Source organism: Hibiscus syriacus, unplaced genomic scaffold (genome assembly GCF_006381635.1).
Source record: "Hibiscus syriacus cultivar Baekdansim isolate YM2019G1 unplaced genomic scaffold, ASM638163v2 tig00110429_pilon, whole genome shotgun sequence".
NCBI lineage: Eukaryota > Viridiplantae > Streptophyta > Magnoliopsida > Malvales > Malvaceae > Hibiscus > Hibiscus syriacus.
Window position 1 is genome coordinate 7,883,707 of NW_024062733.1, and position 72,089 is coordinate 7,955,795.

Consider the following 72,089-nt stretch of genomic DNA (forward strand, 5'->3'; position numbering starts at 1 on the left):
TTTGCTCAATGTTGTGTTTTATATTATTTTTGCCATGTTTAAATACAGAAGAATTCTACAGCAAATGTTGAACTTTCATTGGTTACGTTCAACACGCATGGATCATACTGTGGTATATTATTGCTGCTCTGATTCCTTTTTTCCTTTTAAAACTTAAAGTGGGTTACTGCTATAAAAACTACATTTTTTGTGGAAAATGTGATGCTATTTGTAGCTTGCCTAGTACAACGTAGTGGGTGGACAAAAGATGTTGATATTTTCTTACAATGGCTGTCGGCCTTACCTTTTTCTGGTGGTGGTTTCAATGATGCTGCAATTGCTGAAGGGCTTTCTGAAGCATTAATGGTATGACATGTCTATCTTTTGTGTTTCAAAGTGAATTTGTGCTTTTGGTTTATGTTCTAATTAAAACCTATTTTGCGGAAATTGCACCAGATATCTTTAGCCTATTTAGGTTTGTTAATTATAAAAAAATTTATTGCTCCAATTGAATCTTCATATTTATTAAAATGCTATAAATATACCTCTTCCTGCCATATTGTCAATTAAAATTTGACAGATTTTATCCCTATAGGCCTGATATGCTATCGTAATACATTTATCATGACATTTTACTATTTAGTCATTTGATGCACTACTCAGATGTTTCCCATTGCTGCAAATGGAAATCAAATCCATCAAATTGTTGATGGGCAAAGACATTGCGTTCTCGTTGCTGCCAGTAATCCTTACCCTTTACCTACACCAGTTTACCGACCACAGACTCAAAACTTGGAGCAAAGTGAAAATATGGAATCACAGACAGAGAGTCGTCTGTCTGATGCTGAGACAGTAGCTAAATCATTTTCTCAGGTAGTTTGACAGTACTTTTATTCTCATCTCCTAGTTATGGCCTTCATTTTTAGGAGGTTAATTGACCTGTTGTTTTTGTTCTGCAGTGTTCTGTTTCTCTATCTGTGATATGTCCGAAGCAGCTTTCAAAGCTAAAAGCAATCTACATAGCTGTAAGGATTATGATGATAACATTTCTTATTCTTTTTTTGTTGTTAATCTTTTGGGTACTTTCTCTCTAACATTAGATATGTTGGCTATGTCTTCCAAGACCTGCTAGTCTCTTATACTTTTAAGAAAATATTTGAAAGGATCTATGCACTGTAATGTGCTGGTTGACTAAGATGATAGTTCCATTGCACTTTTTGAAATTTTGTGTTATACATATGAAGTACTCTCTAAGGTCAGGATGAGCTTTTGTATACGTATAAATAAACATGTGGATAAACTATTATCTAGTAGAATTTTTCTGGACTTTATCCTGCATCTTTTTCTTTACTTAACATTCTCTACTAACTGGTGTTAGGTAGGTATTCTAACTGCATTGCTCAAATACAGGGAAAGAGAAACCCCAGAGCACCAGATCCACCTGTTGACAATGTTCGAAACCATCAGTTTCTTGTTCTCATTTCGGAAAATTTTATGGAGGGCTGTGCTGCTTTAAGTCGCCCTGGAGTTCCAACTTTGGCACCCAATCAGAGTCCTGTCAAAATGGACATGGCTTCTGTCACTTCGGTTACAGGGACACCTCCAACTTCTGTTCCATCAGGTAGTTTATGCAGCATCGTTGATAACTTATGATAGAATGCTGTTTTAACTGGATGCTGACCGTCATATGTGGATGATTAATATATGTGCTTAGTCATATTCATAACTCAGCTCTCTTTAGCGCATCAGGAAATTGGAAAGCAGGAAACTAACATATATTACACCGGATGCAGAGCCTCTCCACTTTTAACTTTTGAGTTTTGTTATCCTATTTCTGTCTGGTCTATTTTTTTTTTTGATAAGATTTTCTGGTCTAATTTCATTAAGCTAGAATCCTTAAGATTATCTTTTCAGTTTCATTATTAAAGAAGGATTCTTTGAAGATTGCCAGGTAATAGAAGGTCAAAGCCTCTTATTGATCGACTTGTTTCTTCTTCTTCTTCCAAGAAGTAGGAAAAGAGGAAAAAAAAGAAGAAACTATGGAAAAAGCTTACATACATTCCCTTTGTTGCAGAACTTAATATTGAAAACAGAAGACCTGTACTGTATCTGTAACCTTGTTGTACATCTCATTTCTTTTAATAATGCCATGTCGTAAATGGTGCAACCAATATAGATGTATACAAATTAGGATTAGATTATGTAAGCAATGACAAGTTAAGTTTGTTATTCATTTATGTGATCAATTCTTGCTTAAGACTTGTTTTTGTTTTGGTTTCTAGTGAATGGATCTATGAGCCGGCAACCTGTCTCTGTGGGAAATGTTCCCACTGCTACTGTAAAAGTTGTAAGGCTTTTGTACTTTTAGTTATTTGAGGGTTTTTTGTTGTTACCATGATACATAATCATATCATATTCTTCAGGAGCCCACAACAATAACATCCATGACGAGTGGACCTGCTTTTCCACATGTTTCATCTGTTCCCCGTGCACCATTTCAAGCAGTCCCAACCTTGCAAACTTCGTCACCGTTGACAACTACCGAAGAAGTGACTAGAAGTAGTGACAATTTGCAAGAACTAAAACCTTCTGTAAATGGTATGACACAGCCTTTGCGTCCTGTGCCTCCAGCTGCTGCAAACGTCAACATACTAAACAATCTTTCACAAGCAAGGGTGATGAACTCTGCTGCTTTAACTGGAGGAACTTCTATTGGACTTCCGTCAATGGGTCAAACTCCCGTCGCCATGCATATGTCCAATATGATATCTAGTGGAATAACATCCTCTGTGCCTCCGGCTCAAACTGTATTTTCACCTGGGCAATCGGGTATGACTTCATTAACTGGTTCAGGAACTGTTACAGGGACTACACAAGTTCCAGCAAACTCAAGTCTTAATTCATTTGCTTCGGCAACTTCTAATGTGACTGGAAGTTCAAACATTGGAATATCACAACCAATGGGTAATGTTCAAGGAACGGTGAGTATGGGCCAGTCAGTACCTGGCAGCATGAGCCAAGGAAACCATTCAGGAGCACAATTAGTGCAAACTGGAGTTGGCATGAGCCAGAGCATGAATGGTCTTGGTCCATCAACTGTTTCTTCTGGAACTGGTGCAATGATGCCTACTCCAGGAATGTCTCAACAGGTACCATCTGGAATGCAGACACTCGGAGTGAACAACAGTTCAGCTGGGAGTATGCCCCTATCACAACAGACATCAAGCGCTTTGCAATCAGCCCAATCCAAATATGTTAAAGTCTGGGAGGTAATCTACGTGATTATTAATAATTAGATATGCTGTTTCGGTGAAAATATCTAGTTGCAATGAGTAGACATTGAAATATGCCATATGAATTCCTTCTAAACTCTAGTTGTAGTTTATTTATTTTTATTTATTTTCACATATATCGTGCTAGAAGTACTTGATAGTTTTGCTTCTTATATTTTTGTTTGATTTTGGATCTCCCAGTAGAACATATATTTGCTGAGAGCTATTCTTTTTCCTGAGGAAGACATGCAGTGTACAATCTTAGAATAGTATTACTTGGTGTATAATAGTCTTGGTGATTTGATATTAATATTTTTTTCTATAGTAGTTTGATCCCTCCTTAAATCTAAAGGGCATTATCATTAACGACAAGTATAATTTTCTTGAGGCTTTATTTTTGTTGTAAGACGTGATGAATATTGGATGCTTATAAGTTGAAACAGCCTTATTTTTAATGACACTTTTGAAGCCTGTTAAAGAAGGAAATGAAATGTTGTTGGGATGCTTCTGTGAAAACATTCCATGCTTTTCCATTTGCTTGAACTATAACCTTTGTTTTATCTTGGTTAAGGCAATGCCTTGACCTAAACTAGATATAATATTAGAGGTTTTGTTAGTTTTACTGAGGTATTGTTTGAGGCAGTGTTACCTAAACTTTGAGGGAGTGACCAAGAGACAAAATAAAAGAGACGTAAAAAGAAAACCTGCAATGCTTTGACTTCGCTTTCCACCTTGTGTATCTTGATTTTCTATTTTCGTTTCTCTTGTAAATATGTTTAAATGACGTTGACGACTTTTGTGTTTTATAATCTCTTGTGCTATTTGCCTTTTCATTGTTGTATATTTGGTTGCGGGATTGCTAAATGGTCAAATATATACAGGGAAATTTATCTGGTCAAAGACAAGGGCAGCCAGTGTTCATCACCAGATTGGAAGTATGTTCCCAAGATAATTTGCTTCAAATATACCACTTCTTCTTTTTTCATCTTATTTTCATTTTTGATTTTTTTTATGAATGACTTGTATACTCTGCATATATCACACATCTAACATCGGAGCCATCTCATTTGCCTCTCTAATTTGATGTGTAAAATTTTTGTTTTAAATATTTGTTTCAGGGTTATCGGAGTGCCTCAGCTTCTGAGACGTAAGTCTATGTTTAATGCGTAGATTCTTGAAATTTTTTGTTCTATTTGAAAATAATTATTGATAAAAAATGCAATCATTTTGTTCCTTTTAATGGTTGCCTTGCTGTTGTTGCGTGGCTTTGGTTCTTGCATTACCATACTCATTTTTTTGCATACATTTAATGCATATCTAACTATAGAACCTGAGGGTTTTAGTTTTTGTTGTCAGACTTGCCGCACACTGGCCACAAACCATGCAAATAGTTCGTCTTATATCCCAGGATCACATGAATAACAAGTAAGTTGTTGGTGAAAACATTTTCCACCTTCAGTTTTCTCATTAATTTTTTTGAAATCAGGCAATATGTCGGGAAGGCGGATTTTTTAGTTTTCAGGGCAATGAATCAGCATGGATTTCTCGGACAGCTGCAAGAGAAGAAGCTTGTAAGTGGTTTTAGGATAGATTTTCCTTTGAAGCAATGAAGAGTATATATTTGAGTCTCTTATAAGACTCTTGTAGACCCCCTCCCACATAAGCAAATTTATGCTCAGAATCATATTCTTAGTAAAATTGTATAGCATCTCATTTGTGTTTCTAGGAACCATGTTGAGTTTTAAATTTCTCAAGATATTATCCTATCAACCATTTGCAAATGTTGAATTGTGGAATTGTTACTGCTATATTATTCTGACACAATTTCATGCTTTTAATTCCCAGTGTGCTGTAATCCAATTGCCATCACAGACATTGCTTCTTTCAGTTTCTGATAAAGCTTGCCGCTTGATAGGAATGCTTTTTCCCGGGGTAAGAATTTTCTGACTTTTGAGTCCGAACTTTGGTCGGTTGAGTGTGTTTTAATATAATTATTATATCCAGGTTTTAGTTCTAGCCTTCCACTGTTCCACCTTATCCGTACCATTTTGGAGTTGATAAAAACCTGCCACTAAACTCAACTTGCACTGTTTCAACACTCTATTAGCCCACCACCCTGTCCAGACAAACCAAAGAAGATAAATAAATGGAAAAATTTTTGTTGAAAAATCTATGAACTAAATGAGTAGCCTGTGACTTTGGTCTCCATTTGCATCTTGCTTTTGCTGTCAGCTTTGGACCTCAGCTTCTTACAGATTACCAAACCTGAATCATCATTAATTTAGGTTTCCCCCCCAAAAAAAGTTACAATTTCAGTTTTTACTTATCCAAAAACATTACTTGCTTTTTTGCAACTAAATTAAAAGACAATAAAGGAAAACAGGCAGCAAATGGGATGGTAAAATATTATTTAATTACCAGTCCACTTAACTAGAACTTTTCATTTTATTTGAACTAAGATCTTTGTGGAATTCAGGATATGGTTGTCTTCAAACCACAAACATCAAGCCAGCATCAACAGCAGCAATTGCAACAGCAGCAGATGCAACAGATGCCACAGCTTCAACAGCAGCAGCAACTGCAACAACAGCAGCAACCACAGCAGCTCCCACATTTGCAACAGCAACAACTCCCTCAGCTGCAACAGCAGCAGCAGCAACAACAACAGCAGCAGCAGCAGCAACAACAGCAGCAGCAGCTCTCCCAGCTGCAGCAGCAACCTCAGTTGCCCCAGCTACAGCAACAACTTCAGCAGCAGCAGCAGCTAGGCCAGATGCAGCCACAGCAGCAACAAATGGTTGGATCAGGAATGGGTTCAGGTTATGTACAAGGTCCAGGCCGGTCACAATTAGTTTCTCAAGGGCAAGTTTCATCACAGGCCCCATCTAACATGCCTGGAGGAGGCTTTATGAGTTAATCAGCCATACTTTGGAATTTCCTGGCTGATTATTATTATCATCATCATTATTTTGGTAAATAGATAAAAAAAACTAGTTAGGATAACAAAACGATGCATCTGATTCCGAAGCTTGTCTAGTTATATCTCTAACTTTAATAAGGAATTTATATGTATGTGATCACCTTGGTTACTCCAATGCTAAAGCCACTGCTTCATGCTTGCCATCCTCCGATTAGTGTGGATATTTGTTGAGAACAACAATCAATATTAGCTTGTTCAGTATAATGTTGCGTCTACTTAGTTCTTGCAATTTGCTGTTGGGTGCAATTGTTGCTCATTGAAATTTCCAGCTTGCCTATTGGATTTCCGTGTAATGTTTTTAGAACTCTAGTTTACCAACCAATGAATAATGCTTTGTGGGTTGTAGACTCCGCGGTAATGCCAATGAAATATATATTATGATAAAGTGAACTAGGTTAAAGTGAGTGTTGTTTTTCCTAGAGTCTCGGATTCAAGTATGATGTATGTATAGAAGAGTATTTAAAATATATATTATCTTGGAATCATTTCATACTAATAAAAAAATGATAAAAACAAAGTCTGCTGGAAAGTCTATATCTTCCCAAGCAACTTTTTTTAAGACTAGTATTGCCACAAGCTCCTCTCCCCCACCCTCTTTGACTCTCCCATCTTCCACTATCAACACTACTTTCACTTTCCATTCTTATCATCATCAGGAATCCTCCAACTACATTTTCTTCAAGACAAATCCCAGTTTGAAGAAAAGAATCGCAGCCACCTTCAAAACTGATAGACTAACTGCTTCAGCACTCACAGCTGGAACATCCTCAGAGACAAACACCATCCATCACAATTCCTCACAAGTCTGAGGTTTCGGTGAAGCAAGTTGAAAAGCCCAGGCTGGTTTTGAAGTTCGTATGGATGGAGAAGAACATCGGGCTGGCTCTTGATCAGGTCATACCTGCCCACTGCACTGTTCCGTTGGCCGAGGAAAGACGCCTGGGAAGAGCTCAAGGCTACTCTTGAAAGCAAGCCATGGATTTCTCAGAAGAAGTTGATTATCCATCTCAATCAGGCCACTGATATCATCAATCTATGGCAGCAAAGTGGTGGCAACCTTTCCCAGAGGTAGTTATATGCTATCTTATTCTTTTTTGTTTTTAATTTGAGCATATTTATATTAGGATAATTATTAATTATTAGGAAAATCTCTCACTTGGCTTATAATGAAGACGGAGCTTAAGTCGTTCCAAAAAAAACTAAGAATCAAGATCACATCTCATGAAAATTAACAAACAAACAAAAATGGAAACGAACTTATAGATACGCCTTGTGCTATAATGGAAACTCTCCATGCTTTAAAATGAATTCAGTACCAGCGCACTTGTCTCGTCCTCACAGAAAACGGCCCCTTATGTATAGTAAAGGGTCGTTTACCTTTCGTTCCGGTACTTGGACGAGTGCTCCTCACCGTTGTCTTTAAGCTCCCTTGCGTTCATATTGAAACTGGAATCATGGTTATCATCATCGCTCTCATGAATAACTACTTCCTTTTCCAATAGTTTGATCGGGTCCACTTCATCCATGGACATTGTCCTCATGTCCAGGTTTGCTTCCGATGATTCTTTACTTGGAGGACTTGACATCTTGATTCGACTCCTCTGCTTGACTGTTATGATCATCTGGATCATGGAAATCTGACCGGGATAGTTCCACTGCTGCTCTCGCCGCTGCCGCTGCATACGCAGCCTACTCAAAGGCTGCTTGAGCGGCATCAGCTACATCCTTGTACTTTTTATGTGAAAGTGAATAATTTTAATAATTTAGTTTCATAATATAAAATAAATGAGGTAAAAATATGATTTTCATTTCTATATTACATTTACTTCGAGATTTAATTAGTATACTTTTTTGATATAATCATTTATATATGATTTATTAATTGTCTAATTTGAATCGATTACAGCATAGATGAGCATGACTCTCCCAACAATAGATCAATTTGGTACAAAATCATGTTCAAGGACCTATTTGATGTTTTAGTGACCAGTTTGTTATTTTGAAACTTCAATTGGGAAAACAAAACTTACTCAAACATTAGTGATTATTTGTGCAGTTTACTCTTTTTAATTTTATAAATTCAATGTGTCAAATCAACAATCCATTAAAGGTCTAACGATAATAAAAAAAAATCGTCTCGAATAATTTGGTGTTTCCTAAAAAACGGTTTGAAGAGTCACCACCAATATTTGATTAGAGTGTGATTGGACACCCAAAAACATATTTGTCATTTTAATAAAAATATTAGTTTTTAATTAAAACAACAATTTTATAGTTTGTATTACCAAAAATTTGAGTTTGAGAATCGGTTACGCGTGGGAAATGATTAACACCCCCACAGTGCCTTAAATCGGTACCTGATCAATTAATTAGTTTTCTTTGCAATGAAAATTATATATTCGAGTTTAATTTAATTCAAGATCCCTGCAAATAGTATTCTTTGAATTTTAGGGCATAACATAATAATATTTAATTATTTCTTATAGAGAATAAACGACCTCTCATGCCTTAAAGCAGTCGATTCCTACTCCAATCGAAATAAAAAATATTACAATTTCGTTCTAAAGTTCATTACCAATTCCAAATTTAAATGCATAAATAACAATAAAATAAAATAAAACAAATTAAATTAAATATAAAAATACCAATCCTTTTAGAGAGAAGAATGATATTCGATTATTTAAAGACGTTGAGATCATACCTTTTATAAGTTCTAATGATCTTTTCTCGACGAATTTAATTATACGAATATTTCTCTTTCTCTCGTTTCAAAATTTTAGGTATGGTCGAATTTTAGGTTTTCACTTGATAGGATACAATTTCATTTTAAAATCATCGAAAGTAACATTCTTATACGTCAAGACAGTCATTTCACAATGATCATAAAATGAAATGGCATTACCCTTAATCCAATTATTTGAATGAATCGAGTGATGTTTATGAGGATACCACACAAATTAATTCAAATTAAACCCTAAATCTATACGTATAAACAAAATATATGTTCATACATATTATTTGTAAGCATATAAAATCACACAATTATCATCAACAAACGAAATAATAAATGAAACCAACAACCGATATTTATTTTATTAAAATAATTTCAATTTATGAAAACATAAAAAATGTCAAATACTATACATTTATTTCAAGAGATATAAACATAGTTAATTGACCTAATATATCATACATAAGCAACAAATGATAATATTAATATTATTTTATTCGAATAACCCACGGAAGAACACCCCATATTTTGGAAGTCTTTCGTAGGTTAGTCGAATAATTAACGAAGAATCTTATATAATTCCATAAAATCGATTCCTTAAAAAAATTTAAAACAAGTTGTTGAAAATATAAAATATATGTATATAACATGCAACACTCGTACCACAAAGTAAAACATTTTGTATACTAGATGGAATATCCAAACAACATTAATGTAATATATACGTGAATCAACAAGTCATTTATTAAGCTAAATTATACTAGGCAAATTTGTATTTATAAGGGAAGTCAAAACTATTTACAATAGGACATGTATACTGAAAAAGCAAGAGCGCATTCTTACGCGTATACTATGTATATTAATATATCTCATATGGAAATATTAGCTTCCAAGCAATCATGCCAAATATACATAGATAAAACGTGAAGACCAAGACAATCAAAATAATATTAAAGGCAAATCAAGAATTAATTAGGGACTGAATAACTAATAATATTATGCTTTTAATGATTAAAAATGGAAACCATGCAAAACTAATGATCATAACCAAACAAAATAAAAAGCATTTAAAACAATAAAAGTGACCACGACTGGAATTACTTTGGAGCTCTCAAAGAACTTGGAAAGGAACAATTCTCGAGCCTATCTTAGCTCTCAAGTTCGGCAACACAAGCCACAAAGAATTCAGCACAAAAGGGAACAAGCCGACAAGGCTAGAAAGCTAGAAACAAAGGAACTCAGAGAGAGAGTAAGAGTAAATGACTGAGTTTATTACTCTAAAAGAATGGAATTGATGGAATGATTACAAATGAGGGGAGAAGTTCTCTATTTATAGTTGAGACCCTCAAGATCCAACGGTCTAGATCAGAGTACATCGACAGCTTAGATTGAATCCTTATCCAGAACTCTATCTCTAAGGCATTTGAATTCAAATACAACATTATCCCTAATTAAGTATTTATCTCCTTAATTATTGGATAATATTGTCATTTCTGGAACCTTCCAAGGAACAGGCTAGGTTTGATGGTTCTGAGCAAGCCCAACACTACATAGGATTATCCTACAGAAATTCGCACACACATATCTCGATCAGAATCCACTAGGCTCGTTGCCCACATCGAACATGTAATACCCTCGTCACTTCTCTCGGATGCCTCGGACTTGATCCTTCATGGACTCGTAAGCATTCTCCAAGAACTGGGCCAACTCGTCATGCCCAACAAGCCCAAGTCTACGCACATAGAACCCCTCTTTTGAACATTTACGCCAATATCCATGGACCCAAAAGTTTAGTCCGTGATAATTAGCATAAAATAATCATCTTTCTAATCGAAAATTGACATCCACAAAATATAACAATTCTTAATATTGCATGACTCAAGTGATCTCAATAGTAAAGGGATTATTATTATTTTTTGAGATTTTGGGTTTGAGCACTATAAATGTAAGGAGTACGAGCATTCAATTTTAAAATAGTTAAGAATTACTTTTAAACAAATATTATCTTATACTTTCTCAAATTAATAAAAAATACAATTATTAAGACTGTTTAATCGGTAGATGTAGTCGTGGGACGTCCTTGATTTTGTGTGTTATGTGTCAAAAGTAGGTTTTTTGCTTTAGTCAAGATTGCTGATTAGTGAATTGGATGTATCATACAAAGGATATTTTCGTTGTATACCGACGATGGTCAATAAATTTTTGGGTGTTCTTTTTCTCTTCTACTATCTTGATTGAGTTTTGATTCGATTGACATATGAGAGGGTTTTAACGAGGTTCATATTTTCCGGTTAACCAACCAAACTGAATTATCAAAAAGTTATTAATCGAATTTTTTCCTTTTTAACCAAAAATTGAACCATAAAATGGCTTAAGAGTCACTTTTGTCTCTATAGTAGACCTAATTTATAATTTTCGCCCTATTGTATTTTTGCATCAATTTAGCCCTCAAAATTGTTTAATTGTATTATTATATATCTTACCCCTAACTTAAAACCCTAAATTATAAATCTTAAAGTAGGGTTTAGGGTTAAGGTTTATGTTTTATAGATTATGGTGTTATGATTTAGGGTTTAAGATTTATAATTTATGGTTTAAGTTAAGGGTAGGGTATAGAATGATGCAATTGAACAACTTCAATTCGAGAGCTAAATTGATGTGAAAATATGATAGGGCGAAAATGATAAATTTGATCTACTACAGGGACAAAAGTTACTCTTTTGCCAAAAGAAATTTAACGGAACCAAACAAAGTTTGATTAATTATGTTGGTTTTCGAATTAACCAAAATTTATTATAAATTTTCTATTTAATATTTAACCAAATTTACCGAACCAAACCGAACTAAATAAACTAGGCTAAGTTAAGTAGTATATAAATAATATATAACATATTTAATATTTAATATCTTCGATTGATCGATTAATTTGGTTAATTAATCGATTTCGAACTGAAGTAATTGATAATTGAAATTTGAAAAAATCATTAATTTATAACTAATCAAGTTTAAAATTAATCTAATAATTAACAAAAAAAAACTTTTATTTAATTGATTAATTTAGTTAAAACTAAAATTTAAAGACCTCTGACTATTATCGATCACCATTCATAAAAATATGCCAATCACTGACACTCAAGAGTCAATTGTAAGGGAATAGCCATGTCATATTTCAATATTTAGTTTTGTCTCCTCTACCAAGATAATATTCAATATGGTTTGGTTAGGAAGCATTGAGTCATGCATGATGAAAATCTGTATTTCAGCAGGTTGAATGAGAATCTATAATAAAAACTTTGGGATTTAAATATAGTATATATATATATATATATTCTTTTGAAAATAAACGATTAAAATTAACATAAAAAATAAAAAATTATTCAAACCACTAGTCATTAACATTCAAGGAGAATGTGACATAAAAATTAAAAAAATTAGTATAATTACACATTTGATCTCTATTACTCACACATTATATAAATTTAATTTTAATTTTAATTTGATTCAATAAATTTAACCCTCTAATCAGATTGTGACACATATCACAACCACTAAGCTAGTCTAAATACACCAAAGTTTTTAATAATCACATCACCTTCTTCATTAAATGAAAAGATATTCAAATCATTAACCATTAACATTTAAGGAGAACATATTTGATATCTAGTATTTACATATTCTATCAATATAATCTTAATTTTAATATAATTTAATAAATTTAATTTTCTAATTAGATTGTGACACGTGTCATAATCACTAAATTAATGTAATTATACTAAAGTTTTTAACTGCCATATCACATTTTATATTAAATATTAACGACAAGTAACTTGATTGACATTATTTAAAAGATTAATTGATCTGATTAATAAAATTGAAAGATCAATGATCAAATGAAAACTCGCTCACAGTTAAATAATCTCGAGTATAGTTCAATTTTTTTAAAAGTGATTCAAATTTGTACTTGCATAATTGTTACTTGTGTAAGTCACGTGTATCAGAACACATCTACTAGTAATGAATAGTAGTTGTCAACAAGGATAAAATATTAGTGTTTGTTATCTAAAATTCGTTGGGGGATTGCCTCAAGAAAGGCAGGTTAATATACGGCGTTATCGGATACATTATAATATATTTAACAAATTTGGTTTAGCGCTACCTGAAATATCGAGTAATAACAATGTTGTAGGTGGAAATCATGAATAAAATATTAAAAAATTTGGCAACCAGCAAATTTAGCTTGTCGGTTTGTGTCGATATAAATGAAAAATGTATCGATCCATAGCAATATAACAGGTAAAAATATGATAAAACCGGTGTCATTATGATAAAACCGGTAAACCGCTACCGGATATATTGAAAGTGTCGATAAATTAATATAAGTATCGACACTTTTGTAATTTAAAAGAGAAGAAGTTATAGCGCCTATAAAGTGTCGATACTTTATACAAATGTATAGATCCATAGCAATATAACAGGTAATAATATGATAAAATCGGTGTCATTATGATAAAACCGGTAAACCGCTACCGGATATATTGAAAGTGTCGATAAATTAATATAAGTATCGACACTTTTGTAATTTAAAAGAGAAGAAGTTATAGCGCCTAAAAAGTGTCGATACTTTATACAAATGTATCGATCTATATCAATATAACAGGTAATAATATGACAAAACAAGTCTCGATATGATAAAACCGGTAAAAAGATACCGGATATATTGAAAGTGTCGATAAATTAATATAAGTATCGACACTTTTGTAATTTAAAAGAGAAACGAGTTGCACGCATAAAGTTTCGATACATTTAAAATTGTATCGATCTCGAAAATATCGAAACTGATATACATAATGTAATAGGTCAATTTATAATGTAACCGGTTTAAATTTACCGGTTTTATGAGAAAATAGGTCAATATAAGCGCTACCTAATTTGTTATTGTACTTGATAATATTTCCGGTTAAATGCCTATTTTATTATATAAGCGCTACCTATTACATTATATAAGCGCTACCTAATATGTTATTGTGCTTGATAATATTTCCAATTAAAATATAATATAACTGGTCTAAATTTTAACCGATCACACCATTTTTTAGCCATTTTTAGGCGCCGCACAGCATAACTTCCCATTGGCTGGCAACCACAAAATATAACAATTATCAATCATTGTTCATAAAAATATACCGAATATTGACTCAAGAATCAATTGTAAGGGAATAGGCATGTCATATTTTCAATATCTAGTTGTCTCGCCTACCAAAATAATATTCAATATGGTTTGATGAGGAAGGTACGTAGCTAAAAATAGGGGATTGCATTGAGTCATGCATGATGAAAATCTGTAGTTCAGTAGGTTGATTGAAAAATCTAAAATAAAAACTTTGGGATTTAAGTATAGTTAGTTCATGTTGCTTTTGATTATATATATATATATATATATATATATATATATATATTCAATGTTCTTGTACAATCTAATCAAGAGAGTTACAAGACTGCTCCTTTCTCATGCTAAGACAAAGGGCGCTGTTAAACCTGGCCAGTGAGTTCAACCCCTTGCTCATGTTCCATTTTCTGGCCATGGAGAGCCTTGAAAGTATAAAATTTAGCGCATATTAAGTAGTACACAAAGTTTAGAGCTTGCAAAGCTGTGAGCAGCCAATAAAAATAATCCAACTTCCCCTTATTCAGGTCCTTGTTGGGAAGCCAGTCGGTATACTTGTGGACTAGCGTGACCAAGATTGTGCTTGTGTAGTCCCCAGCTGAGATTGATGTCCAGAACAATGCTGTAGCAGTGCTCCTCATGCTCTCGGATGCTTGGTTATAGAAAAATTCGAGGTGACCGATCACCATGAAAGCCTCTGCAATTCCATGAAGGCTATACTGCGGCACAAGCCAAAATACCGAGATGGGAATTGTCGATTTCGGGCTGTCGATTAGGCCGTCTGCCGAGGCCGCATGTTTTCTCTTCACTTCGACCAGTCCGGCAACCAGAGTTGCTAGTATTGAGATGAAAAAGCCTATGGCCATCCGCTGCAAAAAGTTTATGCCCCGATCGAGCCCCGTGAACCTGTGGACTACATGAACCAGTACACGATCATATAGGACTATCATGACGAGCATCGACGTCAAGGCGAAGACCGACATGGAAGCGGAGGGAATCTCGAAAGACTTGTTCAGGTGTTTGTCCATTGTGTTGCCTTGTTGTAACGAAAATGTGTTTTGTTGAGCATTGGATGTGGCGAACAGAATACCAGCTGCCCAAATTGGTAGCATTCTGAATATGCATTTTAATTCTTCGACCCTATGGACAGTGTTGAGTCTCCAAAAATTGGGGTTTTCTGACGATTTAACACCATCTTCTTCAGTCACAATGGCAGCCTTATCAAGAAATCTGAATTTTGCACACAGATATGTTCAATTGGTTAACTATATAAATATTGAAATTTGAAAGTGATGACTTACTTGAATTGTTTTGTATGATGAAGCAGTCCATCAGTGGAAATTGAAGCATCAAGCACCTCGTTAACGTACAACAACTTGGGATCAGAAATCAATGGAATCTCTCTCTTTCTAAAAGCGGAAACACAGACTTGTAAGACACGAGTGTAAGGGCTTCCAGCAGGATCCAAATTTCGGTAAAGAGGGTAACCAATGAGGAAGACGATGATGGACAAAGCCATGGCAATGGTAGGAATTCCGATGCCTAAGCTCCATCCTACATGGTCTTGAATATACACAAGCAACGTCGATGCTATCAATATCGCTGCTCCCAACGCAAAGTAGTACCAATTAAAGAACACCCAAGTTTTCTTAGGGTGCCTAGGATCCTCCTCAACGAACTGCTCAGCCCCAAACGCCACCACGCACGGCCGGATTCCGCCTGATCCCAAGGCGGCCAGAAGAAGAGCCAGGTAGAGAATAGCTGTTTGAATCCCGTTGGCTTCTTGGCAAACTTGGTTACCTTCACACGGTGGTGGCCGGAGCTGTGGCATTGCTGCTTAAAGCGTTAACACTATCATTCCCTGCTCGTCACGTCAGATCAGATCACATCAGATCTTCACATAAGGTGTAAATTTGATGCTTCTTCTCCAAGTATTCTTACCATTAGGTATATTGCTGTTGAGACAGTGATGGTCCAGAATTTCCCGGCGTATGAATCGGCGATGAGAGCACCGAGCAGTGGCGTCAAGCTCGAGGTGCCACTGAAGTTGGTGACCGTGTTGGCTGCTTTTGTCAATGGCATATGGAGCTCGTTTGTCAAGTAGTTAACCATGTTTTTACTGAAGCCCACCATTGCCAATTTCTCGCATATCTCATTCACTGCACATCCAATTAGATCAAGTAAACAAGCCTCGCCCTTAACAAAAATGAAAAACGAAACGACAAGCTTACCTATGATGAAGGGCAGTGCCTTAATGCCACCCTTGTGATCATCACCATTTTCAGAAGCACTAATGCTGTTGTTTTCCATCAGAATCAGGTTCAGCTAAGCTAAGGTCTATGATTTGAAGACTAGATTTTTTTTTCTTTTCCTGTGTTTTGAACTGAGCTCCTTGTTCACAAATGAGATGCCATAAGTGTCATTCACACGTGGTGGTGAACTTTGGTCAAAGGGAAGAAGAAACAGAAAGTTGTAACGCTCGAACAAAGCAAGGGCAAAGAGAAAAACTTGTCTTCTAGCCTCGCCTTGCCTTGTCTGCATTTCAGTTGCTAGGATCAAAGCTTATAAATAGGTTTCTTTGTCTTATTTGTTTATTAATTTTTTACTTTTGCATTATTGGGGTTTGATAAAACGGTAGGTGAACAGGCTCGGGAATCTGGGGATTGGACATTTTTTTATCACTGTTTGAGATATGAATCCATGGCGATGGTTTTTAGTGGCCTATAATATATCCTTAAGCCTATTGTTTTATTTTATAATCATATTTATCCGTTTTCAAGAAGGAGATTAGAGCACCAACAATGTATTTATTGATTAAATAGATTGTTATTTGATAACACGCCATTTTTACTGTCAAATAAATTTATTCTTAGTCTCGTTAAAAATAAATATAATAGTATAGAGAGAGTAAAGATTGATTTAAAGACTAAGGAAGGTGCTGAAACGATTATTTTTTATCTATGACTTAGGCTAAAAAAATGCAAGTAAAGTAAAAAGGGGATTTATTAAGAAATTGAATAAGCAAATAATGATTTAAAGAAAGATAAAGAATTGAAGAAAGTAAAATTAAAAACCAATATGATGAAATTAGCCTCAGCCTTTCGCGTGCCTCAAATTCCAATAGATCATTGAATATGATTTTTCCTCCAGTTAAATGTCAGTTTGAGTCCGCGAAGTTCAATCATTGTATCTCATTTTCCTCTTTCGTGATTGACTTTCCCAAATCTATTTTAGGAATCGCAATCCTTGTTTGGATTAACTTCGACTATCATTGTTAACTCAAAATAGTTTAAAAGCACTTGGAAAAAAACCGACTCGAATTATGCTTTCTCTATGAAAGTCAAACTCGATCCCAATTTCCCTTAGTGTACCATTCGCGAAGTGTGTTCAAGAGAATTCAAATCAATTGATTCTATAATCCCAACGGTAAACCATAATGTCATTCAATCCAAAATCTATTTTTGAAGTGAAAGCGTTTTTATTTTAAGAAAGATAATCCACCAATTTAGTTTCCAGAAAATTAAGAATTTAACCCGAGAGGGTATGAGGTACTTTTCAATTCTCACGAATGGAATTGAGTCATCGCTTTAACCCTTGGCTATGGAAAACTTAGGTAAGCATGGTAGAAATTATACTTAATATTTTAAAAGAAAATAAAGTAAAATTGAAAGAAAAATAAAATGAAAGAAAAACTTTTATAAATCTAAAGAAAGATAGAAATAAGAGAGTTCAAGAGTGAATGATCTCAATGATCCCAATAATAAATTGAGGATTACCCCAATGGGTATTTATAGTCCTCAAAAAACCTAAAAGATTACATTCACACTAAAAGATAATTATGAAAGATAATTCCTAAATTTAAAAATAAATCTTAATTTAAATTTGAAAAATTTAGTTGAGTCTCATGTTCCACATAATCTGCTGACTGGATGCCACATCAGCAAAATCATACCCCAAGTCATGCCCACTAATACAATCATGATTCCAGAAAATCAAAAATTGCACATTTCATCAGTTTTAGTAACATTTCTGGAATCTACTCTCCTGCATTGAAAATGAACAAAAATGACCAAGTTAGCAACTTAAAATAGCTAATCAATGAGTAATTAATCACAAAATAATGCATAATTTAAGCACTAATCAAATTTCCCCTCACTTATTTGATGCTTGTCCTCAAGCATTTCTCAATTGTCATCCTAAAAACCTCAAGTTGCCAACTCTTATTTCATAGAATTTCCAAGATTTCTAAGCAAACTAAAGCAAGTAAATGTTGAAATTCAAGATGAATCAAGCAAGGCATAATCAATTAAGTGTAAATGAACCATGGCATTTCAATCATCCATCAATTTCAAAGAATACAAGACTTAGTTCCTCACATTGGTTCACTCATTTCGCTCAAGTGTTTCGGGTGAAAGAATCGCTTAAGCCTAAACTAATCAACACATTACCATAGGCTTGTCACTAAATCTAATCTCCACTACTTAATATGAAAATGATGCAATAATCAAGAGGTCTTTGAAATAGGTTGTAACAGAGCTAAGGTTCTAGTAGTATAAATACCAAAAATCAGGTGAAAAATTCAAAAGTTCAAAACAAGGTAGAGATTATTCCAAAACATTATTTAAAGGGAAGTAAAAATTAAAGAAAGGGGAAATAAGAAATCCATCAAAAGCTTTATTCGCTCTTTTTTTTCTCTTTTTCTTCGAATGTTTCTATTTTTTTCTCTCTCTTTTTTTTGCTGCTCGAACCAAACTTTTTTCTGCACTGATTTTTTCTGCTCATTCAAATCAAAACTGCATTGTTTGAATTTTTCTGCACTGTTCAAACCAACTGCACTGTTTTTCTATCATTCGAACAGTGTAATTCCCTGGACTGTTTTATTCGATTTTGTACTATATCGAATAGTTTTTTTTCTCTCAAAACAATCTCAATTTTTTCCTGAAAAATGATGACAAAAAGATATAAAAACATATAAAATAGGCTCAGGTTTAAAAAATGTGGTGAACAAAGAAAAGGATAAGCTCAAAAATGGTTCACTAAGAGGAAGATAAATTAAAAGGGTGAACTATTTTGTTTGGGAAGAAAAATTGGTTTAATCGTAATGCCCCTATCACATTAAAACATCATAATCAAAATGTGTAGTCTCAACAAGCGTCGAGTTACAAGTTCTAGAATGCAATCAATTAGTTAGGGACACTCAATTGAAACAGAGCAAGAATAAAAGAAATGCTCATTAAGCTCAAAACTCACATGAAAGGTTTATTGAACTAAGTCATGCATCCAATTCAATCAACAAATTCATGAAATTACCAAGAAAATTTTACCTAAACTAGTCACGACATGTTATCTTGCATCCTAAACTCAACAAGAACAAGATTGAATTCACAAAGAAATACAAAGAAATTAAATCAAACAAGAGATCGACAACCAAGATTATCAACAATTCTAACCAATAAATAACTCAATTTCAATCACAAAGCATAAGCAAGACTTAATTTGATTTCTAATTCCACCCCACTTAAAATCATATTGTCCCAATATGAGCGAAAAATAAAATGCAAAAGAGAGAGGGTAAAAATACTCTTCGTTCAATGACGACCGATCGAAAATTAAATGACGGCGATGAGATGGGTTGAAAGAGTAGCCGTCAGAGGATGTACCAACATTTAAAAATTTCCTACAAAGCCAAAAAGGTAGCACATCACTAACAGGGTAATAAAAGTAAACTCGACATTTACCTCAATCTTTTTCTTTTCGGCAATGGGGATCAACTACGACGAAGATTCATCAAGTCCTTGATTATTAGCTCAAGCCATGGTAGTGCGACGGACGAGGCTAGCTTAGTATGACTAAAAATACGAGTGACAAGGTGGCGAAACAAAAGATGGGAACAAATGGTTGTGGCTGTTTTGAGGAAAAGAAAGAAGGCAAATAGACGATTGTGGGTTTAAGAATAAAGGTGAAAATGTTTTAGTTTGGGTTTGTTTTTGTTTTAAAATTTGGAGAAGGCTGAGTTTGGGTGGGGCCTAGAATTTAAAAGGTGGGGTGAATGGTGAAAAAATGGTTTTGATTGGATTTACTATCAGAAGGAATAAAAGATGGGTGTTGTTTTGAAAATATGGAATGGGTTTAGAAACAACAAAGAATTGGGTGGTAAAAGGAAGGGTAATTGCTTTGCACGATGACTATTGTTTTTTCACTGTGCCTTAAAATTTCATTTGAACCAAGGCCTCGGTTGTAATTTTAAGTTTGATCAGATAAATATAATATTCGGGGTATGCTTCGCACGATTCAGCTGCACTACTGCTGGAAATTATGCAATTGTTCGACCAAAAACATCGGATCCAACTCTATTTAATTTCGATAAAAAAAATAACGGAGTACTTGAAAATTCAAGAAAAATAAAAAAACGAAATAAATATTCGATAAAAATAAATAAAAATGAAAACAAAAATGGGTTGCCTCACATTAAAGCACTTTGTTTAACATCGTTAGCTCGACGACCTGATTCAGACTACAGGTTCGACGAGAGAAATTTCCTCTTCATACGCTTTTTCCAACTAAGAAATTCCTTGTGAGAAATTCGAAAATTCTCATAAAAAATTATTAGGATATTTCTCATTTATAAAATCTTGTCGAAACTAATGGCCATCAACACATCTTTTTTACGAAAATTTGAGTTCTTCAAACGTTCCCATGAAGATTTTGACTTTATTTTTGGTACCTCCAAAAGGGAAAATAAGGTTAATAAGGTTGAGGTGAAGGTGGCCCCTGATTGATAGGCTTGATTTGTTCCTAGATTTGGTCCATATCTCAACTTCAGATGATCTATCCACCCTGGATTTTATGTGTTGACGTATGGGTTGTAAGGCCTCTATTGAGGTCTTAAAAAATGTTCATTGCATTTACTTGTACGCCAACACCTCCTTGTAGCATCGGGCAGTAGTCCGTCGTATGATCTGGCATCGTACATATTCTGCATAGCCTCGCTCCTCTAATTTTTACAACAAGCGAATTGACTACTTCAGTAAGTTTATTTAATTTATTTTCTAGAAATAACACTTATCTCATGAACCCGTTTGTTGGGTTTACTTGAAAATTTTTGTGAATTCATCGCCATTGTCGAAATTAATTCCTTTGTTGCGTTTGGTGTCATGTTGACGAGAGCTCCTCCGCTAGAAGCATCGATCATTTTCATCTCTATGGGAAGCATTCCTTCGTAGAAATACCAGATAAGCGTTTGCTCGGTTAATCCGTGTTATGGACAAGTTGCGCAAAGCTTCTTGAATCGCTCCCAATAGTCGTAAAAATACTCTCCTTTTTGTTTAATTCCCAAGATGTTTCTTCTCAATTCGCTTGGCTTTACTATTGGGAAAAACCTGTCAAGAAAGATTCAATTTGAATCAATCCACGTATTGATGGAATTTAGCGGTAAGTAAACTAACCACTCTTTAACTAAACCAAATAAAGAAAAGGGAAAACTCGTAATTTTATTTGGTCATCGGAAACTCCCTGTGGTTTCATGCTTGAACAGACCAAGTGGAATTCAACCAAATATTTATGTGGACTTTCACCGGGAAGCCCGTTGAAGAAAGGAAGAAGATGAATAAGCCCCGCCTTTAGTTGAAACGGAGTTTAACCTTGAGGAAAGAAAATACAAAAGAACTGTTGTACGACAGGTACCGTAGTTAATTCTCAGATTGTGCGATTGTCCATTGGTTCAGGTGTTTTTGTCGTCGAATACGATTTGACATTTTGTGTAGTTTTAGGTGCGGCATCAGATGATTCAGAGTCGGGTTGCGTTGGTTCTCGGTGGCATGCATTGGATGATGTTTTGGGACTTGATTCCGAATCTGATTATGCTTCTTGTTGTTATTTCCTCCTTTCCCGAAGTGTAAGTCCACGTAGTCTCTGGCCTAGTGCTTCAATCTCAGGTTCAAAATCTACTAGCTCTCCGAGATTTTGCCTGGTCATAAATCAAAAACAAAACTAAATCAGTAACTTTTGCCGAAGTCCCCGGCAACGGCGTCAATTTGACAATGTGTCGTTTTCACAGTTAAATAAATTTATCATTAATCTCATTAAAAAAAATATAATAGTATAGATAGAGTAAGGGTTGATCCACAAGAACTAAGGAAGATGTTGAAACGATTGTTCTTGATTTCTGATCTAGGCGGAAAAAATACAAGTAAAGTCAAAAGGGGTTTGTTGAGAAATTGAATAAGAAAATAATGATTCAAAGAAAGATAAATACTTGAATAAAGTAAAATTAAAAACAAATATGATGAAATTAGCCTCAGGCTTTCGCGTGCCTCAAATTCTAATCGATCATTGAATAGGATTTTTCCTCCAGTTAAATGTCGGTTTGAGTCCGCGAGGTTCAATCCTTGTATCTCATTTTCCTCTTTGGTGATTGAATTTCCCAAATCTATTTTAGGAATCACAATCCTTGTTCGGATTAACTTCGACTATTGTTGTTAACTCAAAACATTTTAAAAGCACTTGGAAAAAAACTGACTCGAATTATGCTTTCTCTATAAAAGTCAATCTCGATCCCAGTTTTCCTTAGTGTACCATTAGCTAAGTGTGTTCAAGGGAATTCAAATCAATTGATTCAATAATTCTAACGGTAAACCATAACGTCATCCAAGACAAAATTTGTTTTTGAAGTGAAAGCATTTTGATTTTTTAAGAAAGACAATTCGACAATCTAGTTTTCAAAAAATTGAGAATTTAACCCGAGAGGGTATGAGGTGTTTTTAATTCTCACGAATGTAATTGAGTCATCGCTTTAGCCCTTGGCTATGAAAAACTTAGGTAAGCATGGTAGAAACCATACTTAACATTTTAAAAGAAAATAAAGTAAACTTGAAAGTAAAAAACCGAAAGAAAAACTTTTATAAATCTAAAGAAAGAAAGAAACAAGAGAGTTCAAGAGTGAATTATCTCAATGATCCCAATGATTAATTGAGGCTTACTCCAATGGGTATTTATAGTCCTCAAAAACCCTAAAATGTGGTTGAGTCTCCTATTCCACGTAATCTACTGACTGGATGTCACGTCAACGAAGTCATGCCCACTAATCCAGTCATGATTCCAGAAAATTAAAAATTACTCATTTCATCAATTTTAGTAACATTTCTGAAATCTACTCTCCTGTATTGAAAATGAACGAAAAGGGTTAAGTTAGCAACTTAAAATAGCTAATTAAGGAGTAATTAATCACAAAATAATGCATAATTTAAGCACTAATCATTATTATCTTTTTTAAGTTTCAAATTCGAGTATGTTACTTGCAAAGGTGGTTAAATATTCATTAAAGTTAAATGATTAAAATTTTTTCAAATAAATATTACTTTATAATCACTTTAGATTAATAAAAAAAATAAAGAATATCGGAATATTTATGGATTTAGACGATTAGTTGATTACAGCCATTGCCCTGCACATTGCATGGGGCAGACGAGAATTCCCCTTTTTATGGTAGGCCAATAATGATATTATTATTTATGCAATTATTGAACAAATAAACTACGGATCCGAAATGAAAAGTCAATCTTTGAGGTTTATAATAGCTCAAGCATTTTATTACCATTGTATTATATTATGTTGTTGTAAATAAGTTTAGACAGTGATAAACAAAGTGACCATTACCTCTGTTGTGGTGGTAATATTAAGAACTATAACTTGTTTAATATTGGATGAACATGTTTTATGTAAAGAATAAAAGAATATTCATTGATTCAATTACACACAGGATTCAGTGTGTCTGTTGGAAGCTTAAGATTATTCTAATCCCTTGATCTAAGTTTTGAGAGTAAAATTTTCCAGCCATTTATCTTATTCCAGAAAAATTAGTGTTCGTTGATGACATTCATTATGACTTATTTTAGTATATGAGTTGCGAGTTTACAGTTTTAACGCTCAAAATTGTGATAGGACGTGACATCAACTCTTTGAGCTTTGTAGTGGTATTTTAGAATGCATCAAATATGAATATAACAAGTATATATCGTAATCATGAATTATAACAACAAATGCTATGTTGATTTATTGATACTATGCGCACACGTGATCAAAACTGATGGTGGATCAATTATCATTATAATATTGTCACTTGTAAGTGCATGGTGTTAGTGATATATGTGTGGCATTATTATTATTGTTAGGGGTGTTCCCTATTCGGTTTTAACTGAATTAACCGATCAAATCAAATTAGTTCGGTTAATTTGATCGGTTCCCGAATTAGTTCGGTCAGAGAACAGTTAATACTTTTTTCAATATTTGGTTAACGGTTAATTCAGTTCGAAATCGGTTAATTAACCAAATTAACCGAAAATATTAAGTATTATATATATTATAAACATATTTTCAGCTCAAACCCATTAAAATTTAATACTCGAGTATTTTTTTAACAACACTAGTCTTATTAAATTATCAATACTTAATTAAATTTTAACTCAAATAAAAAATATACATATATTATATTATATTTAATTTAATTTAATCTAATTATAAAAAATTATAAAAAATTCGGTTACTTTAGTTAACCAACTGAAATAACTGAACTTTGTTCGGTTCGGTTAATATTTTTTTTTTAAAAAGTTCGATTCAATTAACGGATAAAAAAATTCGATTAATTCGGTTAAAAATAATCCGATACGGTCGGTGGTCAAATTAACCATTTCAACCCCACTCATCATTGTGATCTGCAATGATGAATATGATAGTGAATATGAGTACAAAATAGTGTATAGATTTGTGTAAAAGCGTAAATAATGGTTTTGTGTTCTCTTAAAATCATGGGATATAATTGAAATATCATAGGATTTAATTATTAAATGACTTAGAAAATTAGTTTGGTTTTTTTTGATGAATATCCTTAAATGAATTAAGATTGTTTATCTAAGTTTAGGGAGGTTTCTAACGAGACATGCAATTTGATTTGATTCGATTAGTCTTTAATAAATTATTATTTTACCGAGAAAAAAATATATCCTTAAACGAATTAAGATTGTTTGGGGTTAAAGTGGCTTGTTAAATAACTTGCACGTGAATAAATATGTCATAACATGCTTTATTGTTGCTAGTATGTCAAGAAACAAACCATGATTTGTTGAGTTTAACAAGTGTTGAGTATTTTTATGTATATTGAGTTTATGTTCAATATTTAAATAGTATCATTCCAACAGCGGGTATAGGATGTCACAGTCTTCATTAGAAATATAAAAATTTGTGAATGGCATCTTTGTATCAAAGTCTTATCATACAAGCATATTCATGAAGTTAAACCATAATTTTACTTATGTGTTTATTTTAATAGTCTGGGTGGTTACAAGGTAATATATGTTTATAATTTTTTAACTTGTTGATAATGTATACACACACCACATATGCAGTTACTCGAACCCATAACATCTAAGAAAAATAACTTTTTTATTATTATTGAAGCCACTTCATGAGTTGATTTAGCTCTTGTCGAGTATAGTTATTATTATTAATATTTGTTTAGGTACTAGTGGGATCTTAGAAAATATACTCGTGTAAACCTGTATAAATCTCTGTTTTGAAAACCGGACCGGACCGACCGGTTCAACCAGTTCAACCGGAAATCGTTGCTTAGTCTGGTTCAATCTAAACCGGTTGATCCGCTATTAGTGAACCGGCCAGAACCGCTGAACCGTTCGAACCGGACCGGCTAAAAACCGGAAAAAACCGGGATTTTTGTTTTTTTTTTAAAAAAAATTAAACCAAACAACGTCGTTTGTTAAACGAGTCAAGTCGAACTCGAGTATTGCTAAGCTCGACTCGAACTTGAAAACTTTAAAAGTAAGCTCAACTCAACTCAAACTCACAAGCTAAAAATTATCAAGTTCAACTCAAACTCGAAATATAATATTGAAACTTGAACTCAAAAAGGCTTGAACTCAAAAAAAAATTAGAAGCTCGATTGAAGCCTAAAATTCGAGCTTGATTGAAGTGAAAGAATAGTTCATTTAATGCTCACTAAAAGGCTCCATGATTTTGAATGTCAAATTACCTCTATTATTTATAGAAGTTAGTTATGATGCGCTTCTATGTTTCTTAGCAATGTAAGATTGTTTTGTTCTCATATTTTTACTCTTTAGACTTTTGGGATGTTATTCTATGTTTCTTAGCCATGTGGGATTGTTTTTAAAAAAAAATTAAACCCAACAATATCATTTTGTTATGATTTTTTTAACCCTAAATTTATTTTTTAATTATAGTTATATAATTATATTTATTATTTAATATATTTTACCTTAAATATTATGTTGTAGTTAATTTGAATCATTTTGTTTCACTTGATTTTATAGTTTTTAACTTATATATGTTATGACTTGCTTTGAATATGACTTGTGATATAAAAATTATTTTTTATTAAATATTTTTGGTATTTTTATTTAATTTTTTAAATAATTATGATGTCATCCGATTCTTCCGACCGGACGGATCGGTTCGATCGGTTGAACCAGTAAACCGATAACATGACCGGTTCGCTAACCGATCCAATTCACTAACCGATCTGATTCTGAAAACCATGGTATAAACTCATAGCCAAACTTGAGATTACAAAGTGCTATCATGAGTACACATAGTACTATCTTGGGCACATAAAGTGCATACTTATAATCAGGGGCGGAGCTCCGTTGGCCTCAAAGAGGCCTCGGTCCTTGTAATAAATTTTTTTATATTCGATAAATTAGTATTTTAGTTTATTTAAAAATAAATATTTGAATTAAAAATAAAAGAATTTACTAAATATTTAATTAAGTAAGGACCGAACTAAAGAATGATAATACAATATTCTCAATTTTTTGGGTGTAATAACAATTTAAGTTATTGTAAGTTTAAACACCAGACAAGTTAAACATTGTCTTCTAAATTTGAAGTTTAAATACCTAATAAATCATTATATTTTTCTTATAAAGTTAAATATCTCGGCATCTGCCAATATATAATCTTGGCTCTATCCCTGCTTATAATCTTGGGCTTTCAAGTGCTATTCTTGAGTTCACTAAGTACTATCGTGTAACTTGTAATTTGAGCATATTGAACCCTATGATATACTACTATGTCTAATTAAAAAGCGCATCTCTTAGGACTTCTTCATGAACTAATATATACACACACACATATTAAAATAACATTCAAGAGAAGCACATTAACTTTGGACTTAGATTGCACTAACCTTTTCAAAGTAACCAAATTACAATCCTACTCCCTCACGGATTTGCTCCTTCTCCTTCTCTAAATCCTTGAACGATCTTGTTTATCCTATTTGATTGAATTTTTTTCGAGCCCATGAATCATAATACAATTCCCATAATTAGTACTTCATTGAAAAACAAAATCTTCATGGTTCATATCTTGTTACACTTTTAGTAAAATCGTAGTCCAGTCCTTGTACTTTTTTGTATTAACAATTTGAGCCCATCTTAATTGAACACTAACATATTTCATGATAAAAACTCATATATGAATGAAAATTCTATAATGATCCATTACTCACCCTTTTTTGCACAAATAACCATTTTACCCCTCATACTTCTAATCCCTTTCTATTGTATCCTCATCTCAAAATTTAGCATTCCCTCATCAAGAACTAAGCATCACATTTAACTAATCCCAATCGTTGATATCATTTAATTATGGAAAGAATGGTTAACCTATAATTCATATCGATTTACAAAAAAAAAAAAAATGGAACTTGAAACCCTAACTCTATAATTTTGAGGTTCAATATTCATTCCACTCGAAAGGTCCCATATGTAGGAGCATGATAATAGTATATCATAGATTTCTCAACAAAAAAAAAAGATAATGAATTAATATAAGATTAAAAAAGACAAAAATTAATTATAACCAAAAAACTTATTTAAGAACACAACTTTTAGAACAAACGGAATAATATTTTATATTGAAATAAAAAAATATTTTATATTGAAATAAAAAAAATATTACACTTTCTATAACAATTAATATAAAAATTGTATAATTATTCTGATTGCAACCTAAAAATTAAAATTATTGTCAAGACATTCTCAGTTGTAACCGATATTATTACCAATTGTGAAACTTTTTAAAATAGACATATAACGTTTTAGGTTAAAACCCGTCTTAATATAACATTCCTGATTGTAATTGAAATTATTAGAGTATAACCTTTTAGGTTAAAACAAGTCGCAAATTAACCTTAGATTAGACCGCCGTACAACAAGATTATCTGTAATTTTGATCCAAAAGTAAACGTTATGGTTTACTACCAAATATCTTTCCATTACTTTTCACTTACACATAAAAGGATAACTGGAAATTTCACACATCAAAGTAATGCACGAAACTTGGGAAAAGCAGTTGTATTGTACATAACGATATTATGGTCCTTAAAATGGACATTATCCCTTGTGTCAACACCAAAACACTTGACATCACTTTACTCAAATTTCTGGGGGGTGAGGGGGAGTGGAACAGAAATAACCAAAGACCCAAAAATAAAAATGAAAAGGAATGAGCTTCCACTAACCATTTTCTTTATCAAATCAATCCTCAAAATCATGCATATGATCTAAAAGGTAGTTGGCTGCCAGTTCCTCATCCTTGTTGCAGGCAAAAAAAAAAACTTGAAGCACTGTTGCTCTATCAAACCCTATTGACTCTAGCTGTATATCATAGTCAACAAAGCTGAGGTAATAAAACAAAATTCAAACCAAGAAATAGGTGACAGTTATCGAACCAGACACCTATATTTTTATCCATTCATCCAAAACTACTACCTACAACAAGTATCTATAGCATGTTCATATATCAGACCTTATCTCATTACAATGATCACTAGACCTATCAATTGGGTGGGTTCAATTGATTGATTTTGAGTCGAGATTGTCACACCCTAATTTAAAGCGCTAAATGTTATTAATTTAAAGTATTAGATTAAAGTAGTAATAAGGGAAAAGTTGAGGACAAAGAGCATAATTTTACCATTTTTGTTATTGTGGAGAGTTTAAAACTCCCCCATTTCAGGAGAACTATGAAAATGATAAGTTTTTTTCTCTCTTCTTCCCCTTTCTTTTTTTTTTATTTTTCTCTCTTCAAGAGAATTTCATTGATATTTCGTCGTCGATAAGTCATCCGTTGACGACACCACCGACACCAATATGTTCCTGGCATTGAAAGGAGTCAACCGGTGGTCGTGGTGTCGTCATCGCAGTCACTATTGAAGGAGGTGAGAAAAGTAAGTCTGATCATTCGTAAAGATTGTTTTTCGTAGTTCTCCGCCACTCATCGTCGAGAAATGATGCTTGCACGAGAATCTCAAGCTGACAATCTACAGATCTAAAAAATTTGGTCGTCATCTGATAACCGACGACGTCGTACGTGCCGCCACCCGCACGTGGGCTTCATATGTAGCTTAGGGAGTTTCCAGAACCGGTCCAGACCCCCCCAACCAAGCCGCCTAATCGAGTCGATTGAGCTGCGGTTGAGCTAATTGAGCCGCGATAGAGCCGCCTCACTGAGCCCGATCGAGCTGTTAACCGAGCTGATCGTCGTTGACCGTTGACCGATAGTTGACCAGGCATTGACTTTGTTTTGGGACAACCTATCTTGATGTTTTTCGACATCCTGAGTCCGTTTTTTGGGGTTGTTTTACCAATTTCGAACCCGATAAGTTGTTTTTCAGCATTTTATCTTTCGATTCGATCTGTTTTTCCAGTTTAAGATCCGTTTTTGATGTAATTTATATTGTTATGAATCCGAGATATTATGGGATGTCGAAATCAAGTGTGAGGGCGATAGAATGAAGTTTAATTGATCAATTGATATGCACAAAAATCGAGGTAATACTTTACTACCTCTTTGCATGCTTTATGGAACATGTTGATACTGGATAAATGCATGGATGTATATGATTGGTCTATTATGCATGTTTGGTTATGGATGGACTCGAACCGAATACGATTTAAATGATAAATTGGTTAAGACTCGAATGAATTGCACAAAGGAATTGGAAATTTGATAAGAAATAAATTTAAGGTTAGTGATTAATCGATAAAGGAATTAATCTTAGAATCTTTAAACGTTGAATATTATCGTTAAATGTTTTGATGTCGAAAATGTTTGGAAAGGAAATTACGAAAATACCTTTATGAAGTAAAAAGAGAACGGAATTAACCCGAATAGCGGAATTAACCTGATGATTCATTTTTGACCTGATAGAACTACAAATCCACCGACTAAACTCCTAACTTGTTCGCAAGACCTGTAAATCGGTTGAAAGACCTGAAAATCGGTTTCTAATCCTCAAGATCAGTAATAACTAAAATAACCCTAAAATGTCATCCTTGATATGATAGACTACTTATTCACTTGATAAATACTCAATTTGTTCAGAAACATCCTAATTACTGATTTTAATTCCTGAGGTAGTAAAGATTTAGAATTTATGGTTTTGGAATAATCACCCGATGATTAAATTACTGGAAATGATATATATATGAATGAATCAAAGAAAATATTTGGAATACTCTTGTGCTTAAAAATGACAAAAATAACCTCAAATGTTGATATAACCAAAATACCCCTGAATTTTAAAATGACCGGAATACCTTGAAATCTAAGATGACCAAAGCAATCTCGAGTACAAAAATGACCCGACTACCCTCATGACCTAGAAATAAGTGTTATTGGATAATTCTGGAAATATCGAGAAAACCTAAGTATTATATTGCCCCTAAAGGTTATGGAGTACGACTCAAGTACGTCGATCATCTTGGAGATTGTTGCAATACATAAATAAAACAAATATCATCGAAATACGTGCAATTCCTTAAAATTCGTTCAACGATGGTTATGAAGATGATCAGTTTGACTAGTGTTGTCAGTATTAAAGTGTGAATATTCTTGAAGTGCATCGATTTGAGTGGTTGACAGGTATCACAGTGTTGGGATTTGTTCAGTTCGAGTTGATCCGATATCCTGATAAATCGACATGAATCTTGAATACCGTAAATCATCGTTTCACCCTTATTGGATTAAGTTGCTAATAATTCATTAGAAATCAAAGTGTCCAAAATACCCCTGATGGCCTAAATAATGGAATCGCTCTTATTATATCTGAAATCTTAGTTTATTATGATGTAAAGGTTCCTAAATACCTTTCTGATACACTTGAAATCCTAAATGGTCCTGAAGCATCAATCTCTGAATTTTTTGTTTAGATCCGATAGCAATTAAACCCTTTTAATATGGACATCGATCCTGAAATCTGATCAATTTTGTGTAAGTTCATACTTTCTATTCCTAATAATTTTCGAGCACCTTCGAAAAATATATGGATCCTCTAGTGCGTTCCCTATTGACAAAAATATTTTCTCTGATTTATATAAAGTACGCTTTCTGATATCTGGTTTCTGATTCCTGACACAAGGTACAATTAGCTCCTGATTTCTAATATTACTATATGACATGTTTTATTGGGTATTGTCTGGGTAGGTGTTTGGAGACTCTGAGGTTCAGCTAGATGGTAAATCCTTTCTATTCTGATCATTCATATTGGATTCCTAGATCCTAGGGGTCTAGGGTAAGTCCTTATGGATGTCTGTTCTGGGGTACTACATTTAGGGTACGATTGGAGGGAAACTCTGTATTTTAAATAAAAACCGAACTTCTGATTTTTGTTTTTTGATATTACTAGTTCTATCTGAAACTGTTTTTATTGGGGTATTGATTGGGTAGGATTCACGAGTCTCTGAGATTTACCTAGGTGGTAAATCCTTTTTGTTCTGATCATTCATATTGGACTCCTAGATCCTAGGGGTCTAGGGTAAGTCCTAATGAATGATGTCCTGGAGAATTTCACATGGAGTATTTTAATAGAGGGTACTACAATGATTTTAAAAACATGTTTTACTGAAATAACTACTATTGTTTTTAAACTATGATTACATTTTATTCTGGTTTTGAAGGAACACACTAGACGTTTGTTTCAATCTCTGAACCTGGTCTTCTAAATGTTTCCTCTAAGCTATAAGCTACTTGTCTGTTACCTGAAGAAATATCAAAGGAACCTCAGCTCATCACGAAAACATATAGATGCTTGAATCAATAAGGAAATTTTTATGCTTGTTATTTATCTGCATGTCCTTCAGCGTCATCTGGTAGTTCTGTATTATTGAGCTTCCCAAAGTCACTCTATTATTCACCATTTCAGGTTAAAAGATCTATCCAATACAGCTATCGACTTCAGTAATGGGAGTTCCTTCGGCTTTACTTATAGAGTATGGTACAAGTGTAATTAGAGGGCATATAGGTCACATTTGATTTTTATATGGAGTCTAAAACTTTTATGATGGGAAGTATGAACGAATTATGTTTTACGATTTGAAAGATTTCTACACTTGTATTTTTATATGTTTTAATAAAAAAATAAAATTTTCTGTTATTTTTACTGTGGGACGCTCTAGTGGCCTAATGTGACACCTCAGATCGAATCAAGTCACTCGTAACAATCAGGGGTTGTTACAGAGATAATCTGAAACGCGCAAAATTTTCGACCAAGTCAATTTTAGAGTCATGTCATTTTAGGTTTAAGTCATTTCAAGTAGAACAGTTACGGGTTCAGGTTGTTTTGGGTTTAAGTTGTTGATGTTTTTCAGAATGAGTCGGGTCATTTTGTGTTCTACTCTCTTCAAGATCATTTTGGGCTCAAGTTGTTAGGGTTTAAATTATTTTAGGTTTGGGTCATTTCAGGTTTGAGTTGGATATGTTCATACCAAATTGGGTTCAAATATTCAGGAGTTGATAGATCTAATCAAGGCAAAGAAAATGACAAGATATTGTACAAACAATAAAAAACCAAGATAGGTAAGAAAGTGGGCTCAAGTTGTTAGGGTTTAAATTATTTTAGGTTTGGGTCATTTCAGGTTTGAGTTGGATATGTTCATACCAAATTGGGTTCAAATATTCAGGAGTTGATAGATCTAATCAAGGCAAAAGAAAATGAGCAAGATATTTGTACAAACAATAAAAAACAAGATAGGTAAGAAAAGATAATTACAGGGAATAATGCGAACATTCGATTTAGCTTTAAACAGAAGATAATTTACCCGTTCTATGGCATCACGCTCCTCAGGTGTGACTTGAACAGCTTGTGGCATTTCCTCGGGTAATTGCCCCAATACGTTCCTATGACAGAAAATAGCAAATATGCATTCAAAGACGCGCACAACTATGCTCAAGAAGTTAGCAACTAAAAATGACAAACTCACCCGTCCACCTTCAGCAGGCTCGTTAATCAGGCGAAGAAAGTCAGCCTGCTGCTCTTAAATAAGTCTCACTAGATGAGGATCCTGTTTCCCCAACTCTTGAAGCATAGGCTGCAATATAAATAAACAAAAACATTAGGAAAAGACAGGAAAAGGAAAAACACAGATGACCAGAACAACCAAGGGGTCAGAGAATAACCTGCAATATTTGTGGGTTAGCCCGCACCATTGCTCGCAAAGCTTGGAACTGAAAAAGAGAAGCAAAATGAGTGTAGTTTGAGGTAAGAAGTTGCATAAAGTAAACACCGAAAATGCTCATATACATCCATTTGAAGAGAAAGCGAGAGAGACTTGTTGACTGTTGCAAAATCAAGAGTGCCATCCCCAGCCAAATCAATGTTGGGAAGGCCTTGTATCAATAACAGACCATCATGTCAAAAGTTAAGTTTTCCGTCATCTAATTTATCAAATAATATATATTGTAGCGTACCTGGGGAAAGAGGTCTAGAGGATTTGCATTGGGTTCACTTGTAGGAACAGCTGCCTCAACCAGCAACTGTTAAGATTGTGATGCTGGGTTAGCTGTTTTCCCAGCTACAGGAGCACGAGCCACAGCTGGAGCTTCAGGTTGCTCCTTCTAAGTTACTTCTTGCAACTAGATTTGACGCTGCTTGTCCAAAAACATCAGATTCCAACCTGATTTGAAAGACATTATTCAAGATATTAAAAAACAAAACACATGTAACTTTCCTATTTAATTCAATTGAAGAGAGATAAAATCAAAAGCATGCTTCCAATCCTTCAAAAGAATGAAGTTATTATCGGAGAATAAGTTACACACGCTATAGGAGTTGAAGCAAGTGGACTAGATTCAGCTACAGGTGCAGGTGTAGCCCTGAAAAAGAGTTGATAAGAAATAATCCACAATGGAGACGTTGTAACCTAACAAGAAGTGAAGAACAGATATACATAGCTGAAGTTGCAAGTGGAGCGGTAGAAGCTGGCACAAGAGCCACCGATGGTACACTTGCTTGGGGACTCTAAAAAAGATAAGATTTTATCGACTATGAGAAAAGAGAAGAAATATTTCCATATAAAACCACTACTCAACAACCTGCATATAAGCACACAATCCAGAAGTGGCTAACCAAAAATCACTTCGTACTTTAGGGGGAGCAAACACATTTCTATTCATGCTCAAAAAGAAACTTGAAGATCAAAATAACATAATGGTTATGTAACTTCTGTTAGAGTGAATAGCTAAGTTATAACATATTCACACATTGTGGCATAAATTGATCAAAAAGAAAATTAACTAATTAAACTGTTCTAGTGGAGTCCATTAAGAGATACTAGGATAGCGGCCATTTATTTGTTGATATGGTGTTAGAAGGGAAAAAAGAGAGAAAACAAGAGGGAACCAAGTAACTTGGATAAGAGATTAGATAACTAACTCAATAATGTGTTAAAAGAGGGACCAAGTTAGTAATAGAAAAACTAAAATTCCAACATTTTGCAATTTGTTTGCCACTCAATAGTATGTGTTAGACAGTAAGCATTTGGACACAAAGCAACTCAAGTACTCAACCATTTGCCATGTCTAAAAAACTTAAAGCACCGCTATTCACCACCTACAACATTTAGTGATTTAAACATATACAATTACATTAATCCAATTTACCGTCTCATTAGCCATCACAACATTGAATAAAACATGTTCCACTAGGAGAAAAAATCCTAAAGCCTTTTTCAGGTCATGTCGAATGAAAATGTCTTTTCAGTGATATAGATAAAAAATGACAGCACAATAACTGCTAGCAAGCAATCATGCGTAAAGGTAATTAATCTTCAGAATCAGAAAAGATAATGGAAAACGCAGCAAGAGAGCTGGCAAAATTATAAGCTTACTTTAGTTGTTGGAGCTGTTGAACCAGTTGCACCATCAGCAGATGAACCCTTATTCTAGAAAAAGAGAAAACAATGTAGGATTAGTACCGAATTGAAAATAATTAAAATCAAAAGGGATACAAGTAGGGTAAAGGCCAAAACAAAAAAAGAAGTTTTGTTTCTTGTTTAGTAACAAATTGACATTTTGTAACATGCAACTAAGCCGAGGGAACAACCAGATTTCAAAAATTTAATGGCACATACTCCATCCTAACCAAACTTAGATAACTTCTGAATCTAACAGCTACATGAAAAATTGTATCAGTTTAGGCATTTATTACAAGTAAGCAAGCATAACAGGCCATCAAGCTTAGGAAGATTTAGTGAAAGAGAGAGGGGTGGATGGGGGAAATAACTAATTTCACCTTTTCCAACATGACCACAATGAAGTTATTTTAGCAACACAATTCTCAGACAGTGTCGTCTCATCTTTAAGAACTTTGCCTTATGGATAAGCATTTGTTGTGCAGCATGATACACTTCTGCTCCTTGAACAGTTTCCATTTTCTTTTTGACATCACCTACCTGAAAGAAAACTCACAAATATTAGTTGAAGAATTGTAGAACACCACAATGATGAAGTAAAAGGCAGCTGCACCAAGCACTATATCCTAAGACATTCCCAGACATAACTATAATTGCAAAAAAGAAGGTAGCAAAAACAATTAAAATAATAACAGTCTATCAAAATAATAGGATATCCACACCCTTTGAACAAAACCAAAAAAAAAACCTAGATTATGGCTAAACTCATAATGCAGAACTTTATTCTCACTCTGTCTAACAATAGCATCTTGCGTATAGAAATTTTTTAGAAACAAATTCTATACTTCAATCCGGCAATCACACTAATTTAAGAAAGTTCAGTCCCAATAAAAGACCATTTCAGAAATGCAATGTTAGCATATTTCTGTTGGGAAAAAAACACTCACACAAACAACTTTTATTAAAACTCAAAAAAATATTACAAGAGCACTCTCACTCAACCAATAACTACAACTCACTCTTATAAGACTTTGCTTCTTCACTCACTTAGAAGCTCTTAATTTTTCTTGATGCTTAAAACTAAAATGGGGAGGGGTATTTATACTACTCAAGAACAATCCTACACCACACAAATAAACTAATTTAAACCATTACAAATTCAACAAATACCTAACTCTCACCTAGCTAAATTGATGTAAGCAATGACGTCATTACTTAAATGATGTATGCAATGACATCAATTTAGTTTGGGTTTGGGTTTAGGCTCCCATAATGGATCAAATTTATGATCCAACACGCCCCCTTAAACTTGATCTTGTGACCCCTAGTAAGTTCTTTAATCTTATGAAGTCTTCACTTTTCAGTGGCTTGGTAAAAATATCGGCAACTTGATCTTGTGACTTCACGTATTCAACTTTCACATCGTTTCTTGTAACACACTCCCTTATATAGTGGTAGCGAATGTCGATGTGCTTGCTTCGATCATGGAATACTGGATTCTTTGATAAGGCAATGGCTGATTTGTTGTCGACACAAACCTTGGTAGGCTCTTTTTGTATCAAACCTATCTCCTTCAATAGATTTCTAAGCCAAATTACATGACAAACACATGAGGTAGCAGCAACATATTCCGCTTCACAAGTGGACAATGTGACAATCGGTTGTTTCTTTGACATACATGTGAACGCAATATCTCCCATGAAAAATACGAATCCAATAGTGCTCCTTCAATTATCTATGTCTCCACCCCAATCACTGTCGCTATATCCAACAAGCTTGTAATCATTAGAAACTGAATAGAACAAGCCAAAGTCAATTGTACCTTTCAGATAGCGAAGAATTCTCTTTGCGGCTTTAAAATGGGTGGTTGTTGGAGATTCCATGTAGCGACTAACCAATCCAACTGCGTGAAGAATATCGGGTCTAGTGCAAGTTAGATAGTGTAGACTTCCTATCAAACTTTTGAAGAATGTTGGATTTACACTTTCGCATTCTTCATGTTTGGTCATCTTGATCCCGTTTTCTGCCCGTGTGCTTATTGGCTTACAGTTCTCCATCTTGAACTTCTTCAGTATCTCCTTTGCATAGCTTTCATGTGAAATGAAAATTCCATCCTTTTGTTGTTTAACTTCAATGCCAATGTAGTACGCCATGAGCCCCATGTCTGTCATCTCGAATTCTTTCATCATCACATCCTTGAATTCATTAAACATGCTTGGGTTGCTTCTGGTGAAGATCAAATCGTCCACATAGAGGCACACGATCAAAATATCTTCATCTTTGATCTTGATATATAGAGCATGCTCGTAGGGACATTTGTTGAAGCCATTCTCTTGGAAGTACTTGTTGATTCGGCTATTCCATGCCCTTGGTGCTTGTTTTAGCCCGTAAAGAGCCTTCTTCTTCAACTTCAACACCTTGTCTTCGTGCCCTTTGACTTCATAGTCTGATGGTTGCTGAATGTAAACTTCCTATTCAAGAACTCCATTTAGGAAGGCAGACTTTACATCCATCTGTTGTATCTTCCACTTGTTTTGAGCTGCCAAAGAAATGATTAGTCTGATAGTCTCCAATCGAGAAATAGGAGCAAATACCTCATCATAGTCAATTCCAGCCTTTTGACTATTGCCTTTAGCAACTAGCCTCGCCTTGTGCCTTTCAATCTCTCCTTTGGCGTTTTGCTTTGTCTTGTACACCCATTTGACACCTATCGCCTTATGTCCCTTGGAAAATGAGGTAAGTTCTCATGTGTCATTCTTCTTTGATGGCCTTGATTTCTTCATCCATCGCATCTCTCCATTTCTTTTCTTGTACCGTTTCTTGAAAGCTCACTGGTTCACAATCGACAAACAGACAAAATAATGTAAGATTATCTTGTCGTTCAGTTACCTCATAGAGATCTCTAAGGCTTCTTGTGCGTTGCACAACTCTTTCACTTTGACTCCCACTTGACAATGACGAAGGTGATGAGTCTCTTTGAGTGGTTGATGTTGGTGAAGTGGGTGGAGTTGCAAGCTCTTGTTGAGATTCATCTAGTTGTTCCCTCATTGTCTGCTCATCTTCTTCAAACCGAGGAAAGAAATTGAAGTCATCTGTATGAGAGTTAAAATCTCATTCTCCTTTTTCGTTGAAGACCACATCTCGACTAATCACATACTTCTTATTGTTTGGATTGTACAACTTGTAGCCCTTCGAATTAGCATCATAGCCGATGAAGATAAAACTCTCGCTTTTATCATCAAGCTTCGTTCTTCTCTCGTCTGGTATGTGAACATGGGCTATACTTCCAAAGGTTCTCAAGTGGGAAATGCCAGGCTTTCTTCCACTCCATGCTTCTTGCGGTGTCTTTCCCATACACTTCTTGTTGGAGATCGGTTTGTCAAGTAGACTGCACAAGCTACTGCTTCCGTCCAAAATTCCTTGGGTAGTTTCTTGCTTTTGAGCATGCTTCGTGCCATGTCGAGGATTGTTCTGTTATTTCTTTCTGCCACACCATTTTGCTGGGGGATCTAGGAACTGTCATTGGTCGACGCATTCCATTTGCTTCACAGAACTCTTGAAACTCCCTGGAAGTAAATTCTCCACCTCAATCGGATCTCATGGCTTTGATCTTTCTACCGCTTTCTCTCTCCACTGCTGCTTTGAACTTCTTGAAGACTTCAAAAACTTCTAACTTCTGTTTCAAGAAATATACCTAGGTTTTTCTTGAAAAATCATCAATGAAGAGAAGGAAATAGTTACTGTTACCGAGAGAGCTTGGCTTGATCGGTCTACACACATCGGTATGGATGAGCTCAAGTGGCTTCTTGGCTCTTGTCTCTGACTCCTTTGGAAAGCTTTTCCTGAATTGTTTCCCGACTAGACACCCTTCACAAAGCTGGTCAGGATGGTTGATGCGAGGTAGTCCCTTCACCATCTCCTTCTTAGATAATAGCTCTAGACCTCCAAAATTGAGATGCCCAAATCGAAGATGCAAAGCCATGATGCATCTTTGTAGCAAGCTTTCAGGCACTTTACAACATCATTTTATATGTTGATCAAGAACATTCTATTCTTTGACATCGACACTTTAGCAATGAAGTTTTTCTTATCATCTTTTATAGAAAGATTATAATTATTCATATGAATATCATAACCTTTCTCTACCAGTTGCCCCAAACTTAAGATATTATTTTTCATTTTGGGCACATAGTAGACATTTGAAATAAATTGATGTCTCATCTTTCAAACGGATAAGAATGTTACCTCTCCCTTTCACTGCTATTGTGGAATCATCTCCAAACGAAACATTTCCGCTTACTGACTCGTCTAGCTCCACGAACATGTCTTTCCTTCCACACATATGATTGCTTGCACCACTGTCAAGATACCAGGAATTTGCTTGGTCACCATCAGTTTCCTTTCGTGCTAAAAGAAGAGTTTATTTTCCATCTGTCTTTTCCTCCACGTAATTGGCCTTCTCCTCAATTTTGTTGTTGGGAACTCTACATTTTGAAGTATAATGCCCAAACTTCTGATAATTATAACATCGAACTTGAGATTTGTCATGCCTTGAGTTCGGATTGATTTTTCCACGGCCTCGTGTTGAGCTTTCTCCTTTCTCATAGTTGTTGTTGGAATTGTTGTTGTTGTAATTACAGCCTCGTCCACGACCTCGACTTCCACCTCGTCCATGACCTCTGCCTTGGCCACGTTGGTTTCTATCATTGCGTTGGCTTTCATGCATATCCTTGAGTTGCAGCTTGAGGAGTTGCTCAGTAAACTCATGCTTCTTCTTATGCTTCTCTTCGTATGCTTGCAGTGATCCTTGGAGTTGCTCGATCGTCATTTCTTCCAAGTCTTTAGTTTCTTCAATCGTCACGATGATGTGCTCAAATTTTGGATCCAACGAACGGAGTATCTTCTCTATTATCCTCACATCTTCTAACTTTTCACCATTTCTTTTTAATTGATTAGAAACATCTACTAATCTTGAGAAATAATCTGAAATAGACTCATATGCTTTCATGTGTAAGGATTCGAATTCACCTCTTAATGTTTGGAGACGAACCTTCTTCACTTGCTCGGATCCTTTGTAAGAGGTTTGCAGCTTCTCCCATGCTTCCTTGCTAGAGCTTTCACTTGAAATATTTTCAAAACCATCATCATCTAATGCTTGATAGATGAGGTAGAGAGCCTTCTTGTCTCTCTTTCTTAAATCCTTCAAAGTTGTCTTTTGATCTGGTGTAAGAGTAGCAAAAATAACATCATCTACAATCTCGTTATAGCATTTCTCTATGATATCCCACACATCTTGTGATCCAAGAAGTGTCTTCATTTTGATACTCCAATTGTCGTAGTTGTTGTTGAGTTTCGGAACTTAGAATGGTGCCATACCATTTGCCATATCTCTCAATATAATGAGATTTTGTAAATTCTGATTGCACGGATGAATCCGGAACGCCGAAAAGCCTTGGGAGGGACTTGGACAACTCGATCAAGGGGCTCCAACTCGGCTGACTCGGCTCAACTCAGTGAGTCAACTCGATTTTCTAGCAACAGTCTTCCGACAGTGCATGGCGGTGCGTCAGAACTCATATTGAGAAAATTCTGGTGGCGTCGGATTCCTCTCGTCGAGACCTTCGATCTTTCCAACTCGCTCTGATACCACTTTGTTGGAAATAAAACACTCACACAAACAACTTTTATTGAAACTCAAAAAAATATTACAAGAGCACTCTCACTCAAAACCAAGAACTACAACTCACTCTTATAAGACTTTGCTTCTTCACTCACTTAGAAGCTCTTAATTTTTCTTGATGCTTAAAACTAAAATGGGAAGGGGTATTTATACTACTCAAGAACAATCCTACACCACACAAATAAACTAATTTAAACCATTACAAATTCAATAAATACCTAACTCTCACCTAACTAAATTGATGTAAACAATGACATCATTACTTAAATGATGTAAGCAATGACATCAATTTATTTTGGGTTTAGGTTTAGACTCCTATAATGGATCAAGTTTATGATCCAACAATTTCTAGGTTCAATGTTTGTGTATTTTCCACTTGTACCATATATCTTGTATGCTGGAACAGCCACTGACATGAAAATCTATATATTCTTGTTAAAGGATACCAGTAAACCAAAGAATCAAGCAAAACTAAAGCCCAGAAACAAAATATTATTCACTACTAGCACATTCCACTTCCTTCAGTAAAATATTTACAACAATTCCAATGCCTCTCCCAACATGAAAATTGAAAAATTACACATAACTATCAATTCTTCCAGACGATAAAATACTTCCATTCTAACAGTAGGAGTATCAATTCACTGGGTCAAAGTAGGCAAACCCTCCCAACAAACTAAATGAACACATTCAATCAACCAAATACGGAAATTGAACAAATTATCATTGCCGATCGCCAATTTAAATTTCACGTCTGCTAATTCAACCACGCGCGTAATAATCCAAATGATATCAACGAATTGTAAATTGTACAGTCCTACATAAACCCAATTTGATGTTCGAAAATCGGGGTAAAACATAAAAGGAAAAGCAGAAAAAAAAACCCTAGCAGGAACAATAAAATTAAGATAAACGTGAGGATTTTAAAAAAAAATTAATTAAAAAAAAAGAAGCCAACCGCATATTAGGGTTTGACTTCTATATCGAAGTGAGTGCCTTTGAGAGTTTTGATGAAAATCTTCATCTTCGATCGCACTTCTTTCTTTCGTTTTCTCTGATTAAAATTTGCCAATATTATTTATAGCTGAACAAAGAAGAACATTGGCAAGTAAAGAATATCTGAATATCTAATAATTTCAAATTTAAATTTTTAAACCTACATTTGCATTCGATAATTAAAATAAATTAATACTTTATTGATTATTTTTTAGAGTAAAGTATACAAATGATCCCTAGTTATAGAAATTGGTTTTTAGTTCTCTAACTATTAAAATCTATAAAATAGTCTTTCGAGACTATAAGACATTGTTTTGTTGAGTTTTTCGATTATTAAAAATTATAAAATGGTCTTTCAATTATATGATGTTATTTTGTTGAGTCCTCCGACTATTAAAATTTACAAAATGATCACCCGACTATTTATATGTTTCAAACTTTTTTTTTCGTTAAAATTTAGCATTCATCTGAGATGGATTATAACTTACTAAATGGTCTTTCAATCATATTTTAATGATTTTTATTGGTACCGCCGTTGTTTTCACGCACTAGCTTGATGGCATATTGTTTCAAGCACTAACTCAACGACATAGTGTAAATGGAGAGTCGATCTATAAAATATAGGTCAAATAGCGTTAGGATCAGATTTTATCATATCTCGGCGAGCATGATAACGTCCATCTCAAATGATCGCCAATTTTTTAAATTTAAAAATAATGAGTTTGAAACATATAAATAGTCGGGTGACAATTTTGTAACTTTAAATAATCGGAGACTCAACAAAAAAGTACCTATAGTCGAAGATCATTTTTATAACTTTTAATAGTAAAATGACTCAACAAAGTAAGGTCCTATAGTAGGGATCGATGCATTTTATCCTATTCTTTATTATTTTAAAAATAATTAGTTTTTTTTGGATAAATAATAATTAGTTATTATCCAATTTAATAAAAATGGAATTAGTTTTTCATGGTGTATAGAAATAGTATACGTACAAATCAAAATATATTGATTGTTATTATTATTAATCATTTTAATATTTTTAAATATTAATTTAAATAAACTAAAAGATATATTAGAAGATCACAGTATAAAGTTTAAGAAAAAGTTCAAATTTAAATTAAAAAAAGTTAAATGTTTTTTTCAAATTTAAATTAAAAAAGTTAAATGCAAAAACATTTGACTTTTGTTAAATCGGACCACTTGTTAGGGGTAAAACTAGGTTCGATTTAGAGTTGGTTTGGTTTTAAAATATATAGGTTGTTTCCATCTTTCTAACAAATATAAAACGTTAAAGAAAATATGTTTAGTTATTTGAAAAATAATTTTTGAAAATTGAAAATACAAATAAGTGAAAATATGAAAAAAAAAATATTTTCAGTATTTTCATTAAAATTGTTTTGAAAATTTGAAAATAATGAAACATGATATATATATATATATATAAACACATATAAATCATTCTAACAATAATTTTTTAAATTAATGTTATCTGAAACCCTCATACTTTTGTAAAAAATAATATAGCCCTTAAACTTTTTTTACACTCAATATAATCCTTAAATTAAATTTTTTAATAATTTAGTTTTTAGTATTTTTATATTTAATATTTTGAATATCATAATAATTATTTATATTTCATATTTTTAATTTAAATAATTTTTAAATTTTTAAAAATTAAATAAGTCCTTAAATTTTCTAAAATAATCAATTAAGTCTAAAAAACATAAAACGTTAAAGAAAATATGTTTAGTTATTTGAAAAATAAATTTTGAAAATTGAAAATACAAATAAGTGAAAATATGAAAACTTAAAAAAATATTTTCAGTATTTTCATTAAAATTGTTTTGAAAATTTGAAAATAATGAAACATGATATATATAAACACATATAAATCATTCTAATAATAATTTTTTAAATTAATGTTATCTGAAACCCTCATACTTTTGTAAAAAATAATATAGCCCTTAAACTTTTTTTACACTCAATGTAGTCCTTAAATTAAATTTTTTAATAATTTAGTTTTTAGTATTTTTATATTTAATATTTTGAATATCATAATAATTATTTATATTTCATATTTTTAATTTAAACAATTTTTTTATTTTTAAAAATTAAATAAGTCCTTAAACTTTCTAAAATAATCAATTAAGTCAATCTACCACATTATCGTCCATCAAGTACTACCACAACAGTATCGTGAACTATCACATTAATATTGTAGATTGTTGTGCAAGTATCATGACTATTATCATTTGATTTTGTTGTTCAAAAGATTAAATTAATTTTTTCTAAGTTTAAGGATCACATAAGGGTTAAAAAATGTTCAGGGACTAAATTAACTATTTCTCCCTAAAATTTTTGGTTCCTATCAATTTATCGTTAAAAGTGAAAAGAAACTCAAATGAGAGTATATTTCCATAAATACATTTTTTTTCAAATTGTCTTCTTTTAAAAATTTAATATTATAAATATATTTTTAGATTACCTTTACTTTATTAGGAATATTAAGAATAATATATATATATATATATATATATATATATATATATATATATATATATATATATATATATTCATATGGTTAAAGAGAGTTGTTTAAAATGAAATCAATTGATATCATAACATTATAAATAATTATATTTAAATTTGAATAGAAACTCAAATGAGAGTATATTTGTTTTAACTCTACTTGAATTTCTTAAACTTGACCCTAAATATTTCAAATAAAGTTTAAAATGATAAAATGATTCTTGTAGACTCGACTAACTTGAATTTTATCCACTTGACTCGACCAACTATTTACCCTACCACTTATATTTGATTCTTTTCTATTGGCTCAATTGATCAACCAAAAATCACGAAGATGAGATGAATTGACTTCCAGAAAATTTGATAGAAACTTGATCAAAAATTAGAACTTTTGACACAATTGATTTAGCATGATTCAACTTTCTCAACCAATGTCGACATTCACGACCTTAGCTTTCCACCACAAAGGATTTCTCAATTCACTAGCTTGAATTGAACCTTTTAAAAGAAAATTTTAACATATACAACACTATCTTTTCAAGGCTTAGATAGAAATCTTCACTTACATTTTACAATGACTAAGATAGAATTACTTTATTTTTTCTAAGGCAAAACTATAACATCTATCTTTTACAAGGTTTAATTTGTGAAAAACAAGAGATTTCTTTCTAGTTGCGTGTTCATAACTTCGAGCCCACAAAGAATGAAATGAAAAGTTATACAACAAAGCTATGTACACTATGTACAATGGAAAAAAAAATGAAAGAAGCAAGATTAAAACCTTTTTTTCTCTTGATCTTTAAGCTTTGATAGATGTAGTTACTTTCTTGAAGTGTTATTGATATATTTATATGGTGATGAATGAGTTTGTATCTCTTGATATGTCTATATAGTTAGGAATGAGTCTGTAGCCGTTTATAATCGTTGAGGATAAAATCTAATCATTTAGAAATATTTTTTCGAGCATTAAAAAAATTGGAACTAAAGTTTTAAACTTTTAACATGAGTTTTAAAATTCTACTTAAAAATACGATGGTTGAAGAAAAACTAATCATTGAAGTTGTTCTAAGGGATAATTAGGAAGTTTCGAAACTCGTTATTTATGAATAATATTTGATAATAATAATGTTTTGAAGAGTGTCAAAATAGTGACTGATTGTAGCTAATAGTCAGTATATGAGGCGTACACGGCTTTGCTCTTCCCCCATCCAGTTTCCCTCAAGATTATTAATCGACAACTTGTAGGTCATCGATCTGTCTTTACAAGAAATCCATTTGATTTCTCCGTTCATATTCTCCTGGGTCAATGGGTTGGGGCATATACTCAATATTGTTCCTTTTCTGATCCTCTCTTAGGAGGACTCTGTCCTTTGAGGCATTCAGACGAGCAACTAATTGCTTCTGTTGATGCTTTTGTTCAACATTAGAAGCTCCTTCATCATCTTTCTCTCAGTGCCCACTCCCTTGCTGCTGAAATATTAACAACTCTTGAAGAGTTATCTGAATCAACTCTTATTGTTGTCGTTGGTTCTGTTGATGCAATAGTAAGTGAGCCTCGAGATATACTTAAAATTGTGCTAGCAGGATTCTTAACTCAGCATTGAAGTCATGGACCTATAAGAGGTTTTGGTTTTGAGAGTATGCATAGTCGTTGGCAGTGTGGTTGAGAAAATGATGGTTGAATTGATCAGACACTATAAGAATTTGGTATGGTCCATACTATGTTAGGTTGTTTGTGTTTTACTACTGTTGACCAGATGCATCAAATGGGTTTTGAGCGCACTAATTGTTGATGAGAACGAGATAATTTTATAGGTCATTGACACTTCACCCTTTCTAGTTTATGGAGTCATATTCTTATATTAGGTTTACAAAAGCTACAAATACAATTTATTGTTGAAAGCAAAGTAAGATTTGTTTTTAATTTTCTGGTTTAGATACATCAGGCTTCAAGTTAAGATCGAAACCCGTATCCTCCTCGCAATCATCCTGGTTTTTATCCCCGTCGAAATCTTCCAACACAAACCTCAGCCTCCATGGATTACCCGTCACCTTCACCTCGCTTCCTCCAGCTTCAGCCTTGTCGAAGTACTTAACTGCCACTCGTATCCTCTTGAGTATGGCAAAGAACTCCTCCACCTCCTCCTCTTTTACCACCGTCGACCGGCCTCCCTCGGTGCTCCTTCCCTCCACCTCCTCTTCCGCTACCGCCGCCGGCTCCCCTCCCTTGGCTCTCTTTCCGTCATCCCTCCCCTTCCTCTTCTCCGATTCCATAGCAAGCGTGTCGATGATGATAATAACACTATTAGGTTTTGCGCACACACACATATATATATATATATAATGGAGCAAAGCAATATTCTTTTTGGTGAGTATTAGAATTTTATTGGTTCTTGGGAGGTGACGGATGGGGTGTCGTAATGAATTTGCGTTTTGGAAACAACGACAGGTGACGATAGAGACGTGGAGTGATTAGGCATCATATCTGATTTGGTCGACTATGCCACTTCCTTTTCTTATTTAATCGTACTAAATATCACACGTGGGAGAATAGAGGCCTAGCAGCATTTTCTCTCTCTCCTTTCTTTGTTTAATTGAATTGGTGCTTATTTTTAAATTATGAGTAAATTGTAAATTTGGTTCATATTCCTCACTTTGATTATTTTAAATTCTTTAAATTTAATTATATTATCGTTTTATTGTTTAAATTAGACTGAAATTTTAAAATTTAAGAAATACATGATCGAATTTGATATCATTAACTAAATTTAGAATTTATGAATACTTCAATTATTAATGGAAAAATTCTACCAAAAAGTAAAGGATGGTAGGCATCCTTTAAATTTTTGGTCATTAGTTTAAATCATGGCAAGATGACTGAATTATATGGATTATTTTAATTTAAGGTGATTGTAAGATAATATCTGATTAAAATTTTATATAACAATTGATATTAAATTAATACATATACCATGTAGATGCAACTGTTTGAACTTGAGACTTCTAGAGAGAATAACGCTCCAATTTACGTTGAGATCAGTTAATAAATTCTAAATTATATAGACTTAAAATGATCAATTTAGAGAACATGAAATAAATTTACAACTTACTCGAAATATCAGAAAATCTAACTCAATTGAAAAGATTTAACTAGGGATGGACTTAGGTAGGGGCAAGTGGGGGGCGATCGTCCCTTAAAAATTTAAAATTATCATATATTTTAGATTTTTTTTTATGTATTTTCTATTGAAAATCTTCTTTTTCCCCTAAATTTTATAAGTTCAAATTCGCCCTTCTAATATAAAATCCTACATCTGTCCTTAGATTTAACAATTACAATTTGGATCATTACCAAAATTTAGTCACGTTGTTCATGTAACGTTTGTTCACTAATAAATTTTAAATTCAAAAGGTAAAAGAATTAAAATTGAGAAAAATAAAATAAATGGATTATATGTATAGAATATAAGGACTTGGAAGGCGTGCCATTTTTTTGGGGCATAAAACATCGGCGATTTTATCGATATATTAACGTTAAATAGTATAATTACCGATCAGACACCGTTCAGATTATATATTTTCAATCTAACACCCTTTGTAAAAAGGCGCGGCCTTTGCAATGCGATTTACGCTGATTTGGTGCCACATGTGGTAAGGCACACCCCTGAAGTGCGTCTTATGCTGACATGCTGTACACGTGTGTAAAGCGCGGCCCCCGAGGCGCGCCTTAAGCCACCTAGGAGTATAGCGCAGGGCATGGGCCGCGCCTTACATTTAATACAATTATATTAAGCGCGGAACAGGGGTCGTGCCTTAGCTTTATTTGATATAATTATGTAAGGCGCGGTGCAGACATCGCGTCTTGTAGATTTTCTCGACTATAAATACCCTTCCCTGGGGTAACTCCTCACATCTCCTCCTCATATCTCATCTCGATTAGAAAAAAATTAATACAACAATTCGACAATCTTCTCATATTTGATTCAGAAGTTCGTGCGATTTTTCGTTATAAGGTAATTTTGTGATAAATTTTTTTATTATACTTATTGTTTATTATGATTATTTAAAAAAATATTATACTAATTGTTGTCAATTAATTTCTGTATTTATAAAATTAGAAAGCGAGAATATATGTCAAAATAGTTTTGCGGTATATGTAATAATATAAAATTATATTATTTAAATTATTTACGTTTATGTGTAAAAATTTTATTATGTTATATACTCGTTCATATATTATTTATTTAATCAGTATTGTTTCAGTTTTTTTTTTGCAGATATAATAGTGCCACTCTACGGTCGCATAACATATAAAAGGGACCATCGTCATCCAAACATCTGACGGGTCCCTCAACTCAGGTGGGATCACCGTCCTCACATCATCATTAGAATATGACACCCATTCAAACTAAAACAAATATATAATTTTTATCAAAATAATAATCTAATTATATAACTATAATTTAAAATCAATTTTTAAACATTAAAATTCATACATGTGTGACAGCCTTCTGATCAATGAGCACCTTAATTTTTTCTAAATCATCAGGTAGCTCCTGATGATTTTTCCTATTAATCGACCACCTATTCAATAAAAAAATTTATTATACGCTATATAAAATGATTAATATACGAAATCAGTTTTATAGTTACCTCAAGAGTAGCGGAAATACAAAAGGGTTATTCACAACAGGACATAAAAAGGGTAATCGGTACCATGCCCAAGACTGCAGTAGGAGGAGACATCCGTCGATAGCATTTCTCATGTAGTCAGTGGCTCGATACATCTCCCTGTACAATAAAGCCAAAACTGCCGAGCCCCAACTGAGTGATCCGGCCAGACGAAAGTCGACAAGATGTCGCAACCACATACAGTGAACTTGGTTGCGCGATTTATTCGGCATCAACAACCCTCCTATCAGCTGTAGTATACATGCCCGTGCATACATTTTAACTTCATTATCTGACGCGTCCTCGCTCAACTCCCGAAAATTGGCATCTAACCAATTTAACGGTATCCGACCACCATTAAAACTTTCTGGGACACGTCCTAGATTATCCCGACATAAAGCAATCCAGGAACCCTGCGCGATCCCTGATATCACATCTCTATCCACCGAAATCCCCAGGTGCATAGCAACATCCTCAAGTGTAATCGTGCACTCTCCGCACGAAAGATGGAATGTGTGGGTCTCCGGCCACCACCGCTCTACTAAGGCAGAAATAAGGTCTGGTTCTATCTTACAGTGACCCTGATATCTACCTATATAACCGAATCCAACCTCTACTAAATACGGCAAGACACAGCTAGGTATCACTAACTTAAGATTCCTAATAAATGGATCTAATACACGGTCCTACTCCTAAAATTAAATAATTACAAAAATTAATTCTTAATTTAATAATCATGCATTAAATAAATCAACAAATAATCACTAATAATTTAAATTAAATTAAAACGTTAAAATGTTACCGTATCAGCAAAGTGTCGAGATATATGATTTCCATCCAAGCGAAGTAGACCGTCTTCCATTTTATATCTGTAAAAAATTAATTAAATTAAATACTTAAATAAATTAAATACATAAATAAATTAAATAAAAAATATTAAAAATATAATAAAATATACCTTAGACAGAGATTATAAGAGTATTTGAGAGAAGTTGAGAGAATTTGATATGATGAAAGTGATTGGGGATGGGGGTATTTATAAGGAGGGATTGAGGTGTGAAACGTCAGGGTAGGTGGGTAATTATAGTTAAGGTGCGCCGTAGGAGACGCGCCTTCCTGACGCGTGGCAGATTCTGGGGTAAGGCGCGGCCCCTACACCGCGTTATACCTCCTTTACACACGTGTACACCATGTCAGCATAAGGAGCGCTTCAGGGGGCGCGCCTTACCCCGCGTGGTACCAAATCAGCGTAAGGCGCGTTGCAGAGGTCATGTCTTTCTGCAAAGGGTGTTAGATCAGAAAATATAGTCTGAACGGTACCTGATCGGTAATTATACTGTTTAATGGTGATATATTGAGAAAATCGCCTAAAACATCGTTGGCCAACAAGGCTGTCCAATGGGTAGTATTATCCTTTAATGATATGAAAATGGTGTCATATCTGTATTTTTTTCTAAGGGATTATTCAAGGAATGATAGATTAATATAAGGTTAATAAAAAGATAGACTATGTAACCGAAAATTTGAAAAGAACCTTAACAAAAGCGGTTGCATACGACTGAAAATATTGACTTATATATAATATATCAGGTTGTAATTACTTTAAAATAATTTAAAATGACGTAACGACAAATTTATATGATCGATAAGTATTAATACTTATACAAATATTGATATTTTAGAAATTAAAAAATATGGTAAATGAGAAAACTTTAGAGTATCAAAACTTATGGAGAATATTGATACTTAGGAAAAAGTATCGATTAATTATAGTTAACATAATTGGTTAATGAAAGACAATCCATATTATTTGTTTGAAGCAGGGGAAAAAATTTCTTCTCTGAAATCCGTTTTCAATCTTTGCAATTTGAAATTAAAGAGAAAGAGTGCGAAAGAAACTTAAAATCGAATATGAAGAAAAGATAGGACCGATTTTACATTTTTATTATTTGTGGTTGTAATGATAAAATATCTTATTTTATGTTATCTTATCTTATAGAGATATATAAATTACAAAGAATTAATATCGTTATATTTATTTTTTATTTCTTATTAGTGAATTAATCGTTATTCAATTAAAATTTTAAAAGATATATAAAAAATATTATAACTAACATAAAAGAAAAGAAAATTAACGTAAACAAAATGTATTATATTAATATATAGGGTAAAGTACATAATTGGTCTCTCAACTATAGGGTATTGCTTTATTAAGTCCCTCAACTATTAAAAATTATAAAATGTTCCTCTGACTATATAATATTACTTTGTTAAGTCCTTTGACTATTAAAAGTTATAAAATGGTCACTTGATTATTCATTATGTTTTAAACTCATCATTTTCCGTTAATAGGTTGACAATTATCTAAGTTAGACGTTAACATGATAATTGAGATATGATAGTCTTCTGAGATTCTGGGATCATATTTTATTATATTACTGTCAGCAAGTTAAAGTTTAGCTTATAATACCGTTAATTTTTAACGAAAAATGATGAGTTTGGAACATAATGAATCGAGTGGCCATTTTGTAACTTTTAGTAGTCGTGGGACTCAACAAAGCAACGCTCTAAAGTTAAAGGACTATTTTATATATAACTTTTAATAGTCAAAAGACTTAATAATAAAAAGACCCAAAAAGAAGACACTGCTGACACCGCCAGAAGCCGTGCACTTAGTGGTACATGAGCCAGTTCCTAGAGAAAGGCCTTGATTAAGGCGCCAACTACAACTACTTAGCTTAAAGCACTGTATTCATAAACATACACACACACACAAATAGGGTCAAATTTTGGCCCAATCCAATAGGGCATCCTAACTTTTAATTTGGGATCTATGGCAAGTGTAATAGTTCCCATGAAACTCGTCACGCCTGGGATATAATTTTTTAATGGGCTGTGTAAGGTGGGTCTCGCAACTAGAATAAATTTAATATATTTTGAGGGACTCGTCACCCCGGCGTGACGAGTCCCAATAAAAAAATATTTTTTTTTTGAATTTTTTAAAAGAAAAGTAAAAAAATAATATTTTAGTGCCCATAGAACTCGTCATACCGGTATGACGAGTTCCAACGGCTATAAATTTAACTTTTTTGATCGTTGGATTGACCATTGTTCAACGGCCGAATGGTTTTTAAAATTTCAATGGAACTCGTCACGCTGGTGTGATGACTATAAATGTTGCGCATAGTGTGCAAGCTATAACAATTATCAGTATATAAGTATGGGTCAACATTGATGTGCATACATGCAGCAACAACGTGAGCGCATGGGAACCTAAAAGCTTAAAATCGACCACAATCACACCATCTTCTATTCATATTACCAATGTATGTTATAGAATTACCTCCCTCATATGGTCGAACTAGTGCTTGGACAACGAAATCAGAATCATGTCTGGAAAAATTGTGGACAAACATTGATGTCGCATGTGTTTGATTCTTTTGCATTGCCTTCTCTAAATCTGGAGCCCAATTTCTCCCATTGTTGATCATCGCATCAATTTGTGCACTTTTGTCTGCCCATACTTTACCTAACCTAAAGTAAATCTCCCTAAAAATACTTGCTATTGAGATATTTCGAGTCCCTTTCAGCACTGAGTTGATACATTCAGCAAGGTTGGTAGTCATATGGCTGTAACGTCGACCCTCAACATCATATGCTTGTGACCATCTCTCCCTAGGGATTTCAGCTGCGAACTCATACGCATAATCTCTGTATCTTCTCAAATTTTCAAGTTGTGCACGTAAGTTTGGTTGGAGTAAAGCATATCCTAAAAGGCAGTAAATTAAATGTTATTGAAAAAACATTAAATTAAATGTTATTGAAAAAAACATTAATGAAGCATAAATAATTAATGACAAATGCTAAGGTACTTAACCATGTTGATAATCTCCTTGTTGATCTTTTTCTGCTTAAACCTCTTCATTGCATTCGGCGATATAACATATACAATATGCATGATATACGTGCTGTGGCGTCCATATATTTTCAGGTCTACCAATTGTGCTTAACAACCTAGGCGACTGATCTGAGATCATGCAAACACCTTCTTGAGTAACATAGAAACACAAGTTGGAGAGAAAGAAATTCCAAGTTTCCTCCGATTCATTTTTAACAATGGCGAAGGCAATGGGGAAAATATTTCTGTCTCCATCTTGTGCAACGACTATCATCAAGATGTGTCTATAAAGCCCATACAGAAAAGTGCCATCGACTTGAATAATATTTTTGCAAAATCTAAACCCTTCGATAGCTGGCTTAAACGCCCAAAACAAGATAAAAATTCTCTTCCTGGGGATAACGTCTCCCTAAAGCGTGACTGCAGGATGAATATAGTACCTAACAATGGTTCCAGGGATGAAAAAACTCATTGCTTGCAGCAAATATGGTTGCTCATTATATGACTGATCCAAATCACCATACAACAAGGTCATTGCTTTCCGTTTAGCCATCCATGCCTTGTAATAAGTCGGAATATAACCAAATGTATTCCGAATGGATGCCACTAACACAGAAACGGGCACCCTTGGATTTTTTCCACCAATAGCTTCACATAAGAGCATATGACATCCAAATCTAAATGTTTGTGATCTTGTGTCAATGAGGTCATTGTACATGCGTGCTTTGCATTGAACCTTGTAACTTCCCACAACATCTTCCATTGTAGGTATGATACTCGTATCCTCCATTTACAACCAACATCATGGTATATACAACTTATGAAATAAGTCTTTTGATCCAACTCCGCGACATAGAATTAAAGATGAGCTTTGATGCAGTACTCATTGATTGCTAGTTGTGCCTCTTTTTTTGTTTCAAACTAAGACCCAATAGCCAACTCAGATGACCGCTCGTCTGAAGAACCCCAGTGGGCAACGCATAACTCTGGCATATCAAATATTTCAATATTCTGCATAGCATCTGATAACTCTGTAAAAAGGTCATATTTGGAACCTTTTCACTTAAGTTATTGACTGTCTAAGAGCCCATATAGGATCATATAGATGCATTTAGGAACATATAGTTGCATGTGGTGAAAATATGTTTGTCGCGACATTTTACTTTATAATTGGTGTTGCATTGTGGGGAATGTACTTGTTTGGTGATGTGCAAAATTTGGGAGCAAGGAAAAGAAAAAGGGAAGTGTCATGACATGATGAGACTGCTGAGCAGAATGCAAATGCCGAATTGGGTGGCATTTCGAGAGCGAACAAGACGATAGAAGATATTTTTCAGAGCCAGCTGTCCCTATCTTCATGTGTCCTCTACCACCAGTCGCCTGAGAGGAGACATCTGCAACCTGAGACGTCTAACTGTCTAGAGGGGACCACGCCTTACTGCAGCTGATTCTATTAGACCACGATGTCGAAATGATTTTTAACCGGTGGGGGAGCGAGATTTTAAAAAGCCACGTCATTTTTAATTATCCTCTTTATGATTGAATTTTAATTAAAAACAATGTGATTTAAGAAAACCTCTCGTTTCGAAAATTTGAAAATTCATTCATGATAAAAATACGGGTTTGAAGAGTTGCCACCAATCTTTGATTACGGTGTTATTGGACACTAAAAAATGTTGTCATTTTAAAATAAAAAATTAATTTTAATTAAAACAACAAATTTAGGTTTGCGTTACCAGAAAATGAGTTCGGGAGTCGGTTACACGTGGGGAAGGATTAGCACCCCCACAGTGCCCTAAATCGGTACCTCGTCGATTAATTAATGTCTTTGCAATGAAATTTACAAATTCGATTTTAATTTGATTTATGATCCCCAATAAATAACAACACACGGATTCCACCGTATTCATAAGCAACAAGATTGATTAAGTTAAAATTACCAAGCCTTTAGAAAGATAAAGAATATTCGATTATTTAAAAATATCGAGACCATATCTTAGATAAGTTCTAACTATCTTTTCTCGATAAATTTAAATAGTCGAACATTTCTTTTTCTTTCATTCCCAAATTTTAAAGCAATGAATCAATTTCTTAGGTGTCACTGATGGGATATACTTTTAATTTAAAATCGTCAAAAGTGGATATCTAATCAGTTAAGACAACCCACTTAAAATAATTTTAAATTAAAAGGATATTACCTTTAATCAAATTATGTAATAATTTCGAGTTATGCTCATGAGGCTATCATGCAAATTATGCAAAAGGATGTCATGCAAAAATTAATTAAATAAAATGATACATTACATCTAAATCCATGTTTATGAACCACGTAGTAACATATACACAGATCACCATCATTCAAACCTAGGATAAGCACACACCCTAAACGAATCCTAACTAATCATACATGCATACACATAAGAAACTTGAACATGAACTAAAACGTAACATGTAAAAACTTGGAGCCCTAATGTCCAAATGACAAAAACAAAATAACCAATATTTATGACCTAAATTAGATGCGCATGAAATACAAAGATCAAATTAAAAACACAACATATTAGATTTAAAGACTAAAACACCAATTAACCAAAATTACGTGCCAAATGCGTAAACAAACAAAAGAAATAATATAAACAGGTGACTAAAAAAGAAACACTTACAAACATGAAGATCAAATTATAAACTTGGAAAATGGGATTTAGTGACTAAAACGTAGCATGCAAAACAACGAAAGTCAAAAGTCTAAAATAACAAAATTTAAATAACATAACACCTGGGACCGAAATGAAATACGCAAAAGATACAAAACAAAATTAAAAACATACAAACTGCGACCTAGGGACTAAAATGTAACATGCGAAAATTAACAGTTTAATGTCTAAAACAACAAAGATTAAATACGACAATACTTAGGACTAAAATTAGATGTGGGTAAAATAAATAGACAAAACTATAAACATGCAAATGTTGATTTATGGACTAAAACGAACATGCAACAATTCAGAAGTTAAATGTCTAAAATAACAAAAGCTAAATAACATAATATTTGGGACTGAAATTAAATACGCATAACAAAAGATACAAAATTGGAAACAGGAAAACATTCGGTTTTGGGGACCAAAATGAAAATAAACACCAAAACTAGAGGGACTAAACGACACTTTTACCCTAAGGACTCGGTGGCTAAAAGCTAATTAACCCTAAAATTTTAATATATATCCAACCTTAAAATAATAAACCTAACCTAACTCTAAACTAAACACACACAGTCACAATGCTCTCTTCTTCTCCCTCTCTCTGCGCCGATCTCTCTACCCATTTCCCATCCAACTTCTTCTTCAACTTCTCTCCCTAAAAACGAACGAATGCCATGGCCACCACTCGTAGTTGGCTCCAATGAGGAGCCAAAACTCCTTTCTCTAATACTCTCCTAACTCTCAACCTGCTTATCCGTTTAGCCCCTACAACCGAGCGCCTAAAAGCCCCCAAACCGACGACTAACACGACCAAAGACCCCGACTAAGATTGAGACAACCCCAAAAGACCTGAAACAGATTGAGCCAGCCTCCCCCTTCTATTCGAACTCCTCGACCGAGACTCAAAGGAGCCACGGCTGCCGTACGTCGACGCCGTTTCTTCTCCGACCACCAAATGACGAGGATCGACTAAGCTAACCAAGCTAAGCCTCACTTGCTTTTCTATTTCTATTCGTTTTAGTTTTCAATGGGAAAAAGAAAAAAACAAAATGGTTACTGGGTTTTGTTAGAAGCTAAATATAGAAAATACCATTGAGAATATTTGAAAAAAAGCGCTGCCCCGCGTTTTTTCTTAAGAATGTTTCTTACGATAATGGGTGAAGAACCCCCACGATTACATTGCTTTTGGAAATAAAAAAAACCAAGGATGGAGAGTAGAAGCCTCCTTTTTACAAAATGTTTTTCCCCTGTCTTCTTTTCTTCCCTACTATTCGTGAACCCCTCCCCTGCTCCAATGTTCTTTGCTTGTTCTCCAATTGATGACTGATCCCTCTGCTCAAAATGGTTACCTCTGTTCCCAATGGTCCTTGATTCTGGTTGTAGATAACCGTTCCCCCCCATTTCTCCTGACCGAGAGTCCCCTATTGTGTTTTTATGTTTATTATCGTGAACCTCTTCTTGTCTCGGTTCTCTCTGTATGGGTTTGTGTATTGCAGGGCATGGACAGTTGTGATGTCGATGGTGTTGTCAGGCGTGGACGACGAGCCTTGGTATGCTCGATGTTGTCGGCGTGGTGCTCAAGGCTGATGTTTGATCCTTCACGTGAAGACACTTGGGTGTTGTGGAGCATGGGCATGAGAATGTGGGGAGCTGAGCTGGAGCTGCTGCACATCGTGGGGCTTCACGTAAGGAGTATCTCTAATTGAGTATTGGACCAGGTCTTGATGTAATTATTGATGGGCTTTGTTTGTTGGGTCTCGGGTATATTGAGTCTTGTTTGGGCTCAATGGAGTTTAGACACTTAATTTTGAATTTGGGATTGCCTTTTAATTTATACCTCAATTTCCAAAAAGAAACGTATACGATATCAATCCAATTAAGCACCAAAGTTTCCAACTGCAAGCTTTCACGATTCATCACTTGAATTCATTCCCCATCGAGCAAAAACAACTTCAAATTAATTATCGATCATCTCCAGGGAATTTAAAAGGCCCAGAAAAAATTGGGGTATTACAGCTGCCCCTCTTTGCTCGTTGTTGTGAACACAAGAACGTGGCAAAGACAAAAAATAACCTAATTTTGTCTGACCGTAGCGTCTATTTTCCTTCTTCAGTCTTTTTTACCTTCGCCTCCATCTCACGTGCACATTCCCTTATATTGATTGTGCTGCTTCTTCATACCCGAGAATCTTCGATTTTCTTCCATATCTGACGATCTGATGGTTTGCTCCAACATTATTCTGAAAAAAGGCTAAAAATGGCTCAGATGCCTTATTATTCTGGTGAAAAACATCCTGCCCGGAGGTCTTATGGATGACCCGAATGACTTATCATCCTGCTCTAAAGGCTTACGGATGACCCGAAGGATTTAAGTATCATGCTCGAAAGACTTACTGATGGCCCGAAGGACTTATAAATCGTGAAATTTTGAAAATCGCATTCTTCGTTTTCAAAAATTCCATCTTCTTAAAACATCATTTTTTTCATTTTCAAATTCATTTGAAAACATCCTGCCCGAAGGTCTTATGGATGGCCCGAAGGACTTATCATCTTGCTCTAAAGGCTTACAGATGACCCGAAGAATTTAAGCATCATGATCGAAAGACTTACTGATGGCCCGAAGGACTTAAAAATTGTGAAATTTTGAAAATCGCATTCTTAGTTTTTAAAAATTCCATCTTCTTAAAACATCATTTTTTCATTTTCAAATTCATTTGAAAACATCCTACCCGAAGGTCTTATAGATGTCCCGAAGGACTTATCATCTTGCTCTAAAGGCTTACAGATGACCCGAAGGATTTAAGCATCATGCTCGAAAGACTTACTGATGGCCCGAAGGACTTATAAATTGTGAAAATTTTGAAAATCGCATTCTTCGTTTTCAAAAATTCCATCTTCTTAAAACATCATTTTTTCATTTTCAAATTCATTTGAAAAAATCCTACCCGAAAGTCTTATGGATGGCCCGAAGGACTTATCATCTTGCTCTAAAGACTTACAGATGACCCGAAGGATTTAAGCATCATGCTCGAAAGACTTACTGATGGCCCGAATGACTTACAAATCGTGAAATTTTGAAAATCGCATTCTTTGTTTTCAAAAATTCCATCTTCTTAAAACATCTTTTTTCATTTTTAAATTCATTTGAAAACATCCTACCCGAAGGTCTTATGGATGGCCCGAAGGACTTATCATCTTGCTCTAAAGACTTACAGATGACCCGAAGGATTTAAGCATCATGCTCGAAAGACTTACTGATGGCCCGAATGACTTACAAATCGTGAAATTTTGAAAATCACATTCTTTGTTTTCAAAAATTCCATCTTCTTAAAACATCATTTTTCATTTTTAAATTCATTTGAAAACATCCTACCCGAAGGTCTTATGGATGGTTTGCTTCACTGCTCTTAAGATAGACTTGCTCCAATCTCATGTGTGCATGTCATTCTAATCGATCGATTCACTTCTTTATACACAAAAATATTTGTTTTTCTTTTTTATCTGATGGTCATCACTTCAGAGTAATGCTTCTTCTATGGATTAGACCTATCAATTCTTCAGGGTATGCCTCTCTAACGCGATTCTTTGCGTTTGAGGTTTGAAATCTTCCTTTCAATCGTCGGGATTTTAACATCTTGTATCTTCTCTTATCACTGGAAGATCTGTCAAAATGATGTGTTTATGCATGAAACACGAATGCAACTCAATGTATCAGTGTAATGCATTTTCTTTTATGCTAATGATGTTTTCATGAATGCATAAATGTTGATTCCTTCTTTGTTTGCCTTCAAGGTGGCGAACTCAGTCCTTTTCTACTTGATCATTCCTTTCTAGGGTTTGCTCAGATATCCATGTAGCAACTCATAATTTTTAACTTGCACTTTGGAAGATCCCTCTAATCTTCTTTTATCTTCTTGTTGTCTTTGTCTCCTATCTTCATTTCGGAGAAATTGCTTTTATCTTTCAACTTCTTGTTATGGTCATAAATATGACTATGTTGCCCCAATTTCGGAGACTATGCATGACTGCGCCAAACTCCACAAAGATCACAGGGAGATCCGCATCTATTCTGATTTGACTCTTGAAACACATCACAAGAAGGATCTATCCCAATTTTCATGTCACCCAAATCATTTCTCATTTTAACCTTGGAGTTGCGTAAGACAACCTTCTTCTTGGGTAATGGAACCAACACATGATCGCAACACTGATTCATCACCATACTCATTAGTTCGTAAAACAATTGACCACACATTCATCTTTTTCTGTGACTTCTACCCATATCTTTCAACTGGAGAAACCCTTTGCGTAGCACTCAGAGTTTTTATAAGGTATTACAAGGATACCAAAACTCAGTGGAAATCACAAGAGTAATAAAACTGATGATGAACAAAATGATCACATACAGTAAACCCCTCTGTCGATGTTTCACCATTTTCACCACTCATTTATTTCTATCCCAATGGAATTATTTGCTCAATTCATTGATCGTTCCACAGGTCTTCATATGCTTCCACATATGCCCCACATTAATACCTCTAGTTGAAACATGCATTCACTAGTTCCACAATATTATCTTATACTATTACGGGCCCTCAAAATGCCTTAACACCTCCAATTCGCAAGGCTCATTCTCAACGCCTTCTTGGTCTGAATCTCATCATCTTAACATGTTGTGGGTTCAGTTGTGCCCTAACATTGTCTTATACTGGTATATGCCTTCAAAATGCCCCATCACCTCAAATTGTAAGGCTCATTCTTCATGCCTCATTGGTCTGAATCTTGTCATCTCAACATGATGTGGGTTCAGTTCTGCCCCAATGTATATTCATGGATTTCTTCATGCCCAGAATATTCCGAACTGGTATGTTCTCATTCTGGTACGGGCCTTCAAAATGCCCCATCACCTCAAATTGTAAGGCTCACACTTCATGCCTCCTTGGTCTGAATCTTGTCATCTCACATGATGTGGGTTCAGTCATGCCCCAACATTATCTTATACTGGTATGGGCCTTCAAAATTCCCCAACACCTCAAATTGTAAGGCTCATTCTTAATGCCTCATTGGTCTGAATCTCGTCATCTCAACGTGATGTGGGTTCAGTCGTGCCCCAACATATCATAACTTGAATGTTCTTATTCTGGTGTCACTACACAGTAGTGTTGTCAAATAGTTTGAGGGCTTCTCTTCACATCATCATAAACACTTAAGAAGTGATCAAATCTTCTAACAAAATGACTTGCCTGTTTATTCGGGCTGAGATATGTGCCCCTTTCAAAGATGGCGAGCATCTATTTCTTGATGGGTTATTGAAAAAGTCACAAGAAAATGTTACCAGTTCTCATTCTTCATCAATTCTGATTTCTTGGACCATATGCTTCAACATCGCGAAATGCTTCATGTTCTGGCATCGCTTATTCTTCCTGACGGGTTGCTGACAACGTCACAAGGAAATATTACAATTTCTTCCTTCATCCACTCTGATCTCTTGGACCGTCTGCTTCAAGATTGCGGAATGCTTCATATTATGGAATTGCTTATTCTTCTTTTTCAATGGAGGCACAATGAGCCTCACCAGCTTCAAGGACCTTTCACATTTGAACTGTCCTGTTTGAAAATGTTTTCCCTTTTCTCTTATTTTAGGGATCAACGAATGAAAGAATTTTATAAAACATTGCCCCTTAATTCAGGCTCATAATCAAATCAAATCATAAACATGAGTTCACAAAATATCAAAAGAATCAATAGCTCTTTAATGTTTTTAGGGTTATAGCTCTTTGACAAGTGTCAAAATTGAGGGGTTATCTTCAGGTTGGCTTCCTATTTTCTAAGGTTTCGACCACCAGAATGTCATTTCTTTCTTGATCATTGTGAATATCACAACATGCCCTTCTTTCTTGGCTTGGTATTTTAATCGGATGCGGAAAAAATGACGCAACTAGTATAATCCATTACTAGACTTTCCAGAACACTTCCATTTCAGTTCTCTGAAATCTTCCATTTGTTCAAGCTTCGTAGACTCCTCTAACCAAGGTAGTGCAAAAATATCGATCTAAAAATGAAATTTCTGATTTCTCGTGTGAAATTGACTATGACAGGTGTTCCTTAACTCCCTTAGTCCATCATTACCGAAACTCCTTATTTAGATAAACTTGATTTAATTTTCCATTGTCTGGTTAGCTGAAATCAGCTTTATTGTAATTTACCTTTATCGGGCTAGCCGAAGGATTCATCTCATCACAAAGTCTTTGACTTGACAATCATAGTGGAGTATACACCGAATTGCCAGGTACCCGATCAAGGTCATGGTTTGAATATAGTCTATTCATAAAGACATGGCTTTCGAGTTTCCTCTATAACCAATTGCCTAAGTGGAATAGCTCAGCTTTATTATGTACCTATATTATATATATATATATATATATATATATATATATATATATATATATATGTTGGGTATGCGGATTTAATTTCTTAAGCTTGTCAAGAAAAACCTGTCATAGTCTAGGTATTGTTGAAAGTCAGAAAATCTCATCGTTAGAGTTCAATTTCCAAGCAACTGACCTAAACTAGATTCACCTACTCGACTATTCCATCCGTAAAGATCATAATCATCATCTAACGTCGTCAACAAAAGTATGGTCTAGACAATTTTGTAACATTGTACACAAAAGATGCCCCATGTTGTCCGCTCCTATGCATACTTGAATACTAAGCCTATTGTTCATTCCTTTATGATAGGAGAAGGCTATATCGATCCCTGCAATAAAAAGGTATGGTGTTCGAGTGTATCTTCTGGGGATAAGGTCAAGGTCATTGTTTTATCAGGTTTTAACCTTGTCATTTTGTCAAAGACCTACAACTCATCATTATTAAAGAGCTCTTAACTCAGTTGATATTCAAAGAATTTCAAGTCATAAATCTGATTCAATGTTCACAATCCTTAAAGTAACATGAATTCATTTAAATATCATTACAAAAAACTGATGAGAAAGTCCAAAAAACATGTTCAAACAAGATGTTGCAAATGAAAAAAAATTCATGATGAACAAAATGAGTTTTGCGCAATCAGGTGCCCCATTATTCTTCTGATGTAGTGGAGTTTGATTCGATCGGGTGCTACACATTGTGCTCTGGTGCCCCACTCGAGCTCGTTATCCATTGTTCCACTAGTTCTTACGTCAACATCCCATTTTCCACAAGAATCTCTATCTCCTTCAACAACGGCCTACAATTCCCCGTAGAATGCCCCAATGCCCCCAAGTGAAAATCAAAAACACTATCCTGATCATAGCTAAGAGCAGAAGGTTCTGGTTGCACTTTCACTGGCCTTGGTGTGAGGTATTGATCTTTAACCAAATGGGGATATAAATATGAGATAGAAGTTTGGAACACTTTCAAAGTACTTTTCGATCGTGGGACCTTCTTTGGACGAGTCAAGCAACCAGTTGCCCCTTTTCTCTTACGGCTGTGGGAGCTATGGACATGACATTCATTCACCTCATCAGCTCTCCGCTCTTGGTTTCTTGGGCTTTTGGAAGTGACTTTCAAGTTTCCCTTGCTGATTGCATCTTCAATTGACTCACCAACCATTATAAGATCTTTGAAGTCATTCGTCGAATTTACCATAATTAACTCAAAGAAAGGAGCTGGAAGAGAATCGTGAAACATATATGATATTTCTTCTTCTAACAAAGGAGGCTGAACTTGTGCTACAATTCCTCTCTATCTTAGAGCATATTCTTTGAAGCTCTCGGTAGCTTTCATCCTTATCTTTTGAAGGTGATGATGTTTTGGGGCCAAGCCTATAACATATTGATATTGCCCTAGAAAAGCATCAGCTAAGTTGACCCATGTCTTGATCTGCTCTTTGTTCAGATGATTGTACCATACCACAGCTGGCCCAACAAGACTATCATGGAAGTAATGAATCAACAGATTATCATCATCTAAGTACCCTTCCATCTTTCTGCAAAACATTTTCAGATGAATTAGGGGGCAACTGGTGCCATCATATTTCTCAAAATTAGGCACCCTAAATTCATGTGGGATGATCAAATCAGGGATCAAATTGAGTTCTCTGGCTTCTAACTCCTTGTGAGTGGCATTAAAAACTTTCATATTTTTAATGGCTTCATTCAACCACTTGAATTTGTTTTCAAATTGCACATAATTGACGAGGCTCTTCCCTTGGCTTGAGTCAGATGCTCCGAGGCAAACTATCGCTCTCGATGCATTAACATAATGACATTGATTTCCTTTTTCTTTACCAACAGCCCGTGGTGCTAGCACCTGGATCAATTGATTCGATGCGCCTTGCAGAGAATCCGATGCTTGATTCCTCGTATCTTGTTGTAACTCAACCAACTGCTCTTGCGACTGATCTTGTGATTTCTCATTAGATTGCTCCATTGCTTCCATTTGTTTGCTCATGATGATGAGGAACAATATGAATGAATGATCTTGTTATTACTGTCACATAACCTCCCATAAATTACTTCCATATTTTCATAATTAATGCATGTAAAATGCTTAAACAAATACATGCAATGCAAATGCAAATGCTAAATGCAAATGCAAAAGGTGTTAATTCCAAAAGTGACCACTATAGAACAACCTTCATTTAGACAACAAGAATTCATTACATCATGTAGCCAAAATACAATTGTGATTCTTCGTCTCTTCATTTCCTTGAGTCGTACTCTTCATGGAATCTGGCATTGCACCTCGAAAATTATCGGCGTACTTTATCGTCTTTGATGAAGTCGAACGTCCTTAAATTGAATCTTGGGACCTCCATCTTCACTTTTAATGCAAAATAGTCTTCATGTCTTTGTGAATGGTCTTCTCGTCCTTGGTATTTCTGCATCTATCCCTTGAGGGAACATCTTCGGCCTTTGCTCATTTAAAAAGAGTCTTCGATCAACTTCTAACTTCATTCATCGGATGTCTTTCTTCAAGGATCGGTCTTCAATCAGGTTCAAATTTCTTCATTCTTCGGATGTCCTTCATGAATCATTCTTCAATCGGGTTCAAATTTCTTCATTCATCGGATGTCCTTCTTCATGAATCACTTGAATGTCTCTAGATCTCCCGATTTGACTACATGGCTAAGAATTTCTTGCCTCGATATGACCAACCTTCTTATTAGTCAATCACTTGCAAATTAACACCTTTGAATGAAATGAAGATGCACATGCAATAAATCCACAATAAAATAGACATAAAACAAAAATAGGTTAGTACTCATAAGATAAACAACAAAATAGTAAGTACCGTAAATATCAAATAAAACCTACCCTCACATGCTGATTACCCAATCATGCTTAGTATATCCTACCCAACATGATATATACCCTCATACATTGTTATTCACAAAAAATCCTAACCGCATGATATCTAATTCACATGCTTGTTCGAGGAAATAAACCTAACCGCATGATTTCTAGTTCGCATGCATTTATTCAAAAAGCGAAAATAAATGACTCGAAAACTTTTCCTTGTGTACACTCCTCACGGGACTCTTAAGGTTTGGGTTAGGCTCAACCTAAGTTCAAGCTCTATGTTCACTACATGTTGGGTTCAGTTCTAAAGCATTAGGTTCTCGAATTGTCCTTGCCGGTGCCCCCTTGGGCTGTCAAACCCTCAATCCTGGCCCATCACAGGCTTTTGGGACCGAGTTCAATTTCGAGGGAACACACCTCCTCATGTACATACGGAGGTGAATACTATCACGAGGACCATAAGGCGTGAGCTCCAGGAGTGATCCACTATCCCATGCGGAGGTGAAAACCACACGAGGGAGTAGTCTCTCACTCCTACTTAATTAGGACGGAGCGGGGTTTTAGCTCATGTTATGCAAATGCAACTGTGCAGTGTGTGAGGAAAAGTGAAAATAAAATTACACATATTCACATAACACCCAAAAAATCAAACCCTTTTATACACATACTTAATCTGAAACCATTAACAAACAGATCAGTACAACTATTTATTTGTTAATCAAATTACAAACAAACGATATTAAAACCAAACAGGGGATCAAAAATGAATTTCTAACTTTTATTTGCAAAGACAATTAATTAATCGACTATAGGCCTGACTCTCTAAAAAATCTTCCCCAGTGGAGTCGCCAAGCTGTCGAAATGATTTTTAACTGGTGGGGGAGCGAGATTTTGAAAAGCCATGCCATTTTTAATTATCCTCTTTATGATTGAATTTTAATTAAAAACAATGTGATTTTAGAAAACCTCTCGTTTCGAAAATTTGAAAATTCATTCACGATAAAAATACGGGTTCGAAGAGTCGCCACCAATCTTTGATTAGGGTGTGATTGGACACCCGAAAATGTTTTGTCATTTTAAAATAAAAAATTAATTTTAATTAAAACAAAAAATTTAGGTTTGCGTTAGCAGAAAATGAGTTCGGGAGTCGGTTACACGTGGGGAAGGATTAGCACCCCCACATCGCCCTAAATCGGTACCTCGTCGATGAATTAATGTCTTTGCAATGAAATTTACAAATTCGATTTTAATTTGATTTATGATCCCCAATAAATAACAACACACGAATTCCACCGTATTCAAAAGCAACAAGATTGATTAAGTTAAAATTACCAAGCCTTTAGAAAGATAAAGAATATTCGATTATTTACAAATATCGAGATTTGATCTTAGATAAGTTCTAACTATCTTTTCTTGATAAATTTAAATAGCCGAACATTTCTTTTTCTTTCATTCCCAAATTTTAAAGCAATGAATCAATTTCTTAGGTGTCACTGATGGGATATACTTTTAATTTAAAATCGTCGAAAGTGGATATCTAATCAGTTAAGACAACCCACTTAAAATAATTTTAAATTAAAAGGATATTACCCTTAATCAAATTATGTAATAATTTCGAGTTATGCTCATGAGGCTATCATGCAAATTATGCAAAAGGATGTCATGCAAAAATTAATTAAATAAAATGATACAGTACATCTAAATCCATGTTTATGAACCACGTAGTAACATATACACAGATCACCATCATTCAAGCCTAGGATAAGCACACACCCTAAACGAATCCTAACTAATCATACATGCATACACATAAGAAACTTGAACATGAACTAAAACGTAACATGTAAAAACTTGGAGCCCTAATGTCCAAATGACAAAAACAAAATAACCAATATTTATGACCTAAATTAGATGCGCATGAAATACAAAGATCAAATTAAAAACACAACATATTAGATTTAAAGACTAAAACACCAATTAACCAAAATTACGTGCCAAATGCGTAAACAAACAAAAAATAATAATATAAACAGGTGACTAAAAAAGAAACACTTACAAACATGAAGATCAAATTATAAACTTGGAAAATGGGATTTAGTGACTAAAACGTAGCATGCAAAACAACGAAAGTCAAAAGTCTAAAATAACAAAATTTAAATAACATAACACCTGGGACCGAAATGAAACACGCGAAAGATATAAAACAAAATTAAAAACATAAAACTGCGACCTAGGGACTAAAATGTAACATGCGAAAATTAACAGTTTAATGTCTAAAACAATAAAGATTAAATACGACAATACTTAGGACTAAATTAAATGCGGGTAAAATAAATAGACAAAACTATAAACATGCAAATGTTGATTTATGGACTAAAACGAACATGCAACAATTCAGAAGTTAAATGTCTAAAATAACAAAAACTAAATAACATAATATTTGGGACTGAAATTAAATACGCATAACAAAAGATACAAAATTGGAAACAGGAAAACATTCGGTTTTGGGGACCAAAATGAAAATAAACACCAAAACTAGAGGGACTAAACGACACTTTTACCCTAAGGATTGGGTGGCTAAAAGCTAATTAACCCTAAATTTTTAATATATATCCAACCTTAAAATAATAAACCTAACCTAACTCTAAACTAAACACACACAGCCGCAATGCTCTCTTCTTCTCCCTCTCTCTGCGTCGATCTCTCTACCATTTCCCATCCAACTTCTTCTTCAACTTCTCTCCCTCAAAACGAACGACTACCATGGCCACCACTCGCAGTTGGCTCCGATGAGGAGCCAAAACTCCTTTCTCTAATACTCTCCTAACTCTTAACCTGTTTATCCGTTTAGCCCCTACAACCGAGCGCCTAGAAGCCCCCAAATCGACGACTAACACGACCAAAGGCCCCGACTAAGATTGAGACAACCCCAAAAGACCCGAAACAGATTGAGCCAGCCTCCCCCTTCTATTCGAACTCCTCGACCGAGACTCAAAGGAGCCACGACTGCCGTACGTCGACGCCGTTTCTTCTCCGACCACCAAATGACGAGGATAGACTAAGGTAACCAAGCTAAGCCTCACTTGCTTTTCTATTTCTATTCGTTTTAGTTTTCAATGGGAAAAAGAAAAAAACAAAATGGTTAATGGGTTTTGTTAGAAGCTAAATATAGAAAATACCTTTGAGAATATTTGAAAAAAAGCGTTGCCCCACGTTTTTTCTTAAGATTGTTTCTTGCGAAAATGGATGAAGAACCCCCACGATTACATTGCTTTTGGAAATAAAAAAAACCAAGGATGGAGAGTAGAAGCCTCCTTTTTACAAAATTTTTTTCCCCTGTCTTCTTTTCTTCCCTACTATTCGTGAACCCCTCCCCTGCTCCAATGTTCTTTGCTTGTTCTCCAATTGATGACTGACCCCTCTGCTCGAAATGGTTACCTCTGTTCCCAATGGTCCTTGATTCTGGTTGTAGATAACCGTTCCCCCCCATTCCTCCTGACCGAGAGCCCCCTGTTGTGTTTTTATGTTTATTATCGTGAACCTCTTCTTGTCTCGGTTCTCTCTGTCTGGGTTTGTGTATTGCAGGGCATGGACAGCGGTGATGTCGATGGTGTTGTCGGGCGTGGGCGACGAGCCTTGGTCTGCTCGATGTTGTCAGCGTGGTGCTCAAGGCTGATGTTTGATCCTTCACGTGGAGACACTTGGGTGTTGTGGAGCATGGGCACGAGAATGTGGGGAGCTGAGCTGGAGCTGCTGCACATCGTGGGGCTTCACGTAAGGAGTATCTCTAATTGAGTATTGGACCGGGTCTTGATGTAATTATTGATGGGCTTTATTTGTTGGGTCTCGGGTATATTGAGTCTTGTTTGGGCTCAATGGAGTTTAGACACTTAATTTTGAATTTGGGATTGCCTTTTAATTTATACCTCAATTTCCAAAAGGAAATGTATACGATATCAATCCAATTAAGCATCAAAGTTTCCAACTGCAAGCTTTCACGATTCATCACTTGAATTCATTCCCCGTCGAGCACAAACAACTTCAAATTAATTATCGGTCATCTCCATGGAATTTAAAAGGCCCGAACAAAATTGGGGTATTACACACGACCTGCTGCATCCTGATCTTGTCGGGTACTAGGCCAGCTGCCTGGAGGGGACCACTGTCACCTCTACTCACCCCCTCACGTGAATGAGATCATGATCTTATATATGTTGGTGCCAGGTTTGAGATCATGATTGCTATATATAGATTTACATAATATATAAATAAAGTTACCGCATATAGCACATTTAATCCTAATAAATATAAGTTTATCATTATTTTTTAGTCGTTACCGTCACTAACCTCACCCCGAATAACCGCTTCTCCTTGGTTAAAAAAAATGAAAAAGAAAAGGAATTGGTCTCAGTGTTCATGGAGTCATATTCTTATATTAGGTTTACAAAAGCTACAAATACAATTTATTGTTGAAAGCAAAGAAAGATTTGTTTTTAATTTTCTGGTTTGGATACATCAGGCTTCAAGTTAAGATCGAAACCCGTATCCTCCTCGCAGTCCTCCTGGTTTTTATCCCCGTCGAAATCTTCCCACACAAACCTCGGCCTCCATGGTTTACCCGTCACCTTGACCTCGCTTCCCCCAGCTTCAGCCTTGTCGAAGTACTTCACTGCCACTCGTATCCTCTTGAGTATGGCAAAGAACTCCTCCACCTCCTCCTCTTCCTCCTCTTCAACCACCGTCGACTGGCCTCCCTCGGCGCTCCTTCCGTCCACCTCCTCTTCCGCTACCGCCGCCGGCTCCCCTTCCTTGGCTCTCTTTCCGTCATCCCTCCTCTTCCTCTTCCTCTTCTCCGATTCCATAGCAAGCGTGTCGATGATGATAATAACACTATTAGGTTTTGCACATGTATATATATATAATGGAGCAAAGCAATATTCTTTTTGGTGAGTATTAGTATTTCATTGGTTATTGGGAGGTGACGGATGGGGTGTCGTAATGAATTTGCGTCATGGAAACAACGACAGATGACGTTAGAGACGAGGAGTGATTAGAAATCATATTCTTAGTTGTTTTGGTCGACTATGTCACTTCCTTTTCTTATTTAATCGTACTATATATCACTCGTGGGAGAATATAGGCCTAGCAGCACCTTTTTTTTCTCCTCTCTTTGTTTAATTGAATTGGTATTTTTTTTTAAAGAGGGTACTATTGAGTAATATTATAAAATACATTCTTTTTCCTCTAATTAGGTTAATTGAATTAGTACTTATTTTTAAATTATGAGTAAATTGTAAATTTGGTTCATATTCCTCACTTTGATTATTTTAAATTCTTTTAGTTTAATTATATTATCGTTTTATTGTTTAAATTAGACTGAAATTTTAAAATTTAAGAAATACATGATAGAATTTGATATCTTAACTAAATTTAGAATTTATGAATACTTCAATTATTAATGGCAAAATTCTACCAAAAAGTAAAGGATGGTAGGCATCCTTTAAATTTTTGGTCGTTAGTTAAAATTATGGCAAGATGACTTAATTCTATGAATTATTTTAGTCTAAGGTGACTGTAAGATAATATCCATTTTAAATTTTATATTTTAATTGATATTAAATACATACACACTGTAGATGTAATTGCTTGAACTTGAGACTACTAGAGAGAATAACACTCCAATTTACTTTGAGATCACTTGATAGATTCTAAATTTTATAGACTTAAAGGGATCTAGAGAACATGAAATAAATTTATAACTTACTCATAATATCAGAAAATCTAACTCGATTGAAAAGATTTAACTAGGGATGGACCTAGGTAGGAGCAAATGGGGGGCGATCGTCCCTAAAAATTTTAAAATTATCATATATTTTAGATTTTTTCTATGTATTTTCTATTGAAAATTTTCTTTTGCCCCCTAAAATTTTATAAGTTCAAGTTCTCCCCTCCTAAAATTTTATAAGTTTTGAGTTTGCCCCTCTAACATAAAATCCTACCTATGTCCCTAGATTTAACAATTACAATTTGGATCATTACCAAAATTTAGTCACGTTGTTCATGTAACGTTTGGTTCACAAATAAAATTTTAAATTCAAAAGGTAAAAGAATTAAAATTGAGAATATTAAAATAAATGGATTATATGTATAAAATATAAGGTCTAATGCCAAATATTAGAGTGGCCAAAAAAAGGAATTTAATCTTTGACACAGTCACACAGTTTTAGAAGGCGTGCCAATTCCCCCCCCCCCCCCCCATAAAACATCTTTGGCCAACAACGCTTTCCAATGGGTAGTATTATCCGTTAACGATATGAAAATGGTGTCATATATGTATTTATTTCACAGGGATTATTGAAGGAAGGATAGATTAACATAAGGTTAATAAAGAGATAGACTATGCGACCGAAAATTTGAAAATAACCTTAACAAAAGTTGTTGAACGCGATTGGAAATGTTGATTTATATGTAATATATCAGGTTATAATTATTTTAAAATAATTTAAGATAATGTAATCGACAAACTTATATGATCGATAAGTATCAATACTTATACAAATATCGATACTTTAGAAATTAAAAAACTTGAAAATGAGAAGGCTGTTGTAGACAATAAATTTTTATCCCGTTTTTATTTTTATTATTATGTTATTTTATTATTATTATTATTATTATTATTAAATAATTATATTACAAATACATATTACATGCCCAGACCCTGAAGCCCAAATACAAAGCAGACTTGGTCCAGACCTGACCCAGCAGGACCCAAAGCTGTCACGATGTCACGCCTCGCTAGAAACCTCCAGAAGCACCAGGTGGCTGCACATGTTATTACCCTATGGTGAGTCACCACCGTAGCTTCGGTGACTCAGCTAGGGTCGCTCCTTTAAACTGGTCCGAGAGCAACATCGTGGTGGCCTATAAAAGGCCACCGATCCTGCAGGGAAAATCCATCTATAGCCACACCATCGACAGCAAGCAAA

At 34.4% G+C, this 72,089-nt stretch overlaps 3 protein-coding genes and 3 pseudogenes across 5 annotated transcripts in view; 2 read left to right on the forward strand and 4 right to left on the reverse strand.

The window, feature by feature from the left end:
• LOC120125138 (mediator of RNA polymerase II transcription subunit 25-like) overlaps nt 1-6,342 on the forward strand; it is a 7,491-nt gene extending 1,149 nt beyond the window's left edge. Inside the window, exons 3-15 of one of the 2 annotated variants that reach the window (XM_039143633.1) lie at nt 52-112; nt 215-345; nt 643-852; nt 939-1,004; nt 1,390-1,600; nt 2,262-2,326; nt 2,403-3,248; nt 4,133-4,186; nt 4,370-4,398; nt 4,608-4,676; nt 4,738-4,822; nt 5,097-5,183; nt 5,728-6,342. In XM_039143633.1, the coding sequence (XP_038999564.1) occupies nt 52-112; nt 215-345; nt 643-852; nt 939-1,004; nt 1,390-1,600; nt 2,262-2,326; nt 2,403-3,248; nt 4,133-4,186; nt 4,370-4,398; nt 4,608-4,676; nt 4,738-4,822; nt 5,097-5,183; nt 5,728-6,168 (2,355 nt within the window). In that variant the 3' untranslated portion in view covers nt 6,169-6,342. Of the gene's footprint in view, nt 1-48; nt 113-214; nt 346-642; nt 853-938; nt 1,005-1,389; nt 1,601-2,261; nt 2,327-2,402; nt 3,249-4,132; nt 4,187-4,369; nt 4,399-4,607; nt 4,677-4,737; nt 4,823-5,096; nt 5,184-5,727 lie in introns of both variants that reach the window. The other variant, XM_039143632.1, reaches the window with a different exon arrangement.
• A 392-nt stretch (nt 6,343-6,734) lies between these two features.
• LOC120125015 lies at nt 6,735-7,303 on the forward strand (annotated as a pseudogene).
• A 7,188-nt stretch (nt 7,304-14,491) lies between these two features.
• On the reverse strand, nt 14,492-15,984 carry LOC120124744 (annotated as a pseudogene).
• Nucleotides 15,985-28,557: 12,573 nt separating this feature from the next.
• LOC120125082 lies at nt 28,558-42,060 on the reverse strand (annotated as a pseudogene).
• Nucleotides 42,061-46,365: 4,305 nt separating this feature from the next.
• On the reverse strand, nt 46,366-46,855 carry LOC120124927 (protein NIM1-INTERACTING 2-like). Its single transcript, XM_039143481.1, has 2 exons — nt 46,746-46,855; nt 46,366-46,697 (listed from the first exon to the last, which is right to left on the reverse strand). Exons 1-2 carry the CDS (start codon nt 46,824-46,826, stop codon nt 46,473-46,475), a joined length of 306 nt encoding a protein of 101 aa, XP_038999412.1. The 5' UTR covers nt 46,827-46,855; the 3' UTR covers nt 46,366-46,472.
• A 22,672-nt stretch (nt 46,856-69,527) lies between these two features.
• LOC120124929 (protein NEGATIVE REGULATOR OF RESISTANCE-like) lies at nt 69,528-69,974 on the reverse strand. Of its 2 annotated transcripts, XM_039143484.1 has the most exons (2): nt 69,879-69,974; nt 69,528-69,821 (listed from the first exon to the last, which is right to left on the reverse strand). In XM_039143484.1, exons 1-2 carry the CDS (start codon nt 69,963-69,965, stop codon nt 69,597-69,599), a joined length of 312 nt encoding a protein of 103 aa, XP_038999415.1. In that variant the 5' UTR covers nt 69,966-69,974; the 3' UTR covers nt 69,528-69,596. The 2 variants fall into 2 exon arrangements, with proteins under 2 accessions (XP_038999415.1, XP_038999413.1); XM_039143482.1 differs by having other exon boundaries at nt 69,528-69,974.
• Between the last annotated feature and the right edge of the window lie 2,115 nt (nt 69,975-72,089).

Excerpts from the sequence above, each read along its gene's own strand:
- LOC120124927 (XM_039143481.1), bottom strand. The coding sequence starts at position 46,826 with ATGGAATCGGAGAAGAGGAAGGGGAGGGATGACGGAAAGAGAGCCAAG. Across the intron at positions 46,698-46,745 it reads CGGCGGTAGCGGAAGAGGAG|GAGGAGGTGGAGGAGTTCTT; the intron begins GTGGAGGGAAGG and ends GTGGTAAAAGAG.
- LOC120124929 (XM_039143482.1), bottom strand. The coding sequence starts at position 69,965 with ATGGAATCGGAGAAGAGGAAGAGGAAGAGGAGGGATGACGGAAAGAGA.